At 35.0% G+C, this 72,089-nt stretch overlaps 2 protein-coding genes across 2 annotated transcripts; one reads left to right on the plus strand and one right to left on the minus strand.

The window, feature by feature from the left end:
- Positions 1-10,587: 10,587 nt before the first annotated feature.
- LOC116341052 (zinc finger protein Elbow) lies at positions 10,588-39,160 on the plus strand. Its single transcript, XM_031767904.1, has 2 exons — positions 10,588-11,744; positions 37,695-39,160. The coding sequence occupies exons 1-2, from the start codon at positions 11,673-11,675 to the stop codon at positions 39,039-39,041; spliced, it is 1,419 nt and encodes a 472-aa protein (XP_031623764.1). The 5' UTR covers positions 10,588-11,672; the 3' UTR covers positions 39,042-39,160.
- Positions 39,161-51,808: 12,648 nt separating this feature from the next.
- LOC116340978 (skin secretory protein xP2-like) lies at positions 51,809-54,647 on the minus strand. Its single transcript, XM_031767777.1, has 13 exons — positions 54,587-54,647; positions 54,349-54,457; positions 53,912-54,007; positions 53,796-53,822; positions 53,571-53,672; positions 53,382-53,476; positions 52,762-53,055; positions 52,647-52,682; positions 52,507-52,588; positions 52,256-52,300; positions 52,096-52,188; positions 51,941-51,988; positions 51,809-51,871 (listed from the first exon to the last, which is right to left on the minus strand). Exons 1-13 carry the CDS (start codon positions 54,590-54,592, stop codon positions 51,813-51,815), a joined length of 1,092 nt encoding a protein of 363 aa, XP_031623637.1. The 5' UTR covers positions 54,593-54,647; the 3' UTR covers positions 51,809-51,812.
- Positions 54,648-72,089: the final 17,442 nt, after the last annotated feature.

Raw genomic sequence — 72,089 nt, forward strand, 5'->3', positions numbered from 1 at the left:
GTGTGAAACGTGAAAAGTGCCTTCATTGATTGCCGTTGAGTAGATTATTCACCCTTCACCAAACATTGTAATTCTAATTTTGAATGTTACATTTGATGCTTCGTCATCATTGTTCCGTTGATGTCTCTCCCTGCGTGTGTGACTATGATTGATTTGTTGAATATGCCAATGTGTATGATGCAAATGTGCGATGATTTTCATTTTTTTGAAGTGCATTGACGCACACAGGGTAACCGCTGTCTTTCAAACAATGTGGTGAAAATTGAAGGGTAAACACCAAACATTCAATTTAATATACTCTCATTCCGTGCCAAGCAAATATTGAATGTTCAAATCTGCTGTCAAAGAAATGTTGTAGGCTTGATCTTTCTCACTCACTCTCTCACCCAAACACACATACACACACATAGACACTAAGTAAACAGCGGTTTACTTCAATTTTCTCCTTGTTCATCATTTTTCTAAAACATATAAGTAGCTCAATATAGATGGTAATGTGAGTCGACAACATAAATGAGCTGACATGTTTTCACCCGGTGTTTGTATGTTGCAAGGGAGCCAAAACAAGGAAAACACACAACGAATAAAACAGAAACAAACACATCACCCGAACAGGAGAAATTTAAAGAAAATCGTTGAACACTTGAAAATGGCAAAAAAATTGATATGTGTGTATGTGTGTGACGGCTGACGCTTCAATATTGAATTATGTATCACGCAAACTGAATCAATTTTTTTATGTTTGCTGCGAAAAGTATTGAAAGTCGAGCGAATCGAATTTCGAACGCTGATGATGATGTGCGCTCTCCTATTTCGCATATGATTTTCCCAAATCCCAACGATATAAATTCGATATTGTACGCTAAAAGATAATAACTGTGCAGCCAATCCATGTAGCGGTTAGTACAATAGACAAAAATCAAAGAGGAGAGAGAAAGCGAAAAAAAAACAACAGCAACAAGAATATCTTCAGGCCAATTTAACTCAAATTTAAATCCTATTAAAGATCTTGTTACAAATCCTCAAACACACACACACACACACACACACATCAATGACGACTTTTGCGCACATTTTCGGCCGATTTGGCTTTCAGCAACATAGTATACCAGTGTGCGTGTGTGTCTGCTCTCGTTCTTTGTGTTCTTCATTTCATTTTCGTGTTATTATTTTGTTGCAAGGGATTAAAATTAGACAGCGATCATCCATTATGATGGATTTCAAGAACTTGATTCTTTTGTGATGATGTATGTATACGCTTCTGTGAACAAATAAAATCCACAACAATAACAACAGCAACACGAGAACACAGCACAGAACGATGGCAAATTTCCATTTTATAATTTATTTTTTCCCATTAATATTTTTCGTTCTTTTATTCTCTCGTTCTCTGTGCATTGCAATGGGCGCGCGCGTGATGACGAAATTTAAGCCAATTAAGTTAACGGGGAACAAATTGGAGAAGATAAAGTGCGTGGCAAATTCATACATTCTCGAAATCCCTTTGAGCATATTTCAGCGTCAGTCATGCATACATTGCTAACAGCATAACGAAATCCTATAACAAATATTGATCAGCTGCCATAACATCATAAAGTCACACAATTGTTGTAAATTTTACTTGATTATTATTTAACGAAAAAAAAAAAACACCCAAAATGAATATATTCGCAAATGCAACGAAGCCGAATTCACATTTACATTTTCGAATTTCCTCTTTCAAAATACTGTAGCACGAGCATTTATTCCACTCGGTGTATTCAATTTCCAACGGAACAATTTATTCAAATTAAGTTTGAAATAATGTGCCTTGTGGCGCGGTGCGCATATAAAACATTTTACGTTTCTACTAATCATGTTTGGGCCGAAAAATGATTTGCAATATCGAATGGAAATAGAATTAAAATATCCGATTTTGTGGTTGACTACATTCTCCCCGATTAGTAAACATACAATACACACGCTCACACTCACACTCAAAAACAGTCGTTTTCACGAAATGTACTCATATGCAAATGAAACTGCATCACCGTGGCAATTTAACTCTCGCTCTGCTCAAAAATCAACAGGAAATATTTATTAGTTCGTCGCGTTTTGATGCAGCCCAGACCCATTGTGTATACCATTGCAAAGCGAAAAGTGTCGATATAACTGCGTGTGTTCCTCTCTCTACCTGGAAAAACAAAATTCAATACGCAAATGAGGGATTTGTTATGACGCACAACAATGTGTGCTCTGTACTACAATTGGTGTTCTTGTTTTTTTTTTATTTATTCGGTATAAATCGTTCGCACTTTATTTGCCTAGGCGACAGTGACGCGGGTAACATATTGTTTTTTAATTTTCCATTTGTTTTGATTCGATTTTGTGATAAAGTATTATATGTATGCTGTCGATTTTCGGGAATGTTCAATGTTCAGTATGAAATGCATGCCTTTCATGCCATTATAAGTTCACAATTTCAATAAATTACCATACATAAAAACGGTACGGTTTTGTTTTAATGAACTCCACATTCAGACATTGACAAATCTTTGAAGGAAATTGTGATAATGGCCAATGATAATGATATAAATTCGACACTCATAAATATTAATGAACAATAAATTCAATTTCAGATCAACGTAATATCTACGCTATGTAATAATGCATTTGCAATCGCGCAACCGAATCGACTGCATTTTCGTTTTTTTTTCCACGTCGTTAAATTATTCAAAATGCATTTTGGAAGTAGCTAATGCTAAATAAAATGTCGATTCAAATAATGTACGATCTAGATATGTCGGTGAGTTTCTGTTTGTGAATCTAAATGGCGTCGATTTATAGTCTCTATTAACCATAATCGCATTGAATCGCGCGACTTCACTGCCGACAATGCAATGTTTGCGCTTTATTCGAATCCATGCAAAATTGTTGATTTATCACCTGTACAGCCGGCCAATTCCGTGGGAAATATCACATACTTTTAATATACACGATTTTACCGTCGCAGCGTGTGCATTTTAATACCATCTGTATGCCTTGGCAACTAACTCGACAAGAAGTGATTTTTTCTGTTTATTTAACGCAAAAATGATGTTCGAGTATTTTTTGTTTCTTTTTGTCATTCAGTTCGGGTTAGTTATGATTGTCGAAAAAAAAAACAAGAGTAAAGGATGAATCGTTTCTCTTTTGTCAGGGCCTCATAAAATCATGTAATAAACTTGATTGGCTTCGGTTTTGATTTCGTTTTTATATCCCATTTTTATGTGTGTGCAATGTTTCCCTGTATATTTTTTTTTTTTGAATGATTCATAATATATGTTGACACAAATGTTGCCAATAAATTACGCCATTTCATGTGTGTACCTTTTCGCAGTTGCTATATAGTTAGTTATTTAAATATTTTACAAAAAGGAATTGAATGAACGCAAGAAGAACGGGAGAGAAGGAGAGACAGAGAGATGTAGTAAGCAAAGAAAAAATAGCAGCAAGCAAGCAGTCATTCAGATTTAGTTATATTCAAGAGAATAAATGATCTTAACAAGCGCATTTCCCATTGTTAAAAATACCAACAACGAGAACGAGTGAGTAAAATCAAGGCGCAAGAAGAAAAAATAACTGGCGAACAATAAGCTGTGTCTGATGACGGCAAAGAGCCTTTTGAGTTGACTGCCTAGTTGGCTGACAAAAGGGAAAAAGGGCAAATGAGAATAGAGCAAAAAAAACCGGTGTGTTTAGTCTTAAGTTTACAGTTGTGTAAACAATATTTCATTATTAGCACAATTTATGGCTTTACGGTCAATAGGATAAATTAATTTTTCCTTCCATTTTATGTGCACATTCCTCTGAAGTTGTATGAGTATGTGTGCCATCCAACCAGCCATTGTGCACCACTACAAAACGACCGACCAAGCATAAAGAATTAAAACGGCCCAAATAAATCTTTATTATTTCATTTTGAAAGAATAACATTTGATGATCACATACAAAAACATAAAAATGCACATACACAAAAAAAAACACTAACAGCCTGAATTGAAGCGCATTATATGTGTTCTTCATTTAGTGACAGAGATGTTTTGTTATGCAGGCAACATCATTTACAGCCTTTTGTTCGATTCTCATGCATTATTATGCTCTCGATAGATTGAAGAACATGAGTTTTTTTTTCTATTTCGATTCAAATTTCCTATCAACTGTATGAAGAAAAAAATTCCATTTCGACTTTTTATTTTCATGAATAATATAAATAGTTTGCAGATTGAGCAAAAGTTTGAAAAATATTGTACATCCATCACTCAAAATCGAATTATCTCGGCAAATTGATTGATCGATATCGGCGCATAATTTAATCGAACATTTATCATTTCGAAACAACACACATTCATTTGGACTCACCACGGCACCAATAGAGGTGATGGAGAAGATGTACAGGTAGAGAAGAAAAATCCTTGAAATTGGTAAACGCATTGAATAACACGGAAATGGAACAATAAATGGAAACCAAGTCATTTGTGTCGTTTTTCGAGTTGTTTGAGAGAGCTCTAGAGCAGTGAGAATGGTAATGAGACGTATTTAGATTTTTCTTCTTTCAAAGTTGTTCAATATCCATTGCTGCAAACGTTTTGATACTACAGTCACTAACATTATAATGACAATGGTTTAATACTACATAAACTCTGGGCGCAGAAAATCCATTTTTTTGCAATAGTACCCTTTATAGTGTGTATACCTTCGAAGTGGATGGCTTCGTTTTTTTGGTACGTGTGAATGAGTGAGTGTGAAAACTTCTGATGAATGATTTATTATTATCCTGTCTAACCCTCGTCCATTTGCGAAGAACGAGAACAACAACATCACCCAAAAAAAAAAGCTGAACATAAAATATCGAATCTGATTATTCTTCTAATAAATTGTAACGTTTATTGTTACAGCATACGCACAAATCAAATCGCAAATATATTGATGTGCATGCACAGGAAAACGAATTGACATGATATCGCCTCTCATACAATGGGAACAATGGAAACAGAGATGAAGACACCTCGAATAAGATAGCATACAAACGAGCAAATACGGACTGAGATAGAATGATGTGTTTAGAAAAGGACTTTTTCGTCACACGTGTCAAACATACCGAGAACGACCCACACCACAAATGAAGTAAACAACAAACGGCCACACAAAATTTGACGTATGTGTTTCGACTGTGACCGAAGCATAGGTGATAAATGAATGGTATGTAAGACACAATACAAGTCTCTCTCTCTATTCGAACTCTGTCTATTGATACAAATTGAGCGAGTGGACAAAAGGCCAAGTTTACGATTGTTGCCGTTGATTTCTTAACATGCGATTACAACCATTTCCAAAAAAAAGTGTATTTTTTTATTGCCAACAATTTTTTTTTGCAGCACTGCATCAAGGCACGCCATACTTTTTCCATACATATTCAAAATATCACTTGAAAATATCATACCGCCATAAATTTTTAATCAAACCACGCTTGCAACATTCTTTTTTGAATGAAATAATTAATTGCGAAATATTTTACAAGTGGAATTTCGAGGGTCAGCCAATGCCAAAAGTGCTCAAGCTAAAAAAACACCGAAAAGAATTTATTGTTGTGGCTGGTGAAAGAATCCATTTAATTGCATTGTTGTACGTTGGGTGCAGGAATCAAGTGCCTATTCACTTTCTGTGCGTGTGTACGAGCACACTGAAAAATCCTTTGTGGTATGACGACTTTTACAGCGTTTAACACTGATCAATGGCAGCAGAAGAAATTTAATTGGAAATATATATACTATTCAGTCTCGCTCGGCAGCTCGTTTCTCACATTCGTGCTTCCAGTTAAAATATGAATAAGTAAAAGATTGTAACGAAATCATTCAAAGAATGCCAAACGTTTGGCATCAAAAATGCCAAAGAATGTTTTCAACGAAGAAAATTACATAGTTTCATTCTTGTAAACAACTTTGCCGAAATATGTATAATGGAAATTATTGGCAACATTGTAAACATTTTATATAAAAAAAAACCATCCATCGAACGCTACCATACAACTCACAAATAAATCGCAAAAGATTTTCATAATTATTTACAGCGTCTTTTTTTTGCCAAAATGAGAAGAAAAAGAGTACTGAATGGTATTCATGAGGCTCTTATAGTGGAATCAGTTGAATTCACATTTGGCGTGTGTGCAAATCGTTTAAATTCAAATGAATGAAGTTCAAATTTTCGCAAAATATTTTCGAATTAGTAAAGTGATTGGAGTGGAATAAGTACTTTTACAATCTGTAAAATATGGATTTTTCATCATAAATTCCGAAAAACTCATACTTTTACCAATTTTCTCACTTTGAGATTCTTAAAATTTTTCGCCGAAAAATTATTGCCTTCAACCGATTTTACACGAACTTTTCAGATTTATTAGCAATTTTCGTTGCACAGTTACGATAATTCGTTTGCGTTGTAAGCCCTTTGGTGATGGCGCATAACGTATCTTGTTCATTTTACGAAGCAATGGGGTTTTTCCAAGTTTTTTTTTTGTAAACCAATAACTACACACATATATATATTTACAAACGCTATGCGACGACAAACTTTTACCAACCGTTTTTCTTTTCGATCAGCGATTTTTCAACAACGTTTCAGTGATACATTGTAGCGCCAAACATTGTCGACGGCATGCAATAATGAGTAAGCGCAAGTAGTCAATGCAGTGAGTGGAGTAGCAAAAAAAAAGAATGTGGAAAATTGCAATGTGATGCAATTTAAATGGAAATGGTTTTAAAAGTTCGAGGAGTTAGGGCGAAAGAGCGCGCGTGCAACTATCACCCACCAACCACCAATTCTGGTGAAATGTTGAAGAAGTTATTTGCCAACGAATTGATCTCAAGAGGATTAGCAATGGTAAATATGTGCGGGCGGCCGGGCGTTGGTGTATTGTGCGCTTTTTATGGATTATCATTGTTTTTTTCCCGTTTTTCTCTTCAAGATTCTTCCATTCTGTAATCTGTCGGCTGTTAACAACCTTCCGTTGAAAAGCGTTTGTTCCCAGTCGAGCAATGTGTATTTTTGTGCATTGGTGCGAATTTATGGATTTCGCATTTGAAGGCGTTGCAATAGTCGTAGTCGTCGTCGAACATTCGTCCAACAACAAAATAGCGGTGCTTCAATTTCAAGAAGAATCTCAACGTAATGCCAATGAATTATTTCATCGAGGCCACAAAATGAACCGCCATAGATTGAGTCATTCTTTTTATACCATGTTTTTGTCTAGAAAAAAAACATTTTAATGGAAATTAAATTGGATTTGTTGTTGTTGCTACTCCAACTGCTCCTCTGCATCTATCTATTTTGAGAAGCGTAGTCTTGTGAGTCGTCTTTTCTTTCTCTCATTCCGCCACTGTCGTTCCACGCGTCTCCGAGCTCTGGATGAAATTGATAAGCCTCTTTTAATAAATCGCATTTGTAATTTTCAAGCGTTTTCAATTTCATGCGATTATTTATTCATCCGTGTACAGACACTGTAATGCATCTGCTGTTATTCACTTCATTAAAAGTTTGCACACTCATTCGCTTGGGCTAGAACATGCAATGTGACAACGATGACGGGCAAAAAAAACATAGAAAAAAACATCATTAACTTTGAATATATACATATATTTCTTAATCCTATGCGCGCTAACGAGACACTTACAGCAATTTGATTCTGTTTTGCATATATTTCATACGTTGTACGTGCCATGCATACCGAAATTGCGCTCCACCAAAAATCGAAACGAAGACGATGGTGATGTGTGTGAGTTTGGAGTGCACATTCAAGGCAATATACGGAGTGAATACTAGAAAAAGCTTTGTGAATATTGAATAATACTCGTGAAAAGTGAATTTGGTTTTAGCGGTCATCAGTGAATAATTGTGTATTATTACAATAAATCGAATAAGAATGTTTTCAAAAGAACTAAAACGAAGAATGTACCACAAGGACAACTGTTCATTCATTTACGGCTTTATAAACTTTTGCTCGTTCCCATTCCATCGTGTTTGCTCAACAAACATCGGCACACATTGACAAAACAGAAAAGTTTGACATAATCGCATTGCTGGCTTGTTCTATCGGTGAGGGTACGCCAACGTTTATTTCAATTTGGTAAGTACATGTAAGTCAAGCATATCAACATCACACGATCATGATTTTCCATTTTCGGCATTTTTTTTTTCTTTCACAAAATTCCGTGTATTTATTTTCTTATACTCAAGTGTTTTGGTTCACACACACACACACATATAAGTGGCACATTTCCCCTCTCATTAGATGTCGTTTGCAAAATGCTGTCCATTTCACACGAGCAAATTATTCATGTCGCATAATATCCGGATATGTACAGAATCAAGGGCCAAACAGACAAAGATGTACTAAGTATTTGCGCCGTTTTCGTAACGATAATAAAATAAGGAACATGCTATGTGTTTGCCAGTTTGTAACGCAATTAGTAACAAACAAGTCCCGGTCAGCATTTTCGCTCGTTGTCTCGGTTGCACAATATTAAATTATCCTCTGTTATGTCCGACACTTTGTTTGTGTGTATTACAATGACAATGACGGTAATGATGATGATGATGATGTTGTCCAGATAAGGACAGGAGATGATTGAGGTGGAACGAAAAACTCCCAACGTACACAATGTTTTAGCATAAACTGCATCCAAATTAGATTTCGCTCGTGTACGTCTGTTGTTAGGCAATTATTCAATTTCAAAGTGACCACAAACCAAACATGCACTTTGTTAATTGAATTGAATAGGGATTTTGTTATCAAAAATGGTGCCGAAATTTCATCTAAATCGATTTCACAATGAAAAGACTAAAACAAATTCTCTATACATATTATTCATACAAAAATCAAATCCAATTTAATCTGCATTTGTTTGCAATTTCATTTTATTCTCTTATTTTTCGCCTGCATTTCAAACACACAGATCGCATATACTTCATATTCCATTAGGACCTGACACAAACGATAAAATATTTAAATTAAATTTTCAACAATTCATCATGTGTTGACTGTGTCGTTGTCTCGGCTCGATTTAAATCCATTCGCAATTCGCATTCGATTACAACGATTGTGAACCCATATACCGACGACCACCGAGAACTCTCTCCCTTTGCTTGCTCGCTCTCTCTCTCTATAGAGTTTTTTTTTGCTGTCTCGAGAGCACGCAACACAGGACAGAACTGAGAACTCACTCCTTAGCATGCACGCAAAAATGGATTCCGGTGGGAAGCGAAGCGAAAATAGAGAAGCAAACGATCTATTAGCAATTTAAAATGATGATGCAAATATTCTTTTTTCCCTACTATACACACCAAGACATCGTCAGACTGAAAATGCAAGTAAAACACTGGCAACCGCCTGCTTGCTTGTCCACATAAAATCATTTCATCAAATCGACGAATAATCACATACTGCTGAACCATTAGGCGACAACAACAAAATGCACAAATGATGAGAACAACAACAGGACACAATCAAAGAACAAGAGACGGACAGTATGTTTACAAAACATAAATAATGCAATATGTCTGAAAGCTCTGAAAAAAAAAATATACTCAATAGCACATCTCTCGTTCAGTCTCACTCTCAATGCCCCCGGTATCTCTCTTTTTTCTTTCGGAATTGAACGAAAAATATGCATCGTACAGAAAAATTGACAATCTAAATGCAACAAAATGAGCCAGCGATGAGTTTCTATTACCTACCGAACACACAAAAAGCAAGCAAATCTTGTGATGGAATGGCATGACTTCGGTGTCGAGGTGTAGCGCATGTGCTCACATCAGATGAAAACAAGCAATAACAAACTCGCCAATTCTCCTTCTGACAGAATGTGTCTTTGTATTGTTTTGCATGCGTTCTCTTTCTCTCGTTTCGTCTGTGGTTCGCTGTGTGCCCCAGTATCTACAAACAACACAATGCAACGCTATGTGTGTGCAACATTCAGAAGTCTTCTTTTTAAAAACAAAAACAACAAAATCACTCGTAGTTCGAACACAGACTATGTTATTTGTGTGCCACCAATTGACTTGAGCACACAATCTGAATATTCTCCACGCACTACCTTTGCTTTCTCGCTCTCTCTCTCGCTCATACGCGCGTGAACGTCAGTTACTCATCGTGGTCGTCGTCGTCATCATCGTTATCATCGCAAAATGTTCGTTGTTTTGCTTATGTATAAGTGGCTTAGTACAAACGGAATCGCATATTGAATTGTTGTTTTGCCGCCGTTTTCTCTGTTCAATTTCTCGTCACTGTTTCCGTCGTTTCACAAATGAACGGAATAAAAAAAAGGCACCAACAACAATCAACAATGTTGTGCGGTTGTATGTGCCGTTCTCGTCACTCTCAATGTATGTTATACTCACTCAACTGTTCAATTGAGTTGGATAGTCGTTGTTGTATCTTTCACACACAAGCACACTGTTCTCTCTCACGTTTGCTGGCTTCGCATTCGCATTTATACATATGTATAGCAGCATTTCGTGTTGGCGCTCGATGCACAGTACTCTCCGGAACTGGTGTATGCTCAAATAGCTTTAGTTACTGGCTGCTATTCCCATTGTATGGTTGTGTATACCGCTGTCGAACGTGTTTTCTGTATCTTATTTCCGTTCATTTGAGAATTTTTCGTATTTCAAATCGATACGAATCTCTTGCGTTCGTTTTTTTTTAAAAACAAATTTTCAATTGCATTCAAGCAATTTTCAAGCCAAAAAAAATCAGTGGGAGAATATCGATCACATACCGAATGGTCAATGCTAAATTATGGATTTTATGAGTGATACGAGCAAAAAAACGGTAGTTTTATGTACCACAAATACAATTCGATTTGTTTCAAATTAATCGCATTTTCGGGTGTCAATTTTGTGTTTTCTGTCACAACGACGACATGGATTTATAAAATATGCACAGAGATTTTTACGTGTGACTAAAACCAAACCAAAAATCAAGAGTTCTATTTGAATTGGAACGAAGTAATTTGAAATGCAAATCATGGATCAAATCAATTAGATTGTAGTGTGAGAAGTTGATTGAAATTATTTGAAGAATTCAAACTGAAATTTTTCGGATTTCAAATACAAATAACACACCTGTTTAACATAAACATTCAAACACACAAACACAAATAAACACCAAATTGAATCAACGTCACCTTTTCAAAGCTGGTCCATTCATGCACAATTTTCGAGTGTGCATCATATCTGTTGAAATTGCCGTCGCTATTGCAATTGTCATACCACCTTGTAGCGCAGTAGCATATGTGTGTGAAGCCACAAGAATTGTTCGGTTAGTGGCCATTAAAATAAAAGTGTGCAAATTAACAGCATAAGAAGAGAAAAAAAAAATCTACAATCAAGTGAAATATATTAAATTTTTCATAATATACAAACAGTGTGCGAAAATAACAGGCAATTTCATCTCATTTTGTAAAGCATAATTTAAAATTGAAAGAGAGCAGAGAGAAAAAACCACACAATATAAAAGCAACACAAAAATAAGAGTTTTAAAGAGTGAAGCAAAGGGAAAAAAACAACAAAAGCAACAAAATAAAACCTAGTGTAAAAGATCAATTGGCACCGTTTCGTGTTCGAGATATAAATTGTATGAAAAGTTGTATTACAAAATGTTGACTTCACCGAATAACGCAAGCAACCAGTACATCAGACCGGATTATTTATCACCATTACCAGCAACGGTAAGTTGTGGCCATTATTTCTGTTTAATTTTATTTTATTTTTATGTTGTTGTTTTTTTTGGTTCGTTTTGCACTCCGCAAAACCGAAACGGCAATCTGCTCAAATTTGCCACTACTTAATATTGGCCAATTAAAAAATCATTAATTTTTCTCGTTGGAATTGCAATGGAAAGTCAAGCCGTAATAATAATCAAGCTATAAAATGCGAAAATGCTACGCGACATAATCAACCTGTGTTCGCTCTTCGATTTTAGTGTACTGCGGTGTGCGCCAATTCATTTTTATATCATTTTTTTCATTCGGTATCGGTCAACAGCAATCGAAATTCATGCACATTGAATTACACGCAAAACACGAATATTATTTCAGCAATAAAAGTCTCTCAGTCTGTCTGAGTCATAAGGAAAAGTAATGGAAGCAAAATCGACGAACATTACAGAATGTACAAAAAAAAAAATCGAAAGCAACTAAATGAAAACGAAACAGAAAAAAAAAATCAATGGAACAAAATACATCTGGAGTAAAAACGAAGCCTTTTTTGACTTGTTTATTAAGTCTGTATTTAATTTTGACATTAATAATTTTCGTCTCAATCATATGGTGTCGGTGGCTATTAAAAACCTGCATTTTGTGTTTACAAAAAGACGAATACCAAATTATTAAAGACTGTGTCGCGGAAAATGACATGAACGAGCAATTTTATCCGCCGTCGTCGATACCAAATTGAAACGGATGGATTTTTAATTATAAACCGTGAAACATATCAGCCGATTTCGATGTTTTCATTGGAACCCATTTCAGGCGCGCACAACAAAACAATATTCACATATTCCTTGTGCCAAAATGAGTTGTTGTTTCACGGAGCCATATGCGGCTATTGATTCCATTGCTAAATTGACGGCGAATTTCCGCAATTAAATATTTTTAAATTTTTAATTACTTTTTATGATCGGTATGCGCGCGCAATTTATTGAAAATTCAACTAACTGTATTTCGTTCGTGGATAAAATAACACCGCTATTTGCAATGCGAATAAAAAAAAACAAGGACCGTTTTTTTCATTCTCGATATCTCATCCATCTGCAATGTACAGCCAGTTCATTGAAGACTTGTGGCGACAAAACGGTTGGATTTAAAGTGACGTATTTTGGGGATTGGCCCCGAACAACACACTTCACGCGCGATATACAGTCATTAAAATTAATATGCGGCATTGATTTTTCATATGGGATGTAATAACTGTTGGAATTGGTGTGGCACATTTTAAATACTGTTTGTCATTTCAGCCGTCAAAGCTCTCATTTGATTGCCGCCACCTCACCAGCGTATGCGTGTGAGCGCGCGCGCGCTCTTTTTCGTTCATAAGTACAAAGTGAATGCGCTCAACATATAATGCACAAACCAACTAGCCAACCAGTTAATCGCCGGAGATATTTTTTAATTGACTCGAATTGGAAGTTTCATATATGTTCATTTATTATCTCTGTGTTTCTCTGGTTTCGGTGTGCTCGGCGGTGTTGTTTTTATTTGGACAATTTGCTGTTGAACGAACGAAAAAAAATGTTAACCACGCAAAATTATGAGAGTGTTTATTTTTTTTTTCATTTGTGCCATGTCATTTTTCTGTTGAGCCATTTAGTTAACGGCTTTTTGAAATGACTCTATTAATTGGTTCGAAAATATGGATACCATGATGATTATATAAATAGTTTGTGTAAAATATCCATTCTGTTTGTGTTTCAATGACAAACTAATCCGCACCTTTATGAGCACCGAATATGAAAAGATCGACAATCGATTACCATTTTTTTTCGCTTCTTCGGTGTGGTGTATCGATTTGATTTATTGTTATCGGTTACAAATTGCGATTCATCGATGCAAACTTTGCACTGTGGTATTCCATATTTGAAATTCACTGTGATTATTCATCAAATTGAGAATAATTAATTAGTCAAAATCAAATCAATAGCACAAAAAATGCAGCGAATAACGATAATACATACGATTCATGACTATGTGAACTTTTTCACTCTTTGTTTTTTTTTCTGTTCAATAAAATTCAATATGTAAATCGAAACAGCAAATTTCGTTTCGTTTACATAATTAATTATGAGAAATTACGATGCAAACCGCAATAAATAGTCCACAATCAACCAATAAAAAAAATGTTGAGTGCAAATTGGCTTTGTTGAAACAATTTTTTTTTATTGCTTGTTTCTTTTGTACATTTTATTAGACTCTGGCTATGTATGTTTCGTGGTGATTCATTTTTTACGATTTGTAAATTACTAGCACACAAATAAATCACGTCGAAAATCAGTGTATATCTTCGAAAAGTACAATCATCAAATTAACGAAATGAATGCACGTGTACGTACATGAACAAATCAAATGATTTAAAAAAATAGTTGTAATCGTGACTATTACATTTCAGATTCAAATCGACCCCATTGGCCAACGCATTATTACCCGTTTGCTTTTTGGTTGGGCGGAATTGTGGCTCATAAACTTAATATATAAAAAAGCAGTCATTTCGCGCAATTACAATCGAATCGAAATTGTTTATGAAGCTGTTTAAATTACTCAATGAATTACACGTGTTGATATAAAAAGAATTGTACAAGTTCATTGTTTATGACAGTGACTGGAGACTTTTTTTTCTAGTTTTTTTTTTTTTTTCATTCTGTCTGTCTTGAAACATAAAGTTCGTATGTTTTAAGTAAACTTTGAGTAGTCTCCATTTAAGGTGGCTTTAGATATGCCATATACTAATAACGCATAAAACGGTATCGTAAATCCATTTTTGTGCTTCATTTATTGCACAGATATACGTGTGTAAATTTTCATTTTTAAATCTCTCATTCACTATGCTATCTGTATCCATGTCATATTTGAGTTCAAATCCTTTTGTTTCGCTTCGGGTACTTATTTCGCGCAATAACAATTAAATACACCAATTTAAGATGACTTTTTTTGAATGAGAATTGCAAGGTTCGAATGAATGTGTCGCCAAACGTGGCCCAATGTCATTAAATTGCAGCCATGCCAAAAGTTTGATGGCCAATCAGCCAATTGACGCACAAAAAAAAAGAATGTGCGATGGGGGGCTGTAAAGTCGCAAAATTAAGGCATTAACATTTTCCAATACAAACAAAAACATCTCAAATACGAGACTTTGATAGACTCGTGAGGCAAATTGAGGAATATAATAAGCAAAAAATATCGTATGCGCGTACAAAATATCAAGAGAGAGAGAAAAGTGTCGTCGTACGATACGGGCAAAAGTACAATTATTTTAAAAGTAATATTTCTGCTCATAAATAATAATCAATGGACGGGCAAAATGAGTGTGCATTGCGATTTATTGGCCATTCGATCGTAAAACATTCACACAGTCATAGCAAGTGGTGGTGATATGGTGACGAGGCTCTCTCTTATGTGCTTGTCACAAAAAAAACCGTTCACTCGGATGTTTGAAGCATTCAACGTATACATGTATAAGCAGACAGGCCATAAAATAAATTGATTAATATATTTGACATCTATATTTTTTGGGCGAATTAATGGGCAACTTTGTGAGCACTCAAAATGTCAGCCGTTGGTTTTTTTGGCAGGAAAAGTATGATTTGAAGTGACATTTTTGTTTTGAAATATTCGTCATTGAAATTAGTTTTAAGCACCAAGAAAAGAGAGAACATCGACCAAAACTATTTTCTTAACACAGAGCATATTCTTCGTTGATGTTAATCCGTTTCAACAGTAGCCACTTATTTGATGTGGCGATCTCACGCAACGCACCGAGCAAAACACTTAAATTGATGGTAATCGATTGCTCGAACTGATAGTAACCAATTAAAATTAGAAATCGTAACTACTAGTTGAAGTGAAAGAAAAAAAAACACAACAAAGCTGTAAATTAAATGCACGTAACACTTATGATATTAGTTCGTCATCAAGATAATTAACATTTCAATGGCCGGGACAGTCCAAACGTTTTGTTTTAATCACACTGCATTTCAAATGTCACATTTATATATATTCAAACATGATGATGTGTTGAGAGAGGAGAGAGGAAGAGAATGAGAGAGAAATAAAAATGCGCTTGAATAATTAACGCATGTGTGATGATGAGATGACTTCGTTGTTTTTTCCTCTTCTCCTCCTCTCAATGTATGTGGAGGTTGATATTTTCATCATTTCAAGTTTCTGCCGATGAATTTGTCGATTCAATTCAATAAAGCGAATGATGTGTGTACGAGAGCGCTTTCAAATCTAAATGTTTTAAATCCGACAACTGCGTTGACACATTTAAAGATCTTAATTTATCTATATGGATCTGAGTGCAAAAGGAGACAAAAAACAAAATCGTTAAAAAAAATTGTTGTGCACAGACATGGTTTTGCGAAAGATGAGCGCACACGTAAAAAGAACGCGTACTGCCGATGGACACATCTACATGCAATAAATGACAAATAAAAATAAACATAAAAACCAAATGGTTATTGCGTTCAAATTGGAATGTATATAATGTTTAATTATATTTGCTTTAATTACATTGCGGTAAAATGGATGAGAAAGAGCACACGGGAGGTGGGCTAACGTGATAAAAGCGAATGGCGCTGAGACAATTACTGTTTGCCATTTTTTTTACCGCAAATTGCCGAATATTTTCTACTTCGGTGTTTTTTTCCTCCTCTCATGAATGTACCGGAAAAACAGGACCGGATTTTATCGGCAATAACAACAACAGCAACAAAAAACAATGTAAATGTCATTGCAAAAATAAAATCGAGCTTATAATCAATTTCAATGTTCATGGCATTCACTCATGTGAATCATAAAAATATCTTTACGGTGATTGCACAAAACTTTGCCATTTTGCCCACAACAATAAAAAAAAATACGAAGAAAAAAATGTGTACACAATGTATCATATGTGAATATTGTGCGCGCGTTTACGGCCCCAATCGTTTCCGCTCCATTTGATGCCCGAGTGTGTATACGGTATGCCTTTTTTTCTTCTGTGTAGCAATGAAATGAAATAAAACGCGAATGACTAATAGAAATGGAAATTTACGACCAAAAAAGTCATACTCACAAAGCAATAAATTGCTATCATTCATATCGCACATATCTATCCACTTTGGATATGTATACACAACTGAATGGAACAAGTTTTTCTGGAATGTGCGTGTTTTTTTGCTGTTGCTCTTCAGATAGATGAACTCTCTGCACACGAATGAGAGAGTGCTGCACTTTATGTTTACATTCAAGTGCCAAAGCGTATACTTATTACCTTTCAAGATATGTGTATGACAGACCACTCAAATGCAAATGATAATTTAAACTGTGATTTCTTTATGATGACCATCCATTTTACTGTCCACAGTTTGGTTTTTATCGATGAAAATTACTAGATACTAGAGAGAGAGAGAATAAAATCTCATTCAGGTTTTCAGTCATAAATAATTTTCGTGTTTTTTTTTTGCTTGAAAACACAACTCTCTCGGCCAAAAGCCACCAACCATCATTATCATCGCAGTTTGTCCCGTGCAATGTTGTGATATTATGATAAAGTCTGACGCAAAAAGCATAAATTCATGTCTATGCGATGTCGAAGATAATCATAATTTATGAATAATAATATTCAGTTAATATGACATTTGTTCTTTCAATGTGCTGTACGGATGCCGATGAGTGTGTGCCTTTTTATACGTTGCGCATTAGACTGTGTTTAAAGTCAAAAGGCTATTTTTACAATTTTGATTTGAATATAAATTACCGATTAATGAATAAAAAAACAACCGCATTATTTTTTTTTTTTCGTCGGATGCAAACAAATCAGGCCATATAACGATTAATTCGCACCCATTGAATGTTTGTGTAGGTGTTTGAAAATTGCTTACGGAATCCAAAAATCCATCGTTTAATTTAAAGCACGATCATTCCGCTCAAAAATACCAACGACTTAGAAATTAATTCGTTCAATATTTCGCAGTAAACAGAAAATTCCTTTAAGCTCTTTCCGTTCGCATCTCGTTCTTTCGTTCGCCTGTTGTGCGGCACTTGTTTGCGTTTAAATCGTGACGCGTTAACTAATAAATTTTATTCACGCTCATATTTTTCGAAACATTCGGAGATTCATCAGTGGAATGCGGCGAAAATTTATTGACAAGCAATATACTATACGGGGCCACTCATCGGTACGGCTCACAAGCCTTTTGGGAAAAATTATAGCACAAATAAATTTCGACAGAACACAAAAGAAAGCACACACCAACAAAAACCACTAACTCATTTTGTTCGCGTATAAAATAGATGGACGGGAAAAAAACGAACAAAAAAAATATATATTAAACCGACCGACACAAAAGAGCTGAATGAGAAAAAAATATATTTTAATATAAAGCATGTAAATGTTAATAATAAAGAAGCTAAAATGATATACGATTATTATTCATTTCCATTTTGTTAAGTCGTTCCTTTTTTTTATTCTCTCGTATTGCTATCGAGCTTGAGAATGTGCGCACCCTGGCTCACAGTGAAAAGAACATGAATCATTGAATGACCATATTGCATCTTTATTTGTTGTACGACCATAAAAAAAAACTTTTTAAATGAGAAAAGAGAAGGACGATACATTTGTGAGTTCATGAAAATAATTCTTTTCTTTACTGTTCATTCGGCTTTTGTGGTAAACGGTTATGAATTACAACAGCAATCTTAATCAGATTCATTGAGATAAAGCGGTTATTTTTTAAAACGGTATGAATATAAATACTATCCCATCTTTGGACGGATACGATTTGGTGTAAATCGAAGGCGACGAGAGATGCTTTATTCAAATTACCGACTATTTTTTTTTATTGATGAAAATATTACCTTCGATCAAGTATAATTTATTGGCGATATTAATTAGACAGTAATTCATTCGATTAATGAACGGAAGAAAATGGAATGGATGATATTCGAAATATCAGCCTATGGCCAAAGAAAAGCTTTGCAGCGACAAAAAAGCTGTACCATTAAGATTAATGGAAGTTGATTTATTTTTTGCCTTTATTTCGTGTTCGATGTTAGTGGAAAAATGACTAGGATAGAAAATGGTGAAATGCACAAAGTCATTTGAATAAATTACAATTATAATTTAAACGATTTGAAAAGACTGTCATCTAAGCTATATATTCAGTGACACGAAACGAACGAAGCGAATGAAAAAGAAACAATAACGCGTCATAAATTGATTTAATCAAATTTTCAACGCCGCAACAATTTAAAAGTCAAGAAGTGAAGGAAAGAGACACCGTTTCACGGATCAATTATTAAAATATTGTTTGTTGGTGTCATTCATAATAATTCTAGCTTGTAGCTGATATACATTTTAAACATTTGTAGCTTTATAATTTTCGATCAAAAACCCATCATTGTCATGCCAATGTATCCGAGGCGCTCGCGCTATAAAAATTAATATTATCGTTTGTACGCAGCAAATCAAGGAGGCATTCAAAATGCTTGTTGACGAGTATCTTCATTGAAACGAAACAAACAAAATGTGTGGAAGAAGAAGAAGAAAGGAAAAAAACGTACAATAAAATCAAATGAAAAAAAATTTATTCCGATATGCAAACGAGACGACAATAAAAATCAAACATTTATATTCAAATGAAGGTGAATAATATGAAATTAACGATATGCTAACAATCATTTCGACACACACCGCGCGCACAAGAGAAAGGCACACTGCAGAGTGGCAAATGAATATTAAAACAAAATTTATATATCCAACCATCAATTTATAAAATATATATTTATAAAAAAACGTAGATTCCAAAAAGAAATATATTACAAGCAAGAAAAACACATAAATTTTAAAATTGATAATCAATATTCATTGAACTGGGGAGCTCTGTGTGGCTGTCTCATTCTGATTGCCATTAGGTCTGTGTATGTGTGAATTTTTTTTATTCGAAGAACTCATTTGTTTCACACTATGCCTTTTTTCTAGGTTTATTATCATATATTTCTCTCTCTCTTCTGCGTGTGTGTGTGTGTGCGTGCACATCGTTACATGCTAAAGTCAATGATGATTTCAAAGCGATTCAATTTTATAAATGTGAATGTCAATTTTGATTATTGATCGGGTCATCGTTGGCTTCGACACAAATACCAATCAATTTCTTTGTTTTTATTTTCACATTAACCGCAAATCTAAATATATCAGCTATCATTTTTCAAGCTCATCTTAATCACTTTGACCCAACTCTTATTTTATTAATTTATTCAAATTATTAAGCGTCATTTTTTCTACCAACGTAGTCGTCGTTGTCGTTGTGCGCAATGCCAACCATCTTTATTTTTGTTAATGAGTTGGTTGGACGCTCGCGCATGCCATTCGCTTAATTTCGATGATGGGTGTAATCGATTCCGGTAGATAAATTATGTGATTTGATCGAATAATTTTGCGGTTTTTCATTTTCAGCCCATCAAAAATGAGTATTTGGCCATATCGTCATCGTTGTTGAGCATTTAGAGCCACAAAAATAAAATAACACCAAACATAGCGCTCGGCCTGTCATTGATAATGCATATTTATGTTATTGACGCCGCTTGATATGAACAACCATTCCATTCACATCCAATTTATTGTCGGACATAAACATTATTTTTTTTTGTTCGTTCTTCTACGATTCGACTGTTTTTTTTTCGGAATTCATCATTCACATTCGCAACGAAGCACGACCGCCGATTGTTGTTTGGTTTGCTTTGATTTCGTAGCACGTCTTTTTTTCGACGTTTCGGAGTTGCTTTTTGGACTCTTCCGAGAATGGTGTGCTTTAATTAATTAATTAAAAAGATATTTTTCATTTTTATGGTTATTTCAGCTCCGACATTTTTCGTTCGTTTGTTCCCATTTTTTGCTGATTCTCCTTTATTTGGTCACGATACTCATTCAAATGCGGAGCTCTCTCTCTCTCTCACTCTGTTTGAGTTTTGTGTGGTGTTTCTTTTCTCTTTGCGGAATCACCCGTATGTGTGTCTCGGTTTTTTTTGGCCCGGTTGAAGCGTTCATTGTTATCGTTTTACCTCCTTTTTTTCCAGTGTTTATATTGAGGTATTTTTTATATTTTGCCAATTTTTTATGGGCTGTCACATAAAATGTCATCAATGGCAAAGAGCTCTTTACAAATTAATGAATTTTTGATCGTAACTTTTTTTTGCGCGGTGCGAGCAATCAGCGGGAACTGTTTGTTTATTCATGTTAAATTTTGCATATAAATCTTTTTTTTTTCACATCCGATTCGAACCCTCCAAGCCAAATTGAATCGAACCATCTGTGTTCCGTTTGTTTTTATTGCAAATCGTAAATTTTTCACCTTAAAAATTGTGTGGATGGTCAAACACATAAATTGATGTTTTTAGTTTCATTTTAAGCGCGATGATGGTCCGATTTAATTTTTGATACTTTGATACATTCGCTTTACCACTTTGAAGCAAATTGAGGCTGAAACCAATTGACGAACACGTTGGATTTTTCCTTCCTTCAAGAGAGTTCCACTACCTATCGAAATATCGAGATAAACAAGTGAAATTTATTCACAAAAAAACACACACTATTCAAATAGAAATATTATTCGGCGGTTTTGCTTTGATGTTGACTAATGACGGGACTTTTTAACCATAAAGATATAAAATAAAAGCAAAATGAACTTCATTGTGTGTGTTTTTTACTGCTTCGATTCGATTTTACGACTTTGTACATTAGCGCCTTTTATTTAATGCATTTTATTTTATTGACAGTAAAAAAACTAAGACCGATTCAACATTTCAAAATTCGTCAAAAAAGGCACGAAAGCCGTTATAGAGATGTATCGCGGATGCTGCAACTTGTTTAGTTTTTATTTGTTTGTTCGTTGACGAGAGATTGCCCAATTTCGTATATTACCTACATTTAGAGACAGAGAGAGAGGAAGAAGTAAAAAAAAATTTATCGCATGTCAAAATAGGTTATTAATTTTTATCTCGAGCATAAAATACTCGACGTATATGTTTGCTAAACGTATATATGAGCGATTCAGAAAATGGTTTGGTTGCTCAAAGGAACGAAATTAAGTGGATTTTATCTGTTTTCAGCTGAAATGAGCGAACGATTCACAGTCATAAATAAAGCCAGAAATGACATGATGTATGGTTTGAATATATAACCGGAAAGAAAACGTGAACACTCACTCATTCGCTCAATGAGCAGAAAATGAAGAGAAACAAAAAGAGACACATGTATATATAGAAGTTATGCAAAGTAAATTGGAATATTTATTAGGCAAATAAAAACCACAAATATAAACATCCGAAAGCGCAGTCAACTTCTCATATCATCGTTGCGCGGCTTAGGAGAAGGAAAAAAAACAAGCCTGTTAATTACAACTCACTAAACACGCAAATTATTATCGTGGCTGGTATGACTTTCTGCAACCGCGGCGACAAAGATTCATCCGCAGAAATAGCACGAAGAGATCATACAACCAAATACAAGATTAATAGGAAATTGTAGGAGTGAAAGAGAGATAGATGGAGTGAGCGCGAAGAGAGACACGATTGTATTTTGAGCTGCGATCTCAATAAAATAGAGCCTTTTATGTGAATGCTTAATAAGACTTTCTATGGGATTTTAATGCGTTTTCAACAAATGGTATGAATGTGTGTAATGACGGTTTTTACTTCGCTCTCTCTCTCTTTCTTGTCAGGCAATCCTTGTGCGTTCGCATACATACATGCAAACATTGTACACTAAAGATATGGTTGAGCCATAAAACGCCCGTACAACAAAGTGGAAAATTACGTAGACCCGCCATAAATGTGATAACGACACTAGTGTGTACACACATGAACGCATTATGTTCATCCCAATCTAAACACAATAAAAATAATTAAAATTTACAATCATGTAATTTTGTGGCTGATGTTAATGTTGCCATTCTATTTTTCTCTCGTTGTCGTTGTGGTGTGTGTTAGGGTATATCATTCGATGGTATGTGTGTGCGTGTATCACATGATTTTTTCTGTCATATATGTGCACTCTTGAGCAGACACTTATGTACATTTGCCCGTGTCGTCGGTTGTCATCATTAACATCAAAAATGCAAACAGTAAACGGTTAACATGTGCTCGTGTGAGTGTAATTTTCTATTGCACCGACCATTTTGACTGCTTGTATTATTATTGCTGTTGTTTCTTGTTATTGGAAGGCGAACATGTTACGCCGCATTCGCTGTGCTTAATTTCTTGTGACACCAGCAGCAACAGAAAAATAATATAAATTGACATATTATGTTTTTCGCATCGTTTCCTTTGTGAAATGTGTATGCGTGTGTGTCTGTGTGTTAGCGCACACCGGGCCTTTTTATATATTTTGCGCGCACAAAATGACTAGCCTAGGCATCGCTGACAATGTGTTGGATGCTCGCATAAAATGAAAATGAGATGTGACGATGACAAGATAATAAGAATTATGTTCGTATGCTGTTGTGTATACGAGTAGTAAAAAAGTCGCTCGCTTTAGATCTGGATTTAAATAATTTTGCGATGGGCTCATCGCATACTTCATAATTTGCTCATTCTCTCTCTCTCTCTCTCGGTCGCTCTCATTCACTTGCAACTTAATGAATCGCATATGCGATTTAAGTTGAGTATAAAAACCCTCTATCATCACAACGGTCGTTGTTGTCGCTGCCTCTGCCATTGAGAACATGAAATAGCGTTAGATGAAAGCCGCTTCGTAATAAACCGGTAATTATTTTATCGCTGTGTTAACAAATATCCTAATGAATTTTATTTATGGCTGAGAGTGCAATTTACAAAGGTCGTTGAATGTTATATTCGACTCAAATACGCAGATTGAATCTCACTCACACACATAAAATATAGCGAATATGTGTATCAGGCAATGGATCGTTAAACGTTTAAAATTAAATTACATCCCGACCTATCATCAACGAAAATGCAGCCATATCGCGTCTTATTTAATGACAAATTTCAAGTTTCGCGCATAACCAGATGATCTTACTTCAGCTTTAACTGAAAATAATGTAAATCAATTTCGCAGAACAAACCATCGCCTCGAAATGAAGTCATAGAATTTTTCTTTTATTATTATTTACTTGGGCCGTTTTTATGCTGCATTTCATCGTCGACGCTTGTCGTCATTAACAGAATTTGCCATAAATTGAGATTAAATGAAATAACCGTGTGTATTTATGGACGCAGGTCCTTACAAACTGCAGAAATTAATAAACATAAGAGAAGAAAAACGAACAGAAAAACCACCATACTCACAGCACGTCGAATGGGAAAAGTTATAAGTGAATGAGAGCGGCGCACGAATCGTGATACTGACTCAAAACTTCTGATGAAAAAGCGTGGACGTAGACAAAAGAACGATGACATAATTTTACGTTGTTATGAATATAAATGAATGCGTGCAAAATCTTCCGTTTCAGTATATTTCATTTTATAAAATTGAAAATCTAATTTGCATTATGAGGGTAAACGCACATAAATTTATGTTAATTTCTTTGTTTATTTCATGGATACAAAAACGCACTCAGTGATATCACACTCTCATACACACTTGGTGCTTGCATTCAATGAACTAAACGCTTGTTCTTGTCATCAACATACAATGAAGCTCGCGCTCTTGTTGCAACTTTGCTTGCCGCTCTTTTTTTTTCAATTACTCAACAGAAAAAAATGATTACGATTAACCCTCAAACGCACACGTGGGGTCTCTTAGGCCCTAAGAGTTAGTTTTTTGAAAAAATCACAAAAATATAAAAAAAAATTGGAAAATTTCGCTGAGCGTTTTCTTTTTTAATATCATATCTATGTGATAAAATCAAAAATTTCAATGTTTGGTGCATAGATGAAGTTTTGGGAAGTCTTATACAAAATACTAACGTAAAAGCACAACGGGGTCTTTTGGACCCCAAAGTATTTTGTATGGGAAATGATGTATTCTGTATGGGCCAATATGAAACTCATGGAGATTTGTTGACACAACAATTTACATTTCATCAAACAACAACACAGTAAATTGTTTCGTCCGTGACGTATACTGTTCATCGCAAATCAAATGGCATTTGCCATTATAATATATATTCATACATTGTTTTTTTTTTTGATAGGATAGATCCGTAAGATCTAAGCGTGCATACGCCGCCGCATGATATATCCGTTCGTTTTTCTGTGTTGCTTCGACGCGCAAATCAAAGCAGGCGTGCCAATCAAAGTATGTATCATGCGGCGGCCTACGCACGCTTAGATCCAGCTCTTGCGGAGATCTTACGGATCTATCCTATCCAAAACACAATGTATGGGCATATTTCGTGAATTTGGTGAACGTTGCTGGTGTGGCAGGAGTTGCCTTGTTGCGAACGTCTAACAACATGTTTGCCAAGTATGGAGGAAGAACGGAAGCAGCGCGATCTCATCGCACTCCATATAAAGCAATGTAATTGGTTTCGATCACGCAAATGTGCTGCCACCTGGTGTCTCAGAGTTAAGCTGATATATCACACATGCTTCTTGCAAATGCAGAAGAAGAGGAAGGAAAAATGTTTACATAGGGTTGAACTTATAAATGCCAGAGAGCTACAGTGTTCAAAGTGTGATCGCCCTTCGGGAAGCAGTCTCTATATTGATCTCACATATCGAGAGGTAGTTCGGCGCAGTACACGAAGCACATTAACTGGCCAACGACTGTCGATTAGCGATATTAGTGAAAGACACGACTGTCTGAAAGTCGTACATATCAATAACTACCAAGAATTTTGGCTATAATTGATTTTTTTTTCCATAAAAATCAATATTGAATTGTGATGCTGTATTGGAAAGTAAGGAATAAGCTATGTTTTAACTATAAAATGACATATTTTACTCATTGGATACCATTTTGCATAAGTTTTGTATGAAATTTCTCATGGGTCCAAAAAGACCCCACCTGTGCGCTTACGTTACTGTTTTAGCCTGTGCGGTTAAGGGTTAAGTATTCTTCCCAGACGGTTTTTGAATAAGCAAATGTGCACATAGATAATTTTATAGTGGTTTTAAACGAATTTATGATACCAAATGCATGGCACAAACGGTTACATAGTGTGACGCTGCTTTTTTCTTCTGTGTTCGTGCGTACAACGAAAACGACAACGACGATGCCACCACGATCGAGAGGCGGATACAAAATTTGCACAAACAACAAACTTGCAAAATTGGTGTTAAGGCTTGGTTGTAATATATTTTTCGACAAGGAACAGTGCATTCATTTTTCTGTACATCAGAGATGTTATAGTTGACGAAAAACACTGAAAAAACTTTGTTAATTTTCATGCAATTGACGTTGAAATTGAGTTAAGAGCGTCAGGCTGTCGTCAACTTTTACAAAATGAAGCTCATTTTTGAAAGTGTGTCCCAAATCCATTTTAATTTTCGCTGCTTTTTTTCTCAGTTTCTGTCGAAAGTCCCAAACACTAGACACTTTTAGTGGGTCGTAAAATGCAGTTTATTGTTGAATAATAGCGGCACGAAAAAAAAAGAGAAAAATGATAGTTATTTTTTGCAAGTGAAAAATACGAAAGACGTCAGAGCAATGGCGACAATTTAATAACTGCTGCATAATCAATTTGTCACATTTGATGCATGCATTGGTTGGGAAAATAAAACGAAACATGTTTTTATGCCAAAGATATCGATTTACGTACAAAATCTCATAAACTCCATAAATTTTCTGTTTTTTGTCAATGTTTCCATGAGAACAATGACACATTTGGTTGTTAACAGCTGTGACTAAGATGTGAATAAACACAACAAATGGATTACCTTTTAATTTTGCCATACATACTCAGCCGAAACGACAAAGACAACGGAATACACGCCGATTCGCATATTCATTTAATTCCGAATGAAACACAATGACAATAGCACCCGTCGCATAAATGCATAACATTGCCTAACAATGAACGTTGAATTTCTGAAAATTTACATACAAATTTCTATTCAGTTGTGTCTTTTTTAGTTTTTTTTTGTGTTTGTAGTTTGAATTCGGGAGCGATGCCGTTTGTATTTAGAGCGATTAATGTATTCACCTTTTTGACATTAACATTGTAAATAAATACAAATGTTGGGCCTCCATTTAAAGAGTTCGCGGGCAGAAAACTACACACGCAACAAAAAAACACAGACATTTGACTAAGAGAGATGGAGTAGAATTGAAATAAACCATTTTTGTACCAAAACTAACTGCATGATACTTGATGTGTGTGTGTGTGTGCAAATTTTGAAAGGATTTGTTCGCTGTTGTTCCATCGACGCTTTGGTTTTGTTATTTGCTACCACAAAAATGCTGTGTGTCATTTACATTTTTCGCTAGTTGTTTATACAATGTTTGTAAACTACTAATGTTTGAAACAATATAAAAATGTGAGCGCATAAAATGAATCGCCTGTATATCATGCCATAAATTTAAAATCATTGAAGTGAGTATGTTCAAAATAAATCGAATGAACTGTGATAAATCGAGCGAGCTTACAGTATTTATCTAGTGCAGAGCAACAAAGCCAACTTAAAAAAAACTACATGAACTTAAGTCAAAATTGGCTGTATGTTTGTCAATGATTCAGAGTTGGTTATTTTTCATGCCACGTTGAAATACGTTGTTCTGTAAATGATTTGAGTTAACACCATTCTTTCACCTCCAGATCAATTTTCGGGGAGATAAAAACCACAAAAAAATATTTATTCGCTTTCATCGTTGTGATTAGATTTAGAATTTGTATGGCAGTGTTTGTTGTATTAAGATTGTATTTGTTGGTGCGGCGGCGACAGTGGCGGCCTTGCCGTAACTCGAAACTGTAGCGTAAAAAGTAAATAAAACTTGATCTAGCTCAAATTGCCGTAGCGAATTTCGGAATAAAATGGAATTATGCAGTAGCAATTGTGAAACATTTTATTTTTGGTAGACTGTGCAAATCCAATTGAATTTTTACGATGTCGAAGTCAATTCTTTTTTATTCTACAATTGGCACCGATTGCAATCCGTGCCTCGTATAAAACATTCGCATGGGAAATGCTTGCAAGAAAATTGAGTGACGTTTTACTTAAATTTTGTAGCCATACAATAACACTAAGTAAGAGAGTGGTAAACAAAATACAAAACACACACACAAACACCAAATTGATGGATGTATGCTTGAACAAAGACACATTCTGAAGTATTTACGTGGCCAAATAAAAATGAATATGTTATTGCGAAATTTAGTGTTCGGAGATAGACGGCGAGCAAGAGAGCAAGAGAAAGAGAGAGGGAGAGAGGGAGAAAGAGTGAAAATGAGAAAAGAACGAGACATTTATAGCTCGGTTTGCGTGCAGCCTTAGCCGTAAATTACGATGTCTAATTTACTTAATATGAAAATAGTCATAAATCTTATCTAGTTAATAGCGTTATAATGCCGAACCGAAAAGAAAATAAGTTTAGCCTTAAGCTCATCGTCACTATCTCTCTCTTGCTCACTCGACCGCTTCGCCAATTTGCTATCGTTCTTTGATAAATCTTTTTCGAGAATTTTACGGCCGTACTGACTCGTTGGCTACTGGTATTTTTTCTCTCTCTTTTGATTTGTGCCCGTGCACTGCTTCACAAAACAATAATAAAAATGGTTTTTATTTTGCTTTTATTTTTATTCCATTCCTCCAACTCACTCTCGAACGTCATTCCTCGATGAAAATTCTATTCGCAAACTTATGTGCGGTAAGCACATCTTTTTATCTGCTTTCCGAATACTATAGTAGCACTCGGTAATTCAACATTGTTTATGGGAAGTGCCATCTCCGTGATCTAATTTATACCATGAATTCAAATTCAACATTTTGGGCTTCACTTTTATTTTTATATTTGATTATTTTTATGTATGTTCAGCCCATCATGATACAATTTATGCATAGTTTTATTTGGCTGCTGGCTCTATTGATTTTCGTGTTAGACACTATTATACTCTGTTGATATTTTTATGACATCGTGAGCGTATGACAATCGGATAATTTATGTCAAACTTAATCAGCTCAATGGCTGTTCTCTTTCTCTCTTTAAGTTCGTCAATTCAATCGACGAATGACAAATCGATGACATTGTTCGTACGAATGAAACAAAGGGACTCACATTTATTGGATACACTCTGGCCAATATATTTTTATAGTAGTTTTTGTGATGCATGATAAATTTTTAATGCAATGTTGATGGGGTCCATTTTTGTGTTCGTACGAGGCGATGATGATTTCAACAGATCGAATTATGAACGCTCGCGCACGCGCGCACTCACAAGTTGACATATATCTCTAACGGTTTTTGTGTTGCTTTATTGTTTCGCTCTCTGCTCGGTCATAAAATATCAATCAGGCGCACAATCTTTACGACTTTTGATTGTGATATTTAAATGTGCATTCAGTCCACACACGAACAAACAAGACACTATAAATCGAGATTGGTTGAGCAAGAATCAAAATGGTTGAACTTTTAATCGATCGTAAATGGCATTGAGCAATTAAAAAGCAAGCACATTAAAATCACAATATCTGCCATTCTCGCGCACTCTCCCGGTATCAAAAGTCATAAAATATGAAAACAATAATTAAATGTGATTTGTATGCGATGATGAGTTCACATGACGGCGACGATGACGATGATAATGATGCCGATCAAATTTTGAAAAACGGAACGTGAACATAAATCGATTGAATAATGCACATATCAATAAAATTGCAATCAAAAAACGATTGTTTTCGTTTTTATCGTTATCCATTTCCAATTAATGCAACGAGCTATACGCAACGTTTATGGGCCATATTGTTAAATTTTATTCTGTCTTGTTTGAATGACATTTCTTGATGTGTTACACAGCGAATGAATCGTGCGCACATGCACACACATACACTTTGTGTCCAATTGATGCAAACGAATTTGAATCGATTTTTTACGACAATTTCCATAACAATGTTAAGTGGAAGCGTAATCAAAGACCGTTTGTCATTGACCCAATCCATTATGTTCTCATTAAAAACGCATTTTTGATATGACTTCTCGTATCATTATCGTTTAAAAAACAATCGACAGCGCAAAAAAAACACACATTTTTTATTGGATTTTTATTTCAAACGGCTTGATTTGTTTTTTTCCCTCTTCTTCACTTTTCATGCCATATTTTCCACTTGAATTTGCAACAAAGAATCATTCTAACGGCAATCGAACAGGAAATGCAATGACAAATTAATGATGCAATTGAATAAAACGGGAAATCCAAAAAAAAAAGAAGAGAAAAAAACTATGGAAAGGAAATTAAATAAAAAGGTTAAGAGGGAAAAGAGCACCGAAGGATAGAAACTTAAAAGTTTTGTCTTCCTAAAACAAGAAAACAAACGGATGAAAAAAAAATCCCAAAACAACAAAGTATTCGTCTTCTTTTGCCATCAAAACCACTTTTTGCAAAGTGAAAAAAAACTCATGTGGATCGTTTAAGTGAAACACGAAAATAAATCGTTTCTCATTAAAAACTATTAAGTAGATGTAATACCGTTGGTTTGCCAACGTTGGAACAGAGTTGAAAACAAGCGCAACTTGTTAATCTAGTTGCTATACTAATTCACAAGAGATTAAAGTTCATCTAACCGCGTGATGCTCACACACACACACTCACATACAAACCATAAGCATTAGCAGCTTTGCACATCAAATCGATGGAGCGCACAAAAAATATACATTCTAGATACATATACACCATTCGACAAAAAGAACGTTGTAAAACATGAAAAGTTTTTTTTATTCTCTAAAGTGAAGCGCAAAGTTTATCCTCCTCATTCGGTCTTGATCCGGTTGTGAGTATGAGTGACGGCACGGTGTAGAGAGCCTTATTCTTATTATTCGAATAAATTTGTTGAGTTCACATGACTTACTTTGCCCGGTTGGTATATCCCCAGTGAAGATTTGCGCGAGTGCACCAAAGTAAACATGGTGAGAAAACAACCGAAAAAAAAGATACACAAATGCTACGCAACTATACGTATATTCTCTATAAATAACGAGGCAACATACACCACAAGAGAAACAAACGACAGAACAGCACATTGAGCGTGTAAAAGTGTGTGAGAGAGTAGAAAACAGCAAGTGTTGTTCAGCGTTGGCACAACAACATGATTATGACCATAAATGTTTGAGCATTCTTGTGTTGTTATTGCAATTCACAAAAGAATTTATTGAATGCATTTTTGCACGATGTGTACAATGTACATCAACAGCAGCACCAGCACTAAATACAATGCCAGCGACATTTTTTCCCTTTAAATTCTCGTTCGTTCTTTTAGCTGTCGTTGTTATGCTTCTCCACTTGCGCATTCGCTATGTTTGGACGTGGTAGTTGCACCACATTATTATTAGTAATAGGTAGGCGAGATCAGATTTTTTTTTTATTACATAGAAAACGATCATGTTTTAAGTCTGTAAAATTACTTGTTTGATACTGCTTGAATGGTTCGACTGAAAAAGGAAGAGGGAATGAGAAAAAAAATGCATAGCTAAACATACTCACACTCAATATTGACTGTAAATGGTGCATGGTTACAGTTTAAAGAAGAGTCTGTCTAACATCGACGCATAGACACACATACACCAAACGTCACTTGAACCAAACAGCCAACCAAGAGCACACAATATTAATGATAATGATGGTAAACGTTTAATGTAATTATGTGTAACACATTTGCGAAAACGTGCGACAATGTTAAGATTGTGTCGCCCGATTTTATGGACATATCGTTCTGGCATTTTATGCTACAACATTTTGCCCAATTACGGTCTCTTCCTTATAATCATCAAATCCAATAATTGCAATTAGATGAACAGTCTTTGCAAAATGCACAAAAGTGTCTGCCATTTTCTACACGTGTTCCATTTTTAAATGCATTTTGATTGAATGTAATGCAAAGATAAATGCTGATCAATGGAATCAGTCTGGATGCGCATTGCGCACAGTGACACACATATTCGTCCATTTAAACCAAAACAATTTTATTCTCGTAAATGGTTTCTCTATGCAAATGAAGAAAGAAAAAAAGAGAAATTGATAATATCCATGTCTTTTCATCACCATACCAATTAATCGGCAAAAACAGGCGGAACTTCCATATTTTATTGATAAATAATTTGTCGGAAAATCATTTAAACGATCGATAAAAATCAATGCACAACAGCAAATGATAGAGAAATAGAGAAAACAAAAGCATTAACAAACGGTTTTTATTCTGTTGCGCGCCATAATTGTGCCATTTATTATGTTCGGAATTGTTTGTGTGCCATAGAAAATGCATATTTAAAAGAAGAAGAAAGAAAGAAAAATAGCCCATCGCTTGCCGTTTGCAATTTTTGTGCAAGACACACAACATTAATTTCCATTCCGATTGAGAGAATATGATAAAATGGTTTGAACGCGAATGCGAAGCATGCCAAACAATTCGATGCCCATTTAAAGAATTTACGATGCAAAAGCCGACAACTTAATAGACGACTCCACCTCTAAACTGACTAATAAATTGTCTACTATGTACCCACATTCAATCGATTTGTGAGTGCGCGAGCGCTCGTTCGCGCCATCGCTCATACACTCACTCATCGAACGAGTGCAACACCGATGAAAAATAAAACGAAAATGAAAAAAAAAGCTTGTTATATGTTCGATGGAACGAACGGCAAGAAAATGCCAAGCAAACGCGCACACATTTATATGAGAAAACTTATACATATTGCAGTTTTCCGTTCGACGCTCATAATTCACTCGAGCGATAATTGTTTTAGTTGTATAGTTCTTATTTTTAGTTGTGCAGCACGATCTCTTGTATAAGGCACTTCGTTTCTTCGTTCGCATATAATTTACTGAGTATGAAAACTTGTAAAACTCCATAAATACATGAGTTGGCTCGTTTATATTATTGAATCAAATAATAATTATATTCGGTTTCTAATGTGTGGCTGTTGTTTTTATGTTCAACCATTTGGCTTGGGTCTCGCACTTTTTACCATTTGGGCATAGGTTTTATGCGCATTATTATGCCTTGCTCTGACATTATATATTTGCCGCGCGCGCGGCGTGGAAAAAAAATCAATGGGAAAAACGAGCAAATAACACACAAAACGCCAAATGAATTGTTGCTGTCAATTTGTGTGCAATTCAAAAGTGGATAATTTATCAATGATAATTAATTTCTATAGCAAACCGAAAAGCAAACGGGGAGAGAAGAAAAAAACTGAGTAATTTTTTTTCTATCTTCGATTTATTTGCGGCAAGTCAAACGAGTATGTGCGCGCGCAATTTCATTGAGACGCGACGTTGACTTTGATTGCGTGACATTAATCATTTCATTAGTGTCGCCGGAGATTATGTGTTTTGTTTGAAATGTCGACATTTACTGGCAACGGCGACAACGACGAGATCTCGGCAGAATATTGAAATCGTTTATTAGTCAGATTATAATTTGATGCATTACACACAATGAATGCATATATTTATTCAAACAACAACAAATTCGAATATATACATATCACATTACAATAATTACTATTGATGTTACTTACACTTACTGCAATTAATACGGTGCGGTTCACCTAAATGTCGGCACTGTACCAACAAAATAAAACCAACAATTTATTTATTATTTTAATTACGTTTTTTGCTGTTGTTGTTCGCCGATGTGTTTGCGTCTATGCACACATATTACAAATAGCCAAGCACCGTTGCAACTGTGACAACAGCCATCATTTTCAATAAAACTCAAATTATATCATTAAATGCTGAAAATATTTGTCATGCAACTGTACTGTGTCTATGTTTTCTCGGTGACGATTTCGGAGCAGAGTAAGAGCAAAAGAACATTTTCATGGGAGAGTTGTAGCTTTGCAGCCTTGTCGTGTTCCTCAAGAAACCGCATATATGTGTCAAGAAATATGCTTCAGCACAAAACTAATAATAATAATAATTTTTTTTTTTAGTTTTGAATGATATGTGTTGGTTCGTTTACTATTTTACTTGTCCGTCGTTCGTTGTGTCGTTTGTCAATGTTCGTGCCGTGTGCTCGCTTGTTCAGTTTTTTTGTCAGTTTTCATTTTTTTTTTTCGTTTGTTCCTTCTCTATTGCTCGCTCATTTTTTGCCTTCACTATCATGTTCTGTATTTTTCGCAGCATTCGCGTGTGTTATTTAATTTTTCAACAGACCATGTCAGCTTTTGTCACAAAACACCTAATTTATTTTGTCGACTTTGTTTTTTTAAACAGACGTTAATTATCATCATGTGACAGTTCAACACACTGTTTTTCGTTTCTCTCTCCCTTCATTACAATTCGCTTCGAGTCTTTTTTGTTCTCCCCAAAAGAATTACATTTCGTGATCGTTCGCAATGTGCAGAAAAACAAAAACTTTACCCAACTTGAGAAAGAATCTCATCTGTGTTGTCGTTGTTGTACGAATGCCATTTGATGTTTTTGTTTTGCTCATTTCGAGCGCATTTTATAGTGTCACACTAAAGTTCTGACTGATTTATATAATTCATACTTATGAAATATTTATGAAAATAACGAACTGATAATTATAATGACGATGATGACAATGAATTTTTTGATCGCATACATTTCACTCGTTGATGTTGATTGTTATTTTTGGCACATGTATGTCGCCAAAATGCGATCCGCTGATTTTTCGGCCAGATTTTTCGATGTCGCTTTTATTTTGTATCACTATGATTTATGAGCTGCAAGTGACAAGGAAATTCATGCAATTTACGTAAAAGTTTAGCGAGCGCGAAAAAAATGGTAGCATGGCCAAAGAGCAATGAGCGTTGACACAGAGACACAAGTCAACAATTAAAAACGTATTAACACTTTTGATATAAATCATTGAAATGACGAAAATAAAAACGGAAAATTACACCATACCGCTTTTTTTGCCTTTCTTACGACATGGAATTCTTGGCACAGTTGTCATCGGTCCGAATGTGTTTTGTTAGATTGTTCGATTAAGAAATCTTTAATATAAAGAAAAGTCCATTTCGAACAATTAGGGGAGAGAGAGAGAGAGAGAGAGAGAGAGAGAGAGAAAGAGCGAAAGAGCGAAAAAGAAAGAAATGCATTTAATCAACCAAACATGAATGGGAAAATTCGATTTTAATCACTGAATGTATAGATCATCAGCCGCAGATATCTGGCATTTGGTTCACATGATTCATTTTCACCTTTTTGTCCAATTAATCATTTTATCAATTTATCTTTTTTCCGAACATTGTTTTCGTTTGATTCAATCTACATCCATATTTGTTCCACGTTAAATGTCATTGCCACTAATTCTCTGGTGTGGCGAAATGATTGATGGCATTCCCAAAAACAATAATTGAACAAAGAAAGTCTATTCGATGAATGAAATGCGAAAAAAACAACAACAACAATCTACCGGCTGTAATTACAAATGATAGAATGAATGTCGACAGTTGCTATCGTCCTTCTGATCCTTAATTATAATTAATATAAGCCGGGGAATAAAATTGGCCGGAACAAAGTGGAAAATCTATACGATAAATGACAGACATGTATTAAATGACAATGACACACAATTCGAAAATCATCTTTCAACCAAAGTCTGATATTAAAACGTGATTGATCGATTGACCCCCGAAAATGGTCATATTTTGTACAATATTTAAATTAATATTGTTTGAAAAATCAAATTCTACCCTCATATTTTATGAGAATAAGCTGAGTACGAAATCACAAAAGTTTCGAAAACAGATGTTCCCATCTCTCTTTTCCTGTCTCCGGCGGGTGGGTTTTTCAGAAGTTTCAAGTGATTTCTAGCCAAAGTTAATTTAAAGGTGGAGCCCAATGTGTGTGCGACTTTTACATACAAAAATATTGTGAGTGCTTTAAATTGCTCGATAATTACCTGAGAGAGTTAAGGTAAATAGAGAAAAGTTCGACTATCCAAGCACGACTGGCTTTTAACGACCATTTTATGTAAACTAAAATGGTTATTTTTGGGATTTGCAGTTTGCAATTTTACTCCGAGAAACCATTATTATCCGAAGAGAATATCCGATTAAACTTTTGCTATATATACATGTATGTGTGTGTGTTTGTGTGTTATTGCACATTCTCTCTATCGCTGCGTGTGAATTCAAACCCGAAATCGGAATCGTGCTCACGTAAAAATCTTGAATAACAAATGAAAGCAAAAATAATACGAAGAGAAAAAGAAGCATGAACGGTTTTAATGTACAGTTTTTGGAATAAATCCGAACCAAATCCGCAATGAAAACAAATGAAAATGTCACTTAAATAGCTACTCAACAGACGAAAATATCCGACCGCCGCCCCTTCCTCCGCACATACAAAACCAAATATAAGCACAAAAACAAAATCCATACACACACACAAAATAATTAACACATCTTCAGTAGTAAATTAAATGGGATTTACAATATGAATGCGGTCGAAGTTGGGTGTTTTTGTTGTTTATTTTGAATGGCAAAGTTTTTGAAACAGTAGACAGAATACAACTATTCATTTCTCCATGGATACTAAACACGTTTCAGATAATATTGAGGAGAAGAGGGATAGAGAGAGTCGACAAGCACGGAGAAGATTGTTTTGAATGGGAAGGATTGTAAAAAGCGATTTAAAACAAATAATCTCTTATGTTTTTGCATTTGGCTACAATAAATCCCTTAAGCATTAGCTGTGTGTATACACATTGAAAGAGCATCGAGCTGAGCATCAGCCCAAATGAGTTAATGCTGAAAATATTTGTGTGTGAAAATTCGAAGAATATGGAAACAAACGATGCCAAGAGAATCGATGATGATGATGATATTGTGCAAGCGAACAAACGAAAATAGTGAAGTCATTCAGATAATTTACGTTTATTTGGTGACGGATTTATATTTTAAGATGGGATTAAACGAAAAATATGTAATTCAAATCGTTTGATATTTGCACACATGCCCAATGCTCACATACTATGAATACTACGTGATATTCTGACTTAATGCTACCATTAGCATTTTATTTAAAATGGAACATATATTTATTTCGCTCTCTCTCTCATTCTTCCTTTCTCTCCTGAATTCTTTTATCATCATCATCATCACCGGTCGCTGTAAGCGTATGTAGAAAATGAAACTTGTTCGTATTTTCGCCCAAATGCACATATACTACTGTTTGTTATAAATACACAACTAATGATATCCATGTGCAGACAAACTAACCGAAATTATTACGTTTTACATGTGCATATAGCCAAAAGAACATACCCAGTATGTGGTTTTAAATGAGAGAGCAAAAAAATTAATCCAGAAGATAATTTGATGTTATGTTTGGCTCATATTTGCAACCGCAAAAACTTGTTTCTCGTATAAATTTGGAAAATTTATAGGCCAACGTGCCGCGTTGAAAACGGTTTTATAACATAATAGGTGGACTATGATCAACGCAAAATTTTCCTTTTCGTACTGAACTATGCGATATTGATACACTCTTTAACTACTCTGCCATATAAATGATAATATTATGCGAACTAGAGCAGCGAAAATTTGTTCAAGTGATTTTAAATTGGCAAAAGCTCTTTCTCTCACTCTCCGGTCGTTTAACAAACGACGATAATAGCTTACGTCCATAAAATAAATGGACTTTTTCTTTAACTGCAGCACAAAAAAAAATGAAATCCAACACAAGATATTTACACCGAATAAATTACGGCTTGACTTAATCGTATTAAAAACAAGTTAATTCTCTTAGTCAGCGTGAAATGAAATTGTTTTTTTTTCTCCATTGAAAACTATCAAAATGTGCTAATAAATTGTTGTTTTTTATGTTACATTTTCAGTTGGATGCAAAAAATAGTCCATTGGCATTATTGGCACAGACGTGCAGTGCAATTGGCGCCGACGCACCCAATCCAAAGTTGATTGCAAATATGGAAAAAAGTGGAAAAAACTTGCAAAAATCGGATAGTTGCGATAAATCGTCACCGGGCAGTCAATCGTCATTATCGAATAGTTCAAGTGAATCACATCCCAAGTCTAGTTTTAAACCATATGAACCATCGTTTCGGGATCGCTCGGTCACAACACCCGATGATTATCGATCACAATCGGCAACCAATAATCATCGTATCAAAACACCAAAACAGGTGCATTTGACACAAGTTCAACACACAAATGGACGATGCGAATCAAACCAAAGTGCTGCCTCACCACGCTCATCGCCGGCCGGTAATCATTCGCGTAAATCATCGTTGCAACAACAGCCAATCAATTTGGAAAAGTGTGCTAGTCCAACGATTACAAGTCATCGTGCCTCGGTTACATCAAAAGAATCGTCCAATTCTGTATCACGATCGACCCAAGAGAGTCCATTGTATAGTGCATCAAAATTAGCTGAAGCAACCAAAGAGTCGTCGGTATCGTATCCAAAAACAAGCACATCATTATCGTCAGTCACATCGGCATCGGGGATGTCACCATTTTTCGGTGCATACGGTCCAGGTTTACCATATCCAATGGATTTAATGGCAGCCAGTGCATTATTGTCACCACAACATGCAATGTGGAAAGCAGCCTCAATGTCACCATACTTAAACTATGCGAATCGCATGAAAATGCCAGGCCAAAATGGCACTGAATCGCTTGGCGGTTGTCGTGATCCATTTTGTACGGGTTGTTCATTGAATCCACATCCAATTGGAAAATGTCCGTCAGGTTGTACACAATGCGAACCATCAGCCAATTCAGCATCAAAATCATCATATGCTCAACAAATGTCAGCGTTTGCTCATGCACAATTGACCGCATTGGCAGCAGCCTCTCAAATGCCATACATTTGTAATTGGATTGCCGGCGATGCATCTTATTGTGGAAAACGATTTTCAACATCCGATGATCTTTTACAACATCTTCGTACGCACACCGCTTCAATGCCTGAATCAATGTTGAATCCGGCAACAGCCGGTTTACCACCAAACCATCCACTTCTGCAACGCACCTATCCAACACCACCGTTGAGCCCATTGTCTGGTAGTCGATATCATCCATATAACAAACCATCTGTGTTACCGCCAGGGTTGCATCCATCGTTAGCCGGTTTGCCATTACCACATCCATCGTTAGCACCATACTTTTCACCATACTCACTGTATGGCCGATTGGGCGCATCGCCTGGCATGCATCCATAGTAGATACAAACACACAGAGTAAATAATAAATTTATTAAGCAACCAAAATGAATGAAAACAACAAAAAAAATCTCCTTTTCTATTTGTCCTTTGATTTCTTCTTTTTTTAAAACAAAAACAAAAACAAAAACATACATATAAATTATGTCTATAAACGCTTAAATAACAATTTTTTTTAGAAATAATGAATGAAAAATAGAACAACAGTTCTATAAATCTATATATATTAATGTAATTCGTGATTATATTGCTATTAATATAAAAAAAAGATACAATCGAAAATTTAATGTAAAATGTTGTAAATTTTAACAAAAATATTAATCAATTTTTAGAGCGAAGATGGAGCAAAACGACAAGTAAAAGTAATGTGTAATATCTAATATACATCTAGATAAATTCTTCGCCAAAAAATCGTGATATGAAAACTGAATGTAAAACAAATTTAAACAAACACAACAAATAGATATCTATATTTAAATCGATGGACATACAATTAACACAATTTTCTGTCAAACTATTTCATATGATTGTAAGAAATGTGTGCGATGTATCTAGTGCGTAAAAATAGTAAACGATCAGAGGGAAATAAAATGTTTATTGTTGTATTCTTATAAATATATTTTTCTTTTTTCGTTTGATAACACGTATTTAGGTAATAGAATTAGCGGATTTTGTTTGGTTCATGACATACAAACACAATGAACTTGTTTGAACAACGATGTCACCCTCGTATTGTGTAATTAATTTTGAGATTTCATTTTTAGTATATTTTTTTTTTGTTTCAATTTCGTTTCATTGAAGAATTACACATACAAACACATTCATTTTAACCGCTGAATTAAAATTATATTTAAAGAACAAAAAAAAAAACGACGTGAAAAATATTGTGAATAAAGACAATGGCAAAAAACAAATCGAAATACACACAATTCACAATTGTTTTAATTTATTGTAATGAGGTTCATTGTTATCTGGCTTGTTAATTTGTACTCAATCAACTACAATGCAATGTGAAGATGATAAAAATGTGAATAATGAATGCAATTAATTTACAAATATTTCACACTTTTCATCGCAAAGCTGTCATAAATTATTGATTTGGAACGTCAATAAAAATGAACAGCAGCGAAAGAGTGAATAACAAATGTTCCGAAGGTCTTTTAGCTACATTTTTTTCATTGTAATGTAAGTATCGAGCGAATTCTTATCGAAATTTTTTATCAAAATGTTTATTCATCGGTCTTATATATATTTTTTTGCGTTTGAGAAGGTTGCATCATACGTCAGTCAGTATAGAAATCACTCGTAAGTATAATTCATTCGTAAGTATATATATATAATATGTGTGCAATAAAAATGATTGGTGAATTTTTTTTGTCCCACACATACCGGGAAATAAAGTTTAGTCCTCAATATGCAAAATCCCATACGAAGGTGAATTGATTTGAAATGTAAAGCCAATAAATTTTATTGATTCGACTTGATTTGAATACGAAAAAAGTCATAAATTTTTGTTTATTATTATTCGATCATGTTTATGCAAATGCAATAGAAATGCGCGAAAATTGCCAATGATATACATATATTTTCTCGCTATGTGTTGGATTGCGTTCGTTTATATTCAACCAAAAAAACAACAACTGTTAAACGACAAATCATACACTTTTGGTTTGATGTGTTTTTTTTGCCCACTTATAAGGCATCTGGTAGTTGTCGTGTTCATCGATATGCACATACACACGACCTTTAGTTCGATCAGATTATGTGGTAACCGCTTTTCAACGTGTGCATTTTACATAAAATAGTTTGTTTTTATTGGAATTTTTTTTGGTTCGTTCAATAAAACCCAATGAATCCAATTGATTTTGGATTGTGCAATAATTGTGCCGCTATATCGTATAAATTACATGGCGTTGTCGAGTTATGTTACGACTTTTGCATTTCGGATTCAATTACATTTTATGCACGCAAGCCGCGCACACAAATTCGAGTAGTGTCAGTGAGAGATTGTACGGCGGTGATGCGGAAAGAGGTGTGAGATGACATGTGTTTTGTTATGACTCGCAAACTGTGAGTTAATTAAATATGCAAATGGATGTTTCATTTTCGGCGATATAATTTTGATCGATTCGTTGACATTTCAATTAAATGCCGGCACACCATCGGACATTAAAATAGTTTTTGTAATTGACCACATCGACCCATTCCGAGGAAATTACGGTACATATATGCGATAATCTCATTTGACTTGTTTGCGCTTTGTGTATTCATTTTATGGTTGGATGAAATGTTTTGACTGAATGCGGTACGAAATAAATCAAATTTCGATGATCAAAACAGCAACCATTTGTGGTTTGAACATTGTACAACCAAAGAGAATGACAAAGAGAAGGAGAGAAATTACATTTGTCGTGTTTAGAAAAGACATTTGATTTGCGTCAAATCGATTTTGGCTGTCTTCATTTGATGATTTCATGGCATGGTATTAAGTAACAACAGACAATATCAGACAGATACAGCAATACAGTTTGTGTGTCGTGGCATGCCAAACAAATACAACGTGAATGCGATTAGAAGCTCAATTTGAACGAATCTCGTTCGTTCGTGAGTGTTTTTTTTCGTCTTTGCGATTTTATGGGCCAAAATATTAATCACGACCGATCAATCATCAATTAAGTCAATGATATTAAAGTCAATCACACACATGTATGTGGCACTGTACACATATGGAATTGTCAATTTCAATTTACATCAAACGGCAATCAATTCAAGCTCGCGAAAATTGCTTTAAAGCCAAAGTGTTTAACCGTGCACAAAAGGTGAAATAATCGAATCGTTAACGATTCGTGATAAAATGGCGAGCGCATTTTTTTCATTCGTTCTCTTGCGGGCGTTTCTAGTGAAATATAAGCCATTTCTCAAAACCTCACGTTTCTTTTCTTCTTTTTTTTTCAATGGATGAATACAAATAAATAACCAAAACGAGACGAAAAAGTTATAATAATAAATATAAAGCTAAAATGCGAATTATATGCAAAATGTGAGTGACATGACAAAATGCCAACGGTAGCCGTGAAACATACACACAAAAAGCACACTTGAGTATTTCCAGGAATATTTAATAATATTGTATATGCCACTTTTTTTCCTTCAGAAAATATTACTGGCTCTTCCCCACTTTCTCTCTCTCTCTCTCTCTCTCTCTCTCTCTCTCTCTCTCTCTCTTTTGCTCTATGTATTTCTCGCATTCATTTGGTACGTTAGCATTCATATTTTGATGCGTTGCTTGATATTTTGTAGTTGTTATTACTGTTGTTGTTGCTTTTTATTCCTGCGTTTAGTCGGTGCTTCGATTTTTATTTTCATGTTATTATTTCGCAGATAGGTTGCTGCCTCCATCATATCCTCGTTCACTGTGTCTACCTGTAAACAGTGTGATGTCAGTAACCTGTCAGCTGTAACAAGGGAAATGGGCTGTCACTTGTCACAACTGTAACGATGATGTTGATGATGATGCCAATGTGTCGAGAGAGCGGAACAGAAAGAGTCAGCTCTAGATCGACTCAAAAGCTGAGAAAACAAACGATGACGACGATGATGATGCACAGTTGGTAAATACAAAACACAAACAGACACAAACACAAATACAAAATGTACATGGCAACGCATCCAAATCAACATTGCATAAAATGAGCAATAAGTTGTCGCTTCGTAAATGAAACGAACCGGAATTGAAATACTGTACGAGAAGTCACAACGAAATGCGAGTGAATGAAATGGGAAAACTCGTAGAGAAATGGTGGAAAAGCGTAAGAGAGATGGATGGATGGATGGCCAAAAATAAAAATCACGATGCAAAAGGAATGACAGGAAAAATATACGGTTTAGACAGACAGAGGCACACAACCGGAGTAGATAAATTGAACTGACAAGAGCTCTGAACAGCAAAATATGCTGACGGAAAAAATATGACAGATACTGAACATTTCAGGATGAAAATAACAGGACAAAAAATATAACAACAAATAAAATGAAAAAAAAAAAAACAAAGACAACGACGAAAAAAATCGAAATTGAAAATTATACAAATAATCTTGTGAAACGAAATGGTAATATTGGAATGAAAAATGTGGTTTGAATGACATGCGACACGTTTTTTTTTTATTGTATACACAACACACATTCGCCTATTCAGAAAAATTCCTTGACACATTCACTTTTTGAACCATCTACAAAATGATTGCAAGTGAAACGAAGAGGCGCGCGCGCGCACGAGCGATCGAACATCAAACATATCGGTTGTGCTCAAATTTCAAAATCACTTAGACTTGACACGACACTCAGTGTCATCGTTACACATCAAACGCTTTCTGACTTCCCGTTGCGCTTGATGAGAGATCAAACGAATAAAAATATTATTACGAATGCTCCGAAGCACACCTATGTTTGTATTTTTTAGTCTTATTGCTCTGTCAAACGAAAAAAAAAACCATTATGCATGAGACAAAAAGGCGCGCGCGCGACGCACGCAATGCAACTGAAGATATGCCGAGAAACTAAGAATTTCCATCAAATTCCTGGAATTTGCACAATGTAAGCAATTTGTTGTCGAAGTACCGAATCGAGAATTTTCTCAGAACTAACAAGTCACGAGTCAAAAAGTCGATTACCATACACCACGGAAGAATGAATGAACAAAATAAATGGTCGGTCGTTGTTGGTCTTTATGATTCCGTTACGCTGGAAATTTAATTAGATTCTTTCAACGGGCCAATTTTCGTAGTGTTTTTCTAATCAACTGACTAAAGCTGGCCTATTGTCAATGCACTAATGAACTGCCATTTTACGATTTCGTATCGAACAAACGACAAGAAGTAAAACAAATATAGCGGCTGATTTGATTGTTTTTATTAAAATAATTTGTTGCATTCGATTCGAATTGCCCCATTGAGTATTAGGTGTTTAGCAATGTTCACGTTTTGTAAATATCTACGATTTGATATCACGAATGGTTCGAAAATCGACACATGAGAATCTCTTAAGTTGCTTTCATTTGTTCGTTTACCGCGTTGAATGCAATTTGATCAATAACTCACCAGCTCACAATAAAATAAAAAGCATTTGTGTACCATCGACAACTTTTCTCGCGTTCGAGTTGTTTGCTTTTCAAAAGAACCCATTTTTATAATATGGTTTCGTCTTTGACAAGATAAAGAAATGTACGCGAAACAATAATAAACGTGAGCAACCATTTCCTTTTAAATACTCACGATTTCAATAAATCACTTGACTGATGACAGATAATAATGTCCGAATTCATTTAGAGCCCACACCGAGACATATGCGCTTTATTGCAAATGCAACAAGAATCGCAATGGCAACAGATCGTGTGGGCCGGCTTGATTTTTAATGCCGATTGCCGTTTGTCTATGTCTTGTGTATTCTCATTTGGTGTCGATTTTTTCGTGGCATAATTCACCGGTGTCCAATATCTGTTTGCGCCATTGTGATCAAACATGCGACTGCTGGTTTTATTTTCGCTCATTTTTTTTCCTGTTTGAATTGTTTTGTTGTTGTTGTTGCCTCTCAATCGATTTGCTTGCCATTTCGGCATCGAGTTGTTGTTATTTCGTATGTCGTGCTTGTCGCTACATATTCGGATGCATATTATGTGTTTGTGTCTTGTTTTGCATGCTAAATTTTGTTGTATGTTTATTGTTTTTCGTCTCTTTGCGCCTGACCAAACGTCTGCACACGCTCGCGCACATACATCATATGCATTGTGGCCAATGCACATAAAAACAGTCACAATTGATTGTAAAATGGTTTTTGGCTCACTTTTTTTCGCCGTAGATTGGCGTTAGTGTATCACACACACATGCACAATTGCACTTACAATCGTTGCGATAAAAGAGTAGTTTTTTTGAATTTGCCTCATATATGTGTGAACAGAACCGAAAAGCTTGCTGAAATTGATCGAAATGAGATATGTATCGGTGAAGCCTAACGGCTGAGGCGTAGGTGAGCACAAACACGTTAGCAACGGGTAAATTCGTTTGGTATTCAGTGCAAAATTGCGCACCATGTTAGCGCATATATTTTTGTGTTCGTTCAACGTGAATATTCGTGTACGAATAAAATATATGCAGCGCGATTGTAATCATCTCGATTGCTTAAAAATGCATTGTTTTTGAGCGGTTATTTATTAATGTGATTTCGATAAGAGTAAAAATGATGCCTTGAATCACGGTCAATGCACAAGCACACACACAAACAACGAACAAGAATGTCAGGACGTTTTGTTTGATTCTGCAAGAGCAGAAAAAAAACATTGGCATGACCAGAACAATGGATCGAACGGAATTCAGCGGAACGACGATGATGCAAATAAAAGATGTTAAAGCGTGAACGTGCCAGAAAAATGAGCCCAAACCAAAGAAGCCTGCCGAAGAACACATTCATTCAATGGCACACCGATCTCTCTCTCTCTCTCTCTCTCTCTCTCGTCCGATCGTTCGTTAGTCACTCTCACTCCAAAAACCATTTCCCATTTTGTCTTTCGCTCAGCTTGGCTGCCGCACTCTAAATCTTCTGGTGAATAATAAACTGTTCGACTTGGACATTATCTCACTCACATGTTGCCATTGTGCGCACCGGAGAAGAACGAACAAACGAACCCATTGACAATATTACCTATGGCAATTTTGTTTCGTCGTTTTTTTTTTCAGTCGATTTTCAGCTGGAAAACGCAATCACAACATGTATAAAATGTAAATGTTTCCTTATAAATGGTCTCGTTTGAACTTTAACGTCTGTTGTTTTGCGATTATTTATAGATTAAATTATGTAAAATGATGTGCGATGCCTATTTATTATGTAAAATGTTCGTTGGCATCCGCGAATGCACGGTGAAAAGCAACATCACATTTCCAAGAGTAAGAGATATAAGCGCGCAAGTGGTGTATAGAAAGACAGAAACTACATTCTCCTGTCGGTGTAAATGGGATAATATCCGAGATCCGACAATAAATGGTGGGCATTTAAAGGCACACATTGAGTACATAAATTATATCAAGTACTCTTGCAATCTCTTTTCATTTCAATTGCTAGCTCGTTTTCACTCGCATTGCCTCACTATCTGTCGCATTTTTTGCAGACACCCAAGAATGAATTGAAATCGCGTTGAAATCGAATGTCATAAAGATCGTGCACAATACTCTTTTGCCCGTGTACAAAAGAACAAGGAACAAGGAAAAAAAATCGTCGTGCTTAAGAAATCATCAACGCCGCGAAGCAAATGCAAAACAGCCCAGCACAGCTTCACTAGAATATGTTGTGAGATGATGTTGTTTCCACTGCTGTGTTGAATTGCGAATATTCACACAGTTCCCGACTTGATCGTTGTGTTGTTTATGGTTCGTTGCGTCGGTTTTTTTTGTTGCTTTTGTATGAATTTTTCAACCGAACTCCCCTTTTTTCTTCATAAATTCGAACTTTTTTTGTAGTTGAGCGCGTGTGCGCACAATCGCTCTCCCTCTTATTTATTTGACTTAAATTCAACAATTTTGTCAGTTGTTTATGTAAAAATAAATAATTTATGTGTTGTTTTATTCGTTTTGCCATTTTGCTTTATTCACAGCATATGTACAATATATGGTGTACATATAAGCTTGTTCAATGTTATCGCGGCAAATATGTGTGTTTGTTTCATGTCTGCGTACCAGTGCAGTTCCAATAGTGGAAATGAAAGAAATGTTTTTCATCTTTAAACATGATGTGTTGTTAAGTTCACTTTTCAATTCTTTATCGCTTGCATTTGACTTTTGGCAGCATAAGAGCGAGAGTGCAAAATTCAAAACAAAAACAAAACAAAAACAAATGTTTAATAATGAATATGCAGCGCTGAAAAGATGAAAAATAGTGAGTATGTGCTCTGTGTAGTGCGTTTGTCTTGTCTTTTCAGCATTTCTTCCAATCTTCTCTCATCGCTTTTTGGTGCGCCACATAAACAATAAATATTGTTTTTATACGATGCAATTTATAAGGTTTCAAAGCAATCGCGTGCAAATGTCAAGATATTAAGTTTCGGTGTGTGTCGGTAAATTGTTGTGTTTTGTTCGCCTGTAAAATGTAATTTGGTGCTCTGTCAAAGCAACTGAAAACACGTCTCTCAGCTCTTCTTTTCGTTCTGTTGACTCAGTGATGGTTTCGGTTATTCCTGCGCACGAAAAGTGAGAGAAAGATCACAGGGCCGTCGTGTGTTTGTGAGATGTATTTGCCACAAAGCGCAAGCACATTATTTATTTACAAACGTGAATCGGGAAAAACAGAAATGCAAAACAGAAAAGGCAACAACAATGCCAAAGAAAAAAAAAAAGGCGAGGAAGAGAAGGGCAGAAAATAAAAGACGGCAACTAGAATGAGATGTGATTGTGTCGGTTGTGAGTTCAATTTTCACAGTATTTTGTGGTTTTCATTTCAAATGACAACATTCAGCTGCTGTATAAACGTGCATTTAAATGTAGCTAAGCATTAATTGCTTGAGATAAGAGACACGAGTACACCGATGCGGTGAGTGAGAGACACACACAGGGAGAGAGCGAGAGTGATATCATTAAACCAGAAAAGCGTGTTCATTTTGTGTGTTTATACTTTGCTCTGCACCTCTGCCACCACACTGTGTTGCTGCATTTTTTAATACGATGAATTTGCCATTTAAATCCCTTGTGAAATGGTTTTTGTGCAATGAAACAAAGACAAAGACAAAGGAGACAGCACACATGGATTTGTCATTATGATGTCAAGAAAGTATTTTGATAATCAGCATGGAATGAAAAATGCCATTCATTCAACTGACTGCGCTTAGGTTTCAGCTCTGCTAGCATTTAGTTTTTATTTTAATTTTTAATTAAGTCCCAGCCTACCACCATTCATTTACAGAGATGTCAAAAATGTTTTCCTTCTCATTGCCACTCTTATACAAAACACGAAGAGAGCGGCTCATCACAGACTGTATTTTACATACAAAAAAAAAAATGTATGGCAAGACATTGATTGATTTTGAATTAACACCTTTTAACCTTGCTAAATTGTTTAAAATTGCATGTTGTACACAACGGTTGTGGGCTCTGTCAAATGTTTGAGCAGCAATGAATAAGTGAACATCTTTCCGAAAGCCAATCACTTGTCATCTTCTTATCTAGGTTAATTGGATGATCTCCATTCAATGAATTTCCGACAGACATGAGAACTTGCAATGCAACATTCTCAACAATCATTTCCACAATCCACATACTCGACACAACAACAAATGACAACACTTCAAACAATTTGAAACTTCATTGCCGCTACATCATTCTCGAAAGGTGAAAATTTGCTTTTTCTTTTCATTGGCCGTTAACACTGACCAAATCATCTAAGTGGCATTTAAGCTGCCGGTAAAGAAGACAATCCATCAAAATGTAAAGAAACATCAACGTGACACAATAGCGCACACAAAATATATATATAACATACACACATTCACGAATACCAACTGAAACGTAGCGATTAATTAATAATACAATATTGCCACCTGTAACTTGGAGCATAAGTGAATGAGTTTTCGTGCAGGGCATCGCTTGCTCATGGGCCAACACGTGTTTATGACAAACTTACAATATTCAACGCCTGTTAGTACATACCTTTTTTGTGCCCACTTCGTCTTCATCATCATCATTTATATTATTTTTTTTTTAGTTCCTTCATTCATCCATTCTGTCGGTTGGTTGTTCGTTTCGTTCATTAATTTACATAAATATTGCCTGCATCAAAACATTAGCTATACCACGGCAACGATGGAATTAAATCAACAGTAAACAAATGAATGAAGTTGAAAAAAGAGTGTGTGTGTGTGGTGTGTGCTGTGCTTATGCATTGAGTACATGTCAAACGAATAACATGGCTCTGACAATTACAAATTTATCCACATAAAATGTTAAATAAATTAACTAAACAAGTAATTTGACTGAATGACTGACGGAATATTATTGATGTTTCTCTGACGCGTCAACTTCATTTGCTAGACTTCAAATTCACTCACATTGTTTGCACTGTTGTTCGCTGCTCAAACATTGAAATGAACTTTTGAATGGGCGAAAGAGCGAAAGAAATGCAAAATAATCGATCAAGCAGTGAATGAAAGCAAAAAAGAGAGTAAGATGAAACGCAAAAAATGATCACGACATTTTCAATTCTTTGCAGCTTTTCGAGTGTTAGTCGAAAGCTGTTCAATAATAATTCATAGTCAGTCATATTTCGTGCTTTCAGTATTTCACATTTTGATGAATGGTATGTAATTTATTTTAAACGAAGTAATGCGATCTACTCACTGACTCACACAAACACACACACACCAATGCACGATGTGTGCGAAAGAAGAAAGAGAGTGAATGGCTAGAAAAGGTAGAATGAATCGTAGCACCGAAAATGAACGAATATGCAAATGATTAATGTGCGCTTATAATTGAAGAAAAGAGGAAATGGTTGTCATTAGGATAGACAGGCGAAATTTTAATATTTTCATTTTACGATCGTTTTTACAACAATATATAGCCGGGGCATATGTACATGGTAAACATTTACGTTCCCCACTACAACAGACCAATTCCTTTGATGTGAGAGTGTCGCAAAAAAGAAGAAACGAAAACCAAATGATGAATTATACGGTATTCAAAAAAATACTACAAAGAAAGAAAGAAATACAATGAGATACACCAAACTGTCGGCTCAAACAATTATTGTCTTTTGACAGTCGAATTAATATCACTTAATCATTCTGTGGACATCAGCTGCCGTTTGTCATCTCTTGATTTATATGCAAATGAACAACTCATACATCTTACATTCAATACACACCGCACGCATCACTCATTTCATTCCATTGACATGAAACCATTTAATGCCATAGACACCATTTTTATTTTCTATTTAATTATGTTTTCTTTCGAATTTTATTTGTTTTGAGAGAAAAAAAATGATGTTTTGATGTTATTCAACGCTCAATTTCAGTTTAAAATCGACATTTTTTTCTATTGCCATTCAGAACGAATGGTACTCTGCACTCTATGCTCTCATCGCCATTTCTCTCGACAAAATAATGAAATTATTGACTTTTCGTCTTTTCGTTAGTGCCCCAAGACTATTGCTTTTCTATTCCACTTCATTGCAACATCAAACTGCAACAAATCATTCGGTTCAATGTATTTTCACTTCTTCTTCTAACTTCTCAAGATTAATCTGAGAACATTTATAACACACGAACCGAAAAGAGTATTGCAACAAATGATAAAATAGATTCAAGAAGTGAGCAAGTCGCAGAGAGAGAGAAAAAGAGAGAAAAAAGTAGCAACAAAAAACCCCGAAGAAGAATGTACTCCGATCCGGAGTAAATAAAAAAGCAAGTGAATGAGCGCGCGTTCTTGTCCGCTTTGAACGGAAAAAAAGAAGTAAAGGGAAAAATTGGACCATTAATTCTAGTCGTAAAAGATATTAGCATCTGTCCGCGCAGTTCTTAAGAGTTAATGGCCAAGAATAGATCATTTTGGTCCCACGGGTGCATTTTTACCATTTTCAGTTGATTTGTTCAGTTCTCTGTTTTTTTTTTGCACGAATTTCTCGTTGATTGGCCGTATCGTGCGAACACACAACGTGAGCATTTGAGAATGAATTGAAGGAGACACACAGAGAATACACATCAAAGTAAAATGAATGGATTCCACTTTGATAAATAAAATACGCATTTGGATTTATATGGATTGGGTGATATTGTGTGCTCAGTGCATCACTGTGAAGACAATTGGACAGTGAAACAAATCTCTTTCTATTTTCATTGTTACGCAAAGAGGAGACAAAATATACACACACGCTACTTCAAAACGATTGCTGCAGTGTGATTTTTTATCGATGAACAAAAGAACTAGGGAAAATCTCATAAAATGTGACATACGGAGCGTGCAAAGAATGATTACAAACGAATCATAGAGATTGAAAGAGAGAGAATTCTGCAAATGGCCAACAAAAAACGATGCACATAAACAACAATTGTGCTTTATCATTTTGGCATATTTATTTTTGCCTTGTATGTAATAATAAAGAAATATTGGGCCGTTAACTGTGTTAACACTATGCTATTGTAAATGTCTTTTTGTGCTCATTTCTAACCACATACTTTACAGCTATGGAGATGGAGATATGGTTTTCTATCCATTTATGTGTTGGCTGCTAAAGATAACCATCGCATTGAATAATCTGCCATAAATATAAATCTTCACTCATTGGTGGTCATGGTCCTTTTTCGCCAAACCATAAAACCATTATTATCAAAAAACTAAATCGTTTATAATTCCGATGTTTTTTTTTGTTTGCATTTTGAGAAAATGAATGTTGATTTTGGCTTTATGGTATGAGATAAATTTTTCGGTGAGCAAAGCTAAATGATCAATAGATCTTTAAATGGATGTGCATCCACTTTTGAGGTAAAATTCTTAGCAGTAAATAAATTGGGCGGGAAATGAGCTGATATTTCCAATTCTAATAACGTTTGAATGAAATGAAACTTTTTCGGTTGTACATTTTATTTGTCATGCTTTTATTTTTTACATCTGTTTTTTTCTTACAGTTTTGATTCAATAACGTATCAAAATGTAATACAATATTTCAAAGCAAATAGAAACGATAATTCATAGTCAATCCATGTGTGAATTGCTTTAGCGTCTTGATTTTTTTTAAAAACTAATGAGATGGCAAGTATGATGATTGAGGTGCTGGTGGAAGGTATGATGATTGAGGTGCTAAATAAAAAAAATTCAGTATTATTTATATAATATATCAATTGAAAATTAAATAATCAATTAGCATACCTGGTGCGGAGTAGCTAGATGAAGGTGCCAAGTAAGATTGTTGAGGTGCTAAATTAAGAAAAATAATAATTATTCAAAGTTTTATCGGAAATCAAACGAAACGAGTATTTTCGTTTCCAAATCAATAAGATCGACAAAAAAACTATAAAAATTACCTGGTGCATATACGGGCGCTGAGTGGCTTGAAGGAACTCCATAGCTTGCTTGTGGTGCTTGTGGTGCTTGTGGTGCGTACGTCAATTGAGGTACTAAATAAAAAAAGTTCAAAATAGAATCACAAAAAATTCTACAAAAAATTGAATAGTCAACGCATACCTGGTGCAGGTCCAGCAAGTGCGGGTGCTGATCCATAGCTAGGTGCTGAAAAAGGAAGAACTCAATTTTAAACATTTTTCTTATATAAAACCAATTTGGCTGGGGTTTTGACGACTTCAGTTCAATGTTTTTTCTTATCAATGTTTTTATAGTACACTGAAAGAACTGTCACTTCTGTCAGTGTAATGTAAACATATTCATATCACTATTTTTTAATGTAACTAAAGGGGGGCCAAGTGACTATTAAATACCTGGAACTTTCACGATGTTTGCTGGTGCTGCTGCTGTCGGAAGGTTGCCGTGTCCATAGCTGTGTGGAATTTCTTGTACGAGCTAATAATTGAATTAGTAACATATCTTTTTTTGTTTATTTCAAAGCAATCATATTTACCTTGATAATTTGTTCTGGAGCGCCTGCTTCTCCGACCTAGAATGAGTCAAGTGAAGGTAATGTTTTAATTTCTCCGTGCTATGTAATGTTCAACGAAAGTTGAGTATATATTTACCTTGATGATTTGAGTTGGTGCCGGTGCTGGATGTGGTCCTTCGGCATGTGATGGAGTGAAAGGTGAGCCTCCTACGGCAACATTAACAACATCTGGGCTTGCCTGATGAGCCGAACCGAATACACTGGCTGGACCACTGCTGACTGGACCGCTGCTGAATCCGCCGCTGACTGCACCACTGCTGTATCCACCGCTGACTGCGCCACTGCTTTGATATGGTTGTTCAAAAATCTTCACGATTTTAACTGCTGAAGGTGCTGGAAAGCTTGGTGCTCCCAAACTTGGAGCTACAAACTAAAAATCAAAATAAATCGGATTAATTCCCTCTGTCATCTGTCTATTTGAAATTATTTCTATTCTTGACCTAGTTCAGAACATTGATTGATTGTTATAATCCATAACTTACGATTATTGATATTTAAATAAAATAATAAAAAGTCGTTTTAATCTTTTTAGTTAATCAAAATGCAAATGAAAATGTCATCAGAAGATTATGCAAGCAAAATGTAACGATAAAAAATGACGAGCATTAATTTGATTTGTGAATCAAAAAGAAAGAAAGAGAGAGTTGAAAAGTGACTGTTATTTAATCATCTTTTGCTAATAATTAAAGTACATACTGCTGGAGCTGCTGGAACTCCGTAGGTTGTTGCTGGTGGAGCTGGTTGATGATGAGTAACTGGGGCACTTGGTGGTAGATATTGTGATTGAGGAGCTAATTCATTGCGTTTCAAAAAATGAAAAGATTCAATGTTATTGACGTATGATTGTAAATTTTTGGATTTTATTAAATTAAATGTATGAAATACCTGGCGCTGGCTGGTAGTGAGGAGCAGGCGCTGGCTGGTAGTGGGAAGCAGGAGCTGGCTGGTAGTGAGGAGCAGGCGCTGGCTGGTAGTGGGGAGCAGGAGCTATTTAAATGCCAAATACGTGTTTTTTAGTTGAATAGTAAAGTAATCAATCGATCAATTGTTACATTATCATGGCGAATACAATAAGCCAGCATTACGTAAGCAAATCGTAAGTTTATTTACCTGGTGCGCTGTACTGTGGTTGAGATGCTGTTTATAAATTGATAAAACGGCGTGTCATTATTATTTTGAATCATCTTTTAATGTTTTACATTCATATGTTAAATACAACAAAGTACCTGAGTATGATGGAGCAGCTGGTTGTTGATGAACGATCTTAATAATTTTGACTTCAGCCGGTTGAACGTGGCTTGGTGCTGGGCCGTATGATAGAGCTAAAATTATTTAATTCATTGTAAATCACTTTGTAAACTTCGTTTAATTTTATATGTGTCTCTTCAACTCTTGATAAAGTTTAAAATATTTATCTGATACGAAAGTTCACATAAAACATGATTTTTCAGGAAATCATCACATACATTCACTTCATATGTTTTGCATCACAATTTCAAAACTGTTTTTTAATTGATTTCACTTTCACACTCAGAGTTTTCAAAATGTAATAACTAGTTTGATTGAGGCGTTAAATTGAAGACATCATTAACTTTCAGCTGTGATTACATTTTCACTTTCATTTGATCGAGAAGTTTGATGTATAATTGTTAAAATTAGGTACCTGGTACATGGACTGGAGCAGAATGTGCCGATGCATGGTAATTGTATCCTGTTGATCCAAGCAAACCAGCCGAAGCATAGCTTACCAAAGCTAAAACACAGATAAAGACCTAATAACACACAAAAAACAATATTATTATTATTTCATGAAAATTCCACTTTGTTGCCATTGTTCACATCTTTGCAAGTCAAATAATTCAATTCACTGTTATCAGACACAAAATGTTTTGAACACGCACCTTCATTTTTGATGTAGTTCCTCGCACACACAAAAATCAACTGATGATTTGGCCAACATTTTGGCGATCTTTTATACCAATCCGAAAAAACGGAATCAATAAAAGTCGTGTTTTATATAAGCCGTATAACAAATCAAATATATTTTAGCAGATACCTATCTCCACGTTCAATATTTTATCACCAACTGAAAGAGAGAATTGAATTTAAATTTTTTTTCTCGCAATTTGTTGGATAACATCCGTAAAATAAGGCGCGAAAAAAGTGAGCATTGGCCACAACCTCATCTTTCAATCAAATTCATGCCATCGAAACAAGTTTCATATATATATTATTATGATTATCAATTTATTCATGTCATTCTGTTTGTTTTATGCCTAAACTATTTCCAATAACCGAACTTATATGGGGAGAGAGAGGAAGATGGAAGAAATAAATGACCGGATAACGCACATCATGATTATTTATATCAAAGTTGTACACGTGTTTCTGAGTTCATTCGCCGGTTTGTCGTCATTTTATAACATTTTTTGTTCAAAATCGATCTCGTTTTTGTATAATTTTTTTGAAGCGAAAAAACTAAGTTGATTTTTCAAAACAAATCATTTTTGTCTGCCAAAAAGCGCGGTGATATAACATTTTCTTTAATTTAACAATTTGCATAGCGAAATTTCATTCATAATAATGTAATCAAAAACGATGCATTTGCATTTTGCATGAAATATAAAAAAACGAGATCTTTTTTTCCTTATCGATTGTCGTTTATAAGATGTAAATAGCCTACACACTTTCATTATATCATTAAATGTATTCCAAAAAAATGGTCAAAACTTTCTTCGGTGGAACAAATCGCGATATGCAAATTCACCAAAGATTTTTGTTTTAAAATTGGCTTTTATGCTTGATTTCTCGATTAAAATATCATTTTATTTACTCTTTTTCGAAGACATGTTTTTATGTGCAAAAATTATACTGATTTTTTTTTAACTTTTACTTTTTGGATGGATCGTGCAAAAAAAGAAATGTGACTTTGAACATTTTGACCCGTTTTGACCTATCAATTGACTTGTATGATATTAATATGAAGTGGAAAATGAAAAAAAAAAATGAAAATGAAAATGTTCTATTTTTATTCTCGAAAAGATAATTGAATTTTAAGAAAAAAATGGCAAGAGATTTATGTAAGAATGAGCTGGAATGTTCTAAACCATCTAATAATAAATCTAAATCTGTTGATGACGAACCAAAAACCAGTCTATCGACGATGATTTATAAATAAAACTCGATATCACCATAGAAATTGATAATCCCATTGTCATTGTATTTGTTCAAGTGTTCTCTGTTTGTTTCGGCTCCAACATCGATTGCGCTCAAGTAGCCATAAAATATATCTATCATCGTTTATCTTCAGGTTAAATAGTCATTGCCAATGAATTGTTGGTATGGTTGCTTATTAAAATATGGCAATCGCTTAAAATCTGATAGATTTTAAAAGTGGTCATTTCTCTCTCGTCGTGCTTTGGCAATGGCGCGTGAGCTCAACCGAAAAATCGTGCAAAATAAACATGATATTTCTAAAACAGCCAAGTGCCGAATAAAAGTACTGTACAATTAATTTATTTATATTCGCGCTGAATACATATACAATTGAATGTAGCGGTGGCAGCGAGTGTATTTTGTATATAAAATGTAATATATCAAGTGTCTGTTGTTGTGATGCTGACTGACTACATGAGCGAAAACGATGGATGTTGGCATCACGTTCGCTCATTCGCATCAAAATGAAAAATAAATTTGTTTGGCCATTTATTCTGAAAACGTTTGGTGATGGCGTGTGCGTGTGTCATTTTAACGAGATCGCGAAATGAACAATCCCCATTGCAGTGTATGTGTTACAAACAAAGCGACATTTGCCTTCATTTCATTTAAAGGGACAGCAAGAGAGAGAGAGAGAGAAATGACACGAAAAGAGCAAAATTGATGGTTGCCTACGAATATTTCAACTGAAGCAAATTAATTAAGTCATATTCTTGTGCAATTATTCCTTTTGTCCCGCTTATTATTATTATGATTTTCATTGTTGCTGTTGTTTTGTTGGTTTTCTTTCTGTCACTGTTGCTTTCTTCCTTCACATCGCCCAAGATTCTAAATATAGATTAATCACATAAAGAACAAACAGTTTTGCCATGGATTTTGAAAGAAAATGCGCAAACAAATGGCACACGGAACACCGCACATTATAAAATATATTTGCCATTGTAAAATTATTGCAAAAGCCGGCGCAGCTCTCTCTTTATCTCTCCTAAATTAATGTTCGTGTTATTGAGAAATTTATTTCGTTAATTAACAACTGGTGAATTGCGTCAACAATGTCAGTTCGTTTATGCTGTATTTCTTCTTTGTCGTCGTCTCTCTCTCTCTTCTGCCACTATATCTTTTTGTGTATTGTGACCGCAAATAATAATTTCGTTCGAAACCAAGAACCCATTGAAATCTTTGTCTCGCATGACAAAATAAGAATTGTATCATTCTATCCAATGCCGGAAGGACATATTTCAAATGCCACATTTGAGTTGGAAATGTCAGTTTGGCTTTGCACTCTTTCTCCATCTCGTGAATTGTTTATTATTATTTTTTCAACCATTGAACTCTGGAATGTGTGTAGCGCGTTTTTCTCTAATGAATCAATTCGGCAACATGATGTAATTCAATGGCCATAAGTCACTAATTCAATCCGTGCGCTGAAACATTTTCCCTGTATGAATGAAACCGACAACAAAGAGCAACGACGATGACGACAGTGACAACAATGTGCATCAGCTGAATGTGTCACCGAAAAATGCGATGTATGCAAAAATGGCAAATGTCGCAGCGACCATAAAATATCAACCAAAATACCAACTGCCACACATTTTCATGTGTCAGCTAATTTAAATTTATTCGGACAGGTTTTCACTTGGTGAGAGACAAATGGGGGGAGCAGAAGAATGAGTGAAAATGCGAATGTATATCTATGTGTATGCTGACAGATGTCACTCATCAATAAGCGTGCACAATCATATTTTCCTGTGTTTTGTAACATAAACTCAACCCAAAAATCCATTTCGATGAACATGATGATGATCATTTGACGACTTTTTTGGATGTTTTCCTATGACCAAAAACCTGTCAAACATTTTAATGAATATTATTTATGACTGGTGCGGTGGTTTTTTCCACTCTCTCTTTCCCATTTCAGCTAGGATACTTCATTAATTTGAAATCACATCACGAGATTTGTGTCATTGAATGAAAATGCAGTTGAATGAAGAGAAGAGAGCAGAGAGAGCGAGAGAGAGATAGAGATGACAATGATGAGATGCACACATGTGGTTACTTCGGAAGGAAACTGAAAAAAAAATCATATTTAGATACATACTAGTACATGTGCCACAATTGGCAACGAGTAAACGGCAAGGATGAAAGAGGGAACATAAAATCACACAAACATTAACTAGATTACGAATATTTCGGTTGGATTGTGTTTGTTATAAATGAAATATGTAACAGAATGCTTACGGCTGTATGTAAACTCAACTGTTGGCATTAAATGCACTCGCTCTGCTGTTGCTCTGTGCACATGTACCCAGAAACAATCCAAGCGTAATTATGTGAATCGACATCATCATCGATTCAAGCACTCACACATACACACACACATGCAGACGCGCAACAAAATCCAAGAGAAACCCGTGCATAACATGCAGGGAGTGAAAATGCACCGCATACATAACTGACATGAATTAATAAGGGTAATGATGAAATAAATCAGAATGTTAAACATTGTATTCAAAAATGAGTAACAATTGGGCGGGTGACAGTTTTTATTATCTTTCTGTTTCTCCTGCTTTTTTAATTCGGTTTTTTTTTTATTTCATTCACATTGCACATCGATTTAATTTACGGTTACGAAATTGTTGTAATTCTGCGAAATTCGGCTGTTGTTGTGCGCTTCGAATGTAATCAATTGAAAATGCTGGTACCGTTGAAAATTAGGGTGTTTTTCATATTTCATGTCAATACCTAGCACAATATTTATGATGTTAATGGGGCCGGCATATGATTTATGCACTCTCTTGCAGTCTGCACTTCGTACGTCAAACGAATCAAAATGTGATTCGTACACAAATATTACATTCGCCACAATTTATCGCAGACGATGAGAGAATGAAGTAGAGAAAGAAGAGCACACAAAAAAGATACACACAAAATTGAACAGAATGATGATAACAAATTAAACATTTCCACAGTTGCTGGCTGCGTGCAATAATTCTCAACCCGAAATATTTTATTAATTGGAAAAGTCTGCCAACAATGTTATGCATATTTTATATCCATATGAAATGAAATTTTCAGCAAATCAAAGGTTTTCAATTGAAAACCAATCTAAACCACAAATAGATTTAGTAATAAATTTTCAACATATTTCTCCATTAATAAACCGATAAATTGCCTTTCGGTAGAACTTATAGTTTGAATTGTGGCGGGTGTATCCATGTGGATTTGTGTGTATCGCTGTTGCTGTAAAGTGCATTGCTTTCATCTGTTAAATCTCAATAAATAATTCAGTTGAAAGAAAATGCCGAATTCAAATTGCATTTCTTTGATTGTTTTTGGAATATATAGTTAGTTTTACTCTCTTCCTCTTTCTCAATGCCATACCGCAGGCATTTTCATTTTCCATTCAAACGAATTGTATATATGTGTATATATTAAATCGGTTTGTTCATATGTGGCAACAGCACACACACACAGACAAACAATGAGATAACGAAATACAGTAAATAACCATGTTATTTTAGGATTTGCGGCATTACTATCTACGATAAATAGACACATTTCATACAGTCAATAAATTCTCGGAATGAGCAACCAGATTTATGGTTCCATTCTTGCTCCTTCTCTTTCGCTCTCACGCCGACTCACCTCATCTCGTTTCAGTTTGTTCTCCACTTTGTTGTAATTGAGCCATGCTGATAATTCATTCCGCTTTGGTCGGATAGAAAGCTTTATTAAAATATTATGCAAATGTGTAAACACGTTGAAAATGTGAGCATGTGTATGTGTGCAAGTTCAACGAGTTTCTATATATATTCACATAGAGTGAGAGCACACAAGCTACTAATCATCGATGGATTTCTAGTGAACTTTATCGGTATTATACATTAAAATATTCAGTTTATCGAGATTCAATTCAACTTTTGACGTCTGTCTCTTTACTTCGGTGTTTCTTTTCGCCCTGCTCTCTGCGCACCGATCCAATCCCAAGTCGAAACGGCAATTAATTGAAATTCATTTAAATATTCAACATTCGAGCAAAATTGTTTCGACATTTACATGTTTCGATATAATGGAATTCAGTAAAATATTTACTACACTCAAACCAATGAAAATAAATGCAATACGCTATATATCGATGTAAAATGCATCGACAAATCGAGATATACGTATATTGAGAGCGAGAGAGAAAGCGGCACGATGGGGAGAACATTTTTCGACGTATCAAAATACACAACATTTTAACAAACTGTGCAATCGTTTGGCATCGACATAAAACAATGTCACTAAAAAGAGTGGATATATGTATTGAAAAATAATACAAACCAATTTATTGACACAAAATCATAAATGGGATTTATTTGAAATGTAGCTAGTTTTTTTTTCTAAATATTATATACGTGAACCGTCTGGTTGTCGTGCACACACACACTTTATTCAATTTTAATGAATTTCCAACGAAACGAACATCATAATTGATAAACTAATATTTTCGATATTTGAAAATTAACAATAAAATGAATATCAAATCAAAACCAACATTGCGCATGACAAAATGTCAATGGAAAATCCATTTGAATTCATAATCGTAATAATAATCACTCAAATGCACACGAATACAAAGTATAAACTGTAATTTGGCTGACATGTTCATTTTGTATATATGTAAAATATTGTTTTATCATTGTCGTATCAGGGTCTATTGTTGTGTTAGAGCACACCAGCGTCGCATTTCTTTTCAATGCACATTTATCTCATTTGATTCGGTAATTTTAGACAACGGCATCCGATTCGAAAATGTTTCAATTAATACATATTATTGGGCCCCTTTTTTCACTAAGACTCATTCGTTTATGGATTGTATTGCGCGATCGCGTTTGATTTATTGCCATGACAAAACTGAAAATTTGTTATATGTTCGCTGTTCAATATTCATGTGTTCATATTAAAATTGATTTGAATGGAATTTTTCCACCGGGGGCCTTTTGTCAGCCTGCCGAGCAGCAGCCGTTGTCGTTGTCGTTGTTACCGCCGAACTTGATGACATATAATTAATAACAAAACCTGAAATTGAAGCTTCTCAGCACATCTCCATAAATTTTAAATGGTAATTTAAGTTTGGGAATGCACAATTTTATTCACTTCATAAATGAATGCATATAATATATGCATTTTATAGGCAATGGTCCACGAACGGCGAACTAAAATTAATTGGCCGCAACAATTTACAAAATATAGAATGTATCAACACGAGAGCAGGAGAGAGAAAGAGAGAGAAAACAGAGACGAATTGGAAAATAAACACATAAAGAAATGTCATCGAAGAAATTGAATACGAACAAATGTTGCTCTGTGCACCGTACGTTATACAGAACGCATATGGTGGAATCGATCAAGATTTCTTTCTTTGCAAGGGTGCAATTGTATGTTATTTGATTTGTGTGCATGTGTGAAAGTGGAACGAAATAAAAACAGCCTTCAAATGGTACAAAATGAATATCACATTTGGGACACGATACGGTGAATTCCCTTATCCTTAATTCGGCAACAGACGTGAACAAATTTGTTTCGAAATGCAAGACAATAACAAATTACATTAGCTGAGGGCACCATAAATTCATCGTCGCGTGAAAAATGATCCAACTGAAAAAAAGATCGTTTTTTAAACGAAAACGCAGAGAAACATCGGCTACCGTTGATAGGATTCGCCTGTAATTTGCTTTGAACTCTAAAGTCATTTAACTTTAAATTGATACTCCAACGCGTTCATTTTTATAAACATTGTGGATGCTCAAATCTTGAGGCGTTCTCAGCGTTAAATTTACGGTCATCATTTATATAAATAAAATGTGCGTGTGATGATGGAAATTTGCAGGTATTTTGTAGCGGTTTAAACGCGGAGCAACCAGTTTATGTTGACAGAATGCGTTGCTAGTTAAAGTGGTATTTTATTATGTTGCCGTCGACTCTAAGCTGATTATCAATAATTTACGACTGCTAATGAAGCGTTGGCACGGAATCTACATACTTTATAGATGTTTTAACTTGATCACAGTATTTAGCATTATAACACAATATTTTCCGTCTTAAAAATGTTTTTATTTTGTTGTTGGTTTTTCATGTCTATCGGGAGTTCGAGACAAAATGCAAAACAAAGCCGTGACATCGTAGTGACACTTACAACCAATTTTTTTTCTCCTCCGAGAAATATTAATAATATTAATCGTTTAAAGCTGCAAGTGATACGACTTACATAAAGAGCACGTAAATTACAAGTACATTTTGCATATGTTTTCCACAACAACAACAACGAAACGAATTGCATCTGATGATATGCACGCGAAATACAGCACTTGCACTTTCATTCCAATAAAATGATGAATTACGAGACGAGTTAAATACCAACGACATGTGTATGTTTGTATAATAAATCGATTGCATTGTGCACACGGTTAATCGTATTCGTTTTTGGTTTTTCCAATCTATTTCTTCTTTGTTCGCTCAACTCGATTTTCATTTCGAGCGATTTTCGGTTTTCGGACCGGCAAATGAGTTTTATTTTACAAAAGTGCAGAAGGGCGTGTTGGCATTCCTTGAGGAATGTGTTGAAATGTCGATTGGATGGAGAGAAAGAACGAAGATGTGAGAAATGGAATCACATATCACAGTGAAAGGAATTGACTTTTGAAGTTGAATTGACAGCAAATTTTCAGGCAATTTGTTAGAAAGAGCAATAAAATTCATGCACGAAACGGGCGAAATGCTTGTGTGATTGAACTGAAATGTATTGTTTCATTTTATCGGTTCGTTTCTTTTTCTTTTCGATTTTTGAAGTAATTCAACAACAATTTATTTAATACTGGTACTCTTTTTTCTCATTAATTCAACCCGATTCGCTTTGAATGTGCTTTTTCCTGCGATTTTTGTTTAAATTTTTATTCCTTTTTATCGAATCCATTTTCGACGAAAGAAAAAAAAAAACGATCCAAAATCGCCGCCGTTCGCATTGCAATAATGTGTATTTGGTCGTTTTGATGTTGTTTGATTTGGGCGTTTTGGTGCACGCGCTCCAATGGTATGTCAGTTGTTTTATTTGATGTTTAACAAAATAGCGAATTTTATACAAAATGCGCGAAAATATGCCAACCGTTTATATACCAAGTTTTGAACGTGAGCTCAACATTGTATGTGCAATAAGAGCATTTGGTGAACACACACAAAGTGCGAAATAGCGAGAGAGTCAAACATTTTGTTCGTTCGTTGCTTTGGTCGCGTATCTCGTTTCAGCCATCTCTTTCTAATTAAATTTGATTTTCAAGTTTTGCAATTTGTATTTCAAGCATTTTTCATTGTCGTCGTCGTCGTTGTTGTTGTTGTTTTTGTAATTTCTTGGTTACGCTTTCAAAGCAAACATGTGACGTTGCTATTTCTTTATCTCTGATTAAAAATAATAGCGAAATGTGTTGTGTTGCATTCGTTTTGCAGAAAATTGTTGCAACAACGAACAATAGACGATGCCATTTGAAATTGGAATGTGTACAGTTTATTTAATGTGTCGAAAACGAGTACTAAATGCGTGTTTAATCCGCATACAAATGGTGCTAAGTGTGCAAGCGCACATTTCACATGCGATAAATAACAACATTGACACGAACTAATTATCGTTTTGTTTTAATCTGATTTGAAGAGTGATCAATGACCAAATTGATTTGTTTCTTTTACTCTGAATTTTTTCTTCTTGAAGCCACATAACCGTGTCTTTGTTCCAATTCATGAATGATGGATGCCCATGGTAGTTGCAATTTCGGAAATGAATTTGAAAATTTTGTCGTAAATTTTGGTCGAATCACTTGCGCTTGTATGTGTGTTAATGGCAGATAAAGCTATCGCTTTGCACATATATACGCGTACACTCGACCAATCAAAACAATTATACCAAAGATCCATAGCCATTCAAGCACATATTTAACAATTTTGCATATAAATTTAATAAGATTTGATTTATTTGTGGTGAAATGTTACACATTTACATAAATCTATTTGCGTATTACTTCGTGCACTCAGAGTGCATCTATCGATGTCTCTTTTTTTTCCCTTGTCTTCTGTGAATTGTACGGTGTGGCCAATAGAATTATGAGCACCATAATTTCAGGCCATAAATTACATGAAGAGCGACGAATACAAGAGTTTTGTCCGGCATACGATTACAATAAATCCATGACATGTATGTGTCGTAATTCGTAACGCAACGAGAGATGTTCAGTATGTTTTTAACAGAAAATCTAAAGCAAAACCGGTACCAAACGCTCATACCAAACGTAACCGATTCACACAAATTTCGGAGACTGAACTTAGTGTCTGGCCTCACTGTTTGCTTGCCAGTTCTCTCGTAAACATTGCGATGGCACACAAGCTGCACAATATAAATCACACTTGTTTATAAAATACTCTTCTCTGCACATCGCTAGTTTGCATCATCTCAGAAAATTCAATGGAAAACACACACAAAATTTGCACAACACATACGAAACCGAAACGGGTGCTGAGCATTCAATTCATATGCTATATTATTATTATTTTGAATAGTCTTATGCGAGAAAGCCACACACGCAGAACAGACAGATAGAGCGAGAACAAATGCAGAAAAGTCGTTCTTTTTTTTATTCCATTCTGTATATATGAGGTAAAAGTCATTTTGCTGTTGCGAAATAAATTTGTGTTTAGCATTTCCTGAGTCAGCAGCACGTACACATATATCAACAACACCCCATTTTCGACCATTTCGCTGTCTCATCTCTTCCGTTGGATCAAATGCGCGCAAATGCTTGTCCGTTTCGTTTAGTCGTTTGCCATCGCACTCGGGCGCGCTTAAAACATCGTCTGCATTCAACGACAATCCAATCCAATGCCATACGACATCAAGAAGAATATCGAAATAAAAATTTAGTGGCAGTAAAATGTAAGTACGGGAGAGAAATTCCTAATGGGCTTTTATTTACATTAAAAATATACTACTACACAATAACACAATATACGATATAGATGCATACAGGCACGGGTTGTATGAGAATGTGCATATGAGTTGTTGGTTCGGTTGTATAACGATGAGAAATAATGCATTTTTTATGTTTTCACTGCTACCTCTTTCGTCGCTTGATGCCGGCAGCGTGTCCGAGACTGAGTTCATTTTTCTCTAGTAGTTGCTATGATAAGCTGCTAAAAACATACATTTTCATACGGAGCGTATCAAAGACACTTTTTTGCCATCGAGAAAAATTACCCTACATCTCCCCAACTGACAACATTTTGGAGGAGCTAACTTTAGCTGAAAAAAAAGCAAGCATCGACTTTGTTCGTTTAATTTTTCGTTTTATTCCAAAGAAAAATAATGCACCGCCAGCAAATAGCGTAGAAAGTAATCACCCGACTGCTTCATTATGGTGTCGCTTTTGTGTGCATGTATAATATAGATGAAAGTGTGTGATTAATCTGCGATTGCCCAGCTTGAAATAAAACAACGAAATGGCTAAATAAAAACATCAACCTTGCCTGTGAGCCACAAATGCAACTTCCGTTCTCGGTCGCATTCGTCGATGCTCTCGACTGAATAATGAGTCTGTCACATCGTGTTCATTGCAATATGAGTTGTCATGGGCTGCCGTTGCCGTTGCTGTTACAAAAACAAATTCAAAACACGAATTTATCTGGATTAAAAGTGACGCGGCACAAGCAAAGCACCAACAGTAAATAATCAATGCCATTTAACGAAATGAATAGAGGCCCATAGCAAAATTGTAATTAAAATCGAAGATAAAGCCTCGAAGGTGCATGGCAGCATACTAACTGGCAAAAAATGATCTACCTAGAGAAAAGAAAAAATGTGCCATCGTATGCAAAAAAAAAAGAACGGCGAAAGAATGAGATTAATAATAATAAGTCGCGCATGAAACGTGGACACATTGAATACATATCTCGTCAAGCCGAAACTATCATACGGTTGACAGAATCGAATGAGCAAACACATCAATAACTTTAGATGGCCCATGAAAAAATATAAAAAGTCGATCTAGCGAAACGTTCAGCACCACCACAATTTATATCCTACTGACATTTTGCATGCCATTGCAAACCAAATCGTTCTCACACACTCTCCCAGGCTGATGCGCATTTCGCAATCCATAAATTTATAACATTCACGGAATGACAAAAAACAAAGTTGACACAAGTCATATTTTGTACGTTCCGTATAGCTTATATGATGAGCGTGCGCGCCAAACGGAGTGCGGATAAAAAAGATGCATTGACGACAGGTGCATCATATTTTATCGGGCATTTTCTCAAGTGCAATGCATGCACTGTGTGAAGAATTCGACAACGACGCGCTACCGCTGTCATTTATTTTCTTTCATTTTGAGCAAATTTCAAGTAGTTCGACAAACGTCGACTCTAATTTGATGAAATTATACACACATAAAATGAATGAATTTTCTCTGGTTGCATTTCTAATAAATAAATCTTTCCGTTGCGCGAGCAAAACAAGCCAATTAAGTTAACATTTCACTTTTTTCGTCTTCTTCTTTTACTACTAATACTCCTATTCTTTCGAAGAAGAAAAAATCTCTCATATTTGAAATTCGTCTATATATTCTGAAATCGTGAGTTCTTACAAATTAACGACATTAAAATCAAATTTATTTTCGGCAATCTTAAGTACACGATTGTGAATTTATATGAGGCGTGTAGCCGGTTGAGTGTTAGAATTTATATAAACGAATGAAATGAGAAGAGAGAGATAGTGAATAGGCAAATATTTTATATTGGGACGATATTTTGAATTCTTGAAAGCGCACGTTGCGGTAAACATGATGTCATCCATTTCGATAAATCCATGGGCATGGGTTTTGCGACGAATGTTCGCCTGCTCCAATTTATTAATGATACGTTACTGTTGGGTGTAACAAGTTAATTTATGTGATTGTCATTTTGAAAAGAGATCTAAAGCTACTTTCGGTTGAATCTAATGAACGTTGTCGATGTAGCACATCAACATTAAACATGACGTTTTTTTTATGATTGCTCGAAATTGAACGATGAGAAAGAGTGAATGAAAAAGCAGGGACAGAAAGAGTGAGAACGTATGGGGGAACGATCAAGATTGAGAGCCAAAAGCGAGCACATAAATGCGACCGACGACAATTAAGACGAATGACAGAAAGGAATTAGCACTAGTGACTTAAAGATAGAAAACAAACAAATAAATGAACACAACAACAACAATATCCTCGACTATAAAAACAGAAAATAAACAAAATTTCATGTGACAAGTCAAACATTGAGCCGTGTTTGCGTGAGCGCAATACCGCCACACCGAGCCTTGTTCATTCTTTCAACGTTAATTTACACATTCGATCAAACGGAAACCAACGACTCAATGTTTGACTACTTTGTGGCAGATTGGTTAATGCGATGATTATTTCAGATATTTTATTAGACATCATGTAATGTTTCATAAGCCTTGTTATATTTGGAACAACGACGACAAACTCATGCCAAACACACACAATCATTATAAAGCAGAAGAAGAAGAAAGAGCGAAATAATCGGCCACAATTTATTTTACGATGGCGCGATTTTTTTCTATCCCATCAACGAACAAAAAAATGAAATAATTTCAAATTTGAAATGGGTTAATCACGAACATTCAACGACTCATTTAATTTTGAGTGAGAAAGCAAAGAATTCTGTTTATGCGCCTCAAATTTTCGAATTTTTTGTACGGAATGTAGAGCCAAGCAAAAAATCTACAAAGATTGATGTGCTGTAATTATTGACATTAAAAAAGATGATAGCACCGTTATCCTATGTATAAAATCAGAATACGATGAATCGATCCAAAATACTAATCAAGGTCACGAAAAATTCAATTTCAATCGATCGCCTGACGAGACAAAGAAAAAGAAGTCTGACACCGATTGATAGCAATTTCTTTATGGTTTCGGCGATTATATAAAAATTGGAATCGATCCCAAGCTTATTTTATATTGCTAAATTGCATACAATTATCAAAGGTGAAACGTGTTTGAAAAGCATTAATCAAAACGTTGTAAAAAATCGTTGTAAAAAAGTGTTTAAAACTGGCAATTTTACGAAATTTATCGCGATTATTATTTCTGCTCATTTTTCTTTGCATGACCGTTGGCATACCGTATGTTTCACCTTATAAATAACGGTATTTATTGAATTTTGAACTATGTCGCGTGTGATATTCGAAATTAAATGCGATGGTGTTGAATATTTGCGAATATGATTTGAACACAAGAATAGTGATGCGGGACACCAAATAAAAACGACATTCCTCTTTTTTTCCAGCAAAAAAAAATGAATTTTAAATTGGAATATTTAGTTGGGGCGCACTACTGCAGTTTCGTTGCATTGGAAATGGCGTGCTTAATCAAAATCAGTCGAGATTCTTATCGCAAATGCGTGCCAAAGTCAATATTCTCGATGAAATTATATGGTTCGTCAAATTATGGGTTGAAAGCCATCGCGTATATATTGATGTAATCAGCAAAACTTCTTGCTTGAGTGCAAATTAAATGAATAAAGCGTCCATAAATTAAAAAAAAAATTGCAGCCATACAGCTATGTATGCTTTATTTTTGCGCATTGAGTGGCAAGTCAATGGAACAAATGGCCGTATAGCATGATGTTTGAAATGTTTTTTTAATAATGGCATATATATATTCGTCTTAGAAGAACATTCTTATGCATGCACGCATTTACAATGCCAAATCATCATCATTATTTCAGCGTGTACCCTATAAACTTCATGTGATTTTCCGGCATACATCAGTCTTGTTTGTTACCCGCGACACGACTAGCGTACGTACATATTCAATGTTTAATGCGTTTATTGATCGATTTATCTAAGCAACGACTTTTGAATTTTCAAGAATCAATTGAACGACGAATAAGATGATGCGAATGAAATGCATGGCAAAAAAGTACTAGTGAAAAGAAAAACGTTGCCAACGAAAGACGAAGAAAAAAAATCGAATGCTGAAGCATTAATAATACATCATTTTTGAGTGAATTGTGTTTGTACACATTCTCTGTTTCGCGCACACACACATACATGCAGCCAATTGGTTGGGCTCATCAATCACTGACAATCAACAACAGATACACGCATTTCTTTTATAGATGCGTCACTCAAAATGCTTTGCACTCATCATGTGTAATGTATATGTGATCGCTAACTGAAGAGCATACCGTGTGCTCATTAAGCATGTTCAACGCTCTCTCCCATCGATGACATCGACATATATTACCTCCTTAAAATATTTGCCAATTCGATTTTTTTTTCTGCTTCTTTTCGATTCGTTGTAATTTTCCTAAAATTCATTCTGTCTTTCAACTTCAAAATTGGCTAAATATAAAACGGCAGCCCATTTGAATCGAATTCCCTAATCGATATGCCGAAATTTACGAATTAAAAATTGATTTGTGCCGATTTTTCAATTGATTTAAGTGTCTTTTCTCATTTCAAAACACCCTCGCAACTGTCAATATAACGACGTCGCATTTCATAATAATAATCAATTCACCATATTTTTTTTCGCCGTTTATAATGTTGATTCTTTGTTGATTTTTAGCGTGAGTGACAGTTTGACAATATTTGTATAGATTTATATGACGTTAAACAAAAAAGAATTATTAATGAACACACAGTGACGAGTTGCGAATGAAAATGAGGCTATTCACTTTTCCTTTTGCAAAAGAAACAAAAAACCACACGGTTCATTGAGTTGTGTGCAAACACAAACACAGTTAAGAAAGAGAAAAAAATCGACTCAGTTCTCGACTTTTTGATTATTACTTCAGGTTGACGATTTATTTTCGATTTTACATTTTAACGGAATGAAAGAAAAGACTGAAATGCCATGTACACATCACATTTGCGTTGTCAATGAGAGAAAAAGATGACACATCCATAGCGCATATTTACATTGGGATGTCGTATAAAATGAATGAACAATTGTTTTTTTTTTTTTTGTGACAGCTTTGGAGTGAACGAGTGCTTGCGCTCATTCGTTGGGGCGATCACATGTATTACTCTCGTTCAATAGATATAATGTGTAAATAACTAATACACACCATAAAAGCTCGATGCGTTCACTGTCTCTTGAACAAACATATAAAACAATACTGGCGACACTATTGTTGACAGAATTGCGACAATGACTTTATAACCGACAAGAATTAAACATATAGTTTTTTTTTCTGTTTGAAGAAGCCAATTTTTTTTTACTTTATTTGTAAAAACCATTTGGGATTTCGTACAAGTAGACTTCAACTTGTCTAAAGTGAACAAAAATAGATAATCGATCGTAGTCATCGTCATATCTATTTTTTTTTTCCTTTATTTGCACTTCAATTGGCTAATACAAAAAAAGCACTTACTTAAAATGTCGAACACTTCGATATGACTGAACACTGGTGTGAGTGTTTGAATGATGTTTAAACGGCTTGAAGATGTCTACGTTTACCTAATTGCAACTTCAATTCCGGTCAGAATCGCGTTTGCATGTCAATGGAATTTCTTTTTGTATTGCTGCCACTGTTGTTTGCAATTCAAAAACCTGCGAAGAATAAATCGTTCTTTTTTCATAGAATTCAATGAAGAAGCTCATTATATTCTCTTTGAATGAAAAAAATGAGAGAAAATTCACATAGAATACAAAATTGGAACGGTTTTGAGATGACACATTTCTCAAGAATTCGTACTCGGCGTAAATAGAAATTTCGACAATGATTTCTGTATATAGTGACGTGTTTTTTTTACTGTTTTCTGTACGAAACTATAAATGGTCATTATAACGTTCTAATTATTTTACGAGTTTTTTGTCGGAGATTGACAGCGCACATCCAAATATAATCAAATAACAATTTAAGCGATGTGTTGTTGTAATGTGTGAAGATAGAGAAAAATTGATTTGTTTATTGGCTCGTTGTTGTTGTTATTCGTCTTCTATGGTCGGAACATCAATTTACATAATTTTTGATGGGTGATTCGACACGGCACTTTATTGCCTCCTCAGTGGCACACACACATGCAGTAGTTGAGTTGTAGGTTGAAAATCGTTTTCGGTTTGATCGTTATAGTTTAAGTTTTGTTTGTTCTGTTTTGTATCTCACGAAATGTTAGTTTTTTTTTATCTAGGAAAATGTAATATATTCAAAATGATTTATGACGACTACTTGTCAGATACGAGAAGTATTTTCAGAGAAAATTGTCAGCGGCACGTGAGTGAGAGCGAGAATGAGGGACAACAAGGAGAATAAAAAAGACAACGCATCGTCCAAAAGGCAGTTTATAGTCGAATTCTCTCACATACACACATTCACATATGTTAAACCGAATTAATAGCTTTTGCATTATTTATATTGGCATTTATAGGAGGAAAAGGGTTATAAATTTTATGGCAAATGGAAAAATGGCTTCGTTTCTATTTTGTATGTTTTGGGGCCAATTTAACTGCTTTTCATATATGTATGTGCGGAGCAAAACAATCGTTCGGTTCGAAATTTATTCATTCTTCAATGACTACAGCTAAAAAAAACATCCGAGAAAAAAAGAACCGAACATACCGATACGGAAACACGCCATCGCAACGCATTCTCGCACATATCAATGAAATTTATATGAAACATGATAAAAAAAAGAAGCACGCAAAAATGTTCGAATATATATTTTTTCTTGTGTCCTACAGTGGATGACGTTTATCGCGCGTTCTAGCTAATAAATTGCAGACAAACTCACTATGACCCCAACGATCGAACTGAATCGTTTGTGAAAATTAATGGCTATTGTAGTTGGTCCAGTGTTGAACAACACCCAACTAAATCAGATTTTTTTTAAAAAACGACATTCAGAAGTACATACAAAAGAACACACCATGCAGAAGAAGTAGTGCACAGAATAACAAAAAAATAACGCGAATTTATCATAGCGCAAATATCTTGGGCGCAATTTTCACATTACAGACGATCAGACACACAAAACTGTTTACGAACAAAACTGTTTTGCCATTGTCAATTTTCCCATATGCTCATAAATAATATCAATTTTTATTTCATGTTTTTTTCTTCATTTTTCATTCGTGGGCATGTTAAAGAGAGAGAGAG

This window comes from Contarinia nasturtii, unplaced genomic scaffold (genome assembly GCF_009176525.2).
Source record: "Contarinia nasturtii isolate CC-2019 unplaced genomic scaffold, AAFC_CNas_1.1 Cnas_scaffold_695, whole genome shotgun sequence".
Classification (NCBI taxonomy): domain Eukaryota; kingdom Metazoa; phylum Arthropoda; class Insecta; order Diptera; family Cecidomyiidae; genus Contarinia; species Contarinia nasturtii.

Bases quoted from the DNA above. Each gene is read 5' to 3' on its own strand.
- LOC116340978 (XM_031767777.1), bottom strand. The intron at 53,056-53,381 runs GTATGTACTTTA...TTTGATTTTTAG, and splicing joins GAGTTCCAGCAGCTCCAGCA to TTTGTAGCTCCAAGTTTGGG. The intron at 51,872-51,940 runs GTATGCTAATTG...TTTTTTATTTAG, and splicing joins ATCTAGCTACTCCGCACCAG to CACCTCAATCATCATACCTT.
- LOC116341052 (XM_031767904.1), top strand. From the start codon at position 11,673: ATGTTGACTTCACCGAATAACGCAAGCAACCAGTACATCAGACCGGAT. The intron at 11,745-37,694 runs GTAAGTTGTGGC...TTACATTTTCAG, and splicing joins TATCACCATTACCAGCAACG to TTGGATGCAAAAAATAGTCC.